Here is a 68,453-nt window from a genome sequence, read left to right on the forward strand (position 1 = left end):
CTACTTGATACACACCTATGTTTATTGCAGCGCTATTTACAATAGCCAAATTTGGAAGCAGCCCAAGTGTCCATTAGTAGATGAATGGATAAAACGGCTATGGTACATTTACAGAACGGAATACTACTCAGCCATAAAAAAGATTTTACCCTTTGTGACAGCATGGATGGACCTGGAGAACATTATGCTAAGTGAAATTAGCCAGTCAGAGAAAGACAAGTACCATACAATTTCACTCATATGTGAAACTGAATGAACAAACTGAATTCACAAGCAAAATAGAGACCGTCTTAGAGATAGGGAGCAGGTGGACATCTCTGGGTAGGAGGTTCAAACCAAAAAGAAAAAGAACTCATGGGCATGGACAACAGTGTGGTGATTGCCAAGGGGATGAGGGTGGATGGAGGTAGAAGAGGGTATAAGGGGCATAAGTGGTAATGGTAAAAGTACAATAAAAAATAAACTATTTAAAAAGCTGCTTGAATTAATAACATAGAAAAATAGTTTTAAATATAGTAATGGGTTAAGGTGGAAAGATAAATGTCTAGAAGGCGAAAACTAAGATATAAACCCAGGACTTAAAGCTACATCTACGCTGAGGACTTACTAAACGTGAAGAAATCAGTATAAAATGCAGCAAAAATTTGGTAATTTCTGGGTGTGAGGAGACAAAAACAAAAGCCCAGAACCCACCAAAAATAGATTCTGCTAACCATCTTCTTACAAACACATTTTAAAGGGAAACCATGAGATACACAGTCAGGGTTTGGCTGAAATGAAGTTCATCAATTTTTTTGTTAACTGGGAACTGCTAACTGGATCACATCAACAATAACCGTCTTTGTAAATATGGTCAAACTTATAGGTACCTGGCGATTATCTTTTGGGGGGACATGTTTCTTTTTAGGGGGACACATTTTAACCCATAACATGTATATTTTTTATTCTTTATCAGAAGTTGTTAACTATAGTTGTTGACTGTAATATGTATCTCATTAGTTTGTTATGAGAATTAATAAAATATCAGTTAATGTTCTTCTATCATCTCCCTCTATATTTGCAGTGCTGAGGATAGTTTCAGTTCTTACCCACAGGTCTATCCACAGAAACTTTTCCTGAGGAATTCTCATTACTAAATTTCCCCCCTTTCTTTTCCCAGAGTTTCTTTTTCTTTATATAGATCCCCCCCCAAGAGCCTTTGATATCTTTTTCCCACACTCTAGTCACAATGCTAAATTAAGCTTGTTGTGATATACTCTCTTGAGAAATAGACCACAGAGATTCAGGGTACAGGTGCCTGACAAGGGAACACATCCTTGAGCAATGGGGAGGGAAAGCCCATAGCACAGCCAGGGCCCATAAAATCAGCTTTCAGAGTCCTTGGAGGGACCAGTCTAGGTGCTTTTTCCAACAGCCAGAAACAGCAGTGGTACAGCCTTCTGAAGTGGTGAGTCTCAAGCAGGGTCCAGGGAAATTATGAGGAAGAAGACAATGCTAACAGGAGGGACATTTGGGAGCCTAGTATGTACAGGAAATGGAACTCTTTCAATAGGGCATAGATGCCAAAGCTGCCAAGATACTGAGATCCTGGTATAAGGGTGAATGGCACAGACTGACCTAAAGCTGCTATTTGATTCAGAGTTGAGGTTAAGTTGAACTGTGGACATACAACTTCTGTAGGATCAGAGACTCCCACCCATGCCATAGCTAGGAGGTCAAGACTCTGTGCCTGGTTGTGCCAGAATCTTCCTTTCTGCACTAGTCAAATTCTTCTATGAGCCAAAGTGACCATTCCTTTTCTAGGTAATCGTAGTTGAGCTTGGAACTTCTGCTGTTATTTGGTTAATTCAGTACTTGTCTGGCTTTCCCAGATTGTCAACATTTTATAACCAGAGACTATGTTTTGTTCATTGCTCTTAGAACGAGGAACCACTAAAAATTCTTTGTGAATATCAGTCCATGAATACAAACTAATAGCACTAGGGTATTGTGGCTGGAAATACTGCCCAGATAGCCAATAAATCCTCATTTCTCAAATCAGGAGGCCTCAGTTTTACCAAGGAGAATACAGACAGAGAGGAAAAATGGTCCCAGCTATTTAAAACTTTAAAAGGAACTGTAAAACAGAGTTGAAAGTATATCACCACCTGAGATAATATATCTGTGCTACAGGAGGTCTGAAAGGGACATTTCTTCTCTGTATCTATAAAATATCCTTTTTTAAAAACGATATTTTAAACATCCTCAGTGACAATCTTGACTCCAGTCTCTCTCTGTCCCCTCAACCTTTCTTACACTAAATTCTATATTCCCCCCACCCTTCAAATACAGCCTTTTTTCTCCATGTGCATGGCCTTTATTCAGCTCCTGATCACTTCTTCTTTGAACCATTCAGGACTTTCCAGAAAGAAAGTCCTTACCCTCTGTGTTATTCCTCTTTGTTCCATCTATATCACATCAATCCCCTGTTTCTTTTTTTTAAAATATTTTTAAATGTATTTTATTGATTATATTGTTACAATAGTTCCAATTTTCTCACCTTTACTCCCCTCCACCCAGCATCTCCCTCCCCCAGCAATCCCCCCCCAAGTCCATACCCATGGTTCGTAAAAAATAACTATCCCTCCCTCTCAGATATTAAGACCCTTTGTAATCTTGTAAAGAACAATGGGCGAAGGTCTCAAGCTCCTCTAGCTGCTTCAAGCTGGACATGGTCATCGTCCTACCTACCCTTGGGTCCTGAAAACCCTAATAATAGTGGGGGTGTGGGGGAAGGGAGGGGCAGGGTGCAGGGAAGCAAGAGGGGGAAAAAAGTGAGACAACTGTAATGGAAAAACAAACAAAAAATTTTTTTTAGTGGGGGAAAAATGAAAATATGAAGAATGGAAATGCCAGTTCAGTGAATATTAGGACAAAGATTTTCCTTCACGTTGTATATTTTTCTCCCTATTTGATCCCTCCAGAGTTTGGCATTCTAAACAAGTAAGTAATGACATAAGTTTCTTTGCATAGAACAAATCCCCTGTTTCAAATCATCTGGGTTCCATACAGTGTACAAAACAGGCCTGCTACCAGGTGGACCTCACATAGCTGCTGATGCCACTGCATATCTTTGATCATTGTCTTCTAACACTCTGCCTTCCTACCTCTTTCCCCCAAAGAAGTCAGATCTATGAGCCCCTACACCTCATCACTAATAATTACTGAGCATGCACCTAGGCAGGCTGTTCTTTTCCTACCATTATCTATAAGGATGTATCCCTTCTCCCATAGGTGAACGTTGCCTCTTTTTATATTCTTGTCTGATGCCCTCAGCTTGTTGTATCTCTGGGCCTAATGGGACCTCAGGAAATGATAGACACTCTCCCTCCACACAATAACACCTTAAACTTAAATATCATTTATCTATTTCATACATGATAAAACTTGATATCAAGATCATGAATAAGTATAAGAGCCAGACTTAAAATTTCTGTTTGAGATCAACTATTTAACCACAGCACATTACTTTATTCATCTGTATTCCTGTCTTTTTCCCACTATTTGTAAGATCATCTTTATTAGAGCCACAACTATACTGCATTATAAGTGCTTTTTTCCCAGTTTTTTTCTATTTAGTTCTCAGAATCTTTTCCTTAAATTTATGCTGCATATTAGCATGCTTAACATTAAGACCAGTACAAGAAAGGCACTGACTATTTTCTCACTTGTTCAAATAGATCAAGTCACCCTGAAGATCAAGAACTTTAGACTATTGAAAAGGAAGTACATTTTCAGAAAAGCAGGTATATTTTCTATCCTTATTTCTCTGATTGACAGAGAGGGTCACTTTTATAATCACATAGAAACTATAGGACAGAACTGATACATTATTGTCCCTACCCCTGTTTTAACCTCAGAATCCTTGGTTTCTTAAAGCCTTACAATGGGTAAAAAGTTGTGTGTGTCTGTGTATTTGTATTATATCTGGAAAGTATGATATATTCAAAATAAAAGTCCTTGGATCTTACCTTCTCGGAAATCAGTCTGATACTGTCTCACACACTCTCTATCCTCCTGGAAGAGACTATCAGGTGGAATGGTTGAGCAGGATTGGTAATAACAACTGTACTGATTATACAGCTCCTGGGCTCCCTCTCTCCTCCTGCCATCAATCCTTGGCTTTCTTCTGATTTTTTGATGTGACAGCCATAACAGTGATGCTTCTTAGTATCTGGCAACTCTACTTCATTTAACAGTAAGGGAGATAAGACAGTACCCAACTAAAGAAATACCTAGAATCAAAGCACATGAGTTTGCGGAACATAGATTCCATATGCTGGAAAATGTGGATCCTGGCCCCAAGGAATTATAGGCAGTTTTGCTTACCAGATAATTGTATTCTTATGGGTTTATATGCCTACATCTACACACTAGCTAGCTTCCATTCTGCCTTTGGTGAATCCCCTGCTGTATCTCTCTCAGTACTGACTGTCTCTCTCACCCAGAGAAGGAAAACTCTGACTCCAAAAAACCTCCGCTGCCTTGCGGCATACCTCTTCAGGGGAAAGGCTAAGGGAGTAAACCCCGACAGAAAATCCGGAGCCGGAGTCCCTAAGGCGGTTTAACGTTGTAGTCAACACCGGCAACTCCTGCGGCGCACCTGAACCCAAGCTGTATCGACTCCGTCTTTCCCTTGGACCCTTCAGCTGCGAAGAGAGGGGGGGTCTGCTGCATGGGCAACAGCAGACCCTCCATATCACCCTGCCCAGGCTCTGTAGCTTCAGCGTCATCGCAAGATGTCGATTCAACACGGGAGGAGACAGATACCATGTCACTCCCGAGTCGGACTGCACAGCCATTCTTGGCGGTGCAGATAGACTCTGAAGAAGCTACACCATCGTCTCTCGAGACGGACGGCTGCCGACGACTGACTGTCTCTCTCACCACAATAGGAAATTCAGAGGCCCTTCTAAAGGATCCAAATAAGAGAAGAACCTTCACAATGATAACAGCAAATAATCCAGTAAGAGAATGATAAACATTATATCTTTAAACTGGAATCCTCTTTGGGGCTGAAAGAAATCACTGCCTTGGGTAAGGCCAAGGGCTGCTCTACTTCTAAACCAATATTTTCTGATGAGTGAAAATATGGAATCTTGATGTCAGTCTTTGCCCAATTGAATGGAGTAAGGTAACAGAGCTCTCCATATAGCTACCCCTTTTACATTGAAGGAAGGAAGGGATTAGTTAAGAACCTGTTCTGGTTGAGTCTAAATCTTGTGTGGTGGCTGGAAGCATGGACACTGAGTCAGATTCCATGGTCCTTCACCACTTACTGATTCACTGATTCTATTCGAACTCCTCTGCTCCCTGTTACCTGTACCCTTTCATTATAACAGTATTAGCTACTCTTACGTTTTTTTTAAGTATATTTTATTGATTATGTTGTTACAGTAGTTCCATTTATTTCCCTTTGATCCCCTCTGCCCAGTACCCCCCTTTCATCCAGCAATCCCACCCCCTTTAGTTCATGTCCATGGGTCGTGCATATAAGTTCTTTGGCTTCACCTTTTCCAATATTATTCTTAACTCCCCCCTGTCTATTTTGTACCAATTGATTGTGCTTCTTAATCCCTGCACAATTTCCTCATTCTCCCCCTCCCCCCTCCCAGCTGATAACTCTTCAAATGATTCTCATACCTATGATTCTGTTTCTATTCTGGTTTGCTTAGTTGGATTTTGTTTTTATTTTTTAGATTCAGTTGTTGATAGCTGTGAGTTTGTTGTCATTTTAGTGTTCATCGTTTTGATCTTGTTTTTCTTAAGTAAGTCCCTTTGACATTTCATATAATAATGGCTTGGCGGTATGAACTCCTTTAGCTTTACCTTGTCTGGGAAGCACTTTATCTGCTCTTCCATTCCAAATTATAGCCTTGTTGGATAGAGTAATCCTGGTTGCAGGTTGCCTTTCATCACATTGAATACTGCTTGCCAGTCCCTTCCTGCCTGCAAAGTGTCCTCTGAGAAATCACCTGATAATCCTATAGGCACCCCCCTGTAGGCAACTCTCCGCCTCTCTCTTGCTGCCCCCAGGACTCCGTCTTTATCTTTCACCTTTGGCATCTCAATCATGATGCATCCTGGTGTGGTCCCCTCTGGGTCCAGCTTACCTGGGACCCTCCGTGCTTCCCAGACTTGTATGTCCAACTCCTTCACAAAATTTGGGAAGTAATCCTCATTTTTTTCAATTCTTGCTTCTTCATTCTGCACTGGTTGACTGTTGTTTTCTTCCTTATGTTCCGAGTCATTGATTTGAATCCCGGTTTCCTTCCCTTCATCATTGGTTTTGTGTGGATTTTTCTTCGTTTCACTTAGCATAGCCTTCACTTCTTCCCTTATGCATTTGCCATATTCAAGAATATCTGTCAAGCCTGTGAGCATTTTTATCACCGGAGTTTTGAATTCTGCATCTGTTAGGTTGGCTATCTCCTCATTGCTTAGTTCTCTGACTGGAACCTTGATCTGTTACCCCTTTTGGGCCATACTTCTCTGTCTCCTCATTCTGACAGGCTCCTGTGTTTGTTTGCCTCCACGTCCCAGGTAGAGCTGTCACTCCTGTTTGTTGTAAGAGGCGGAGTCTTAGGGATTCGTCAGTACAGGGCGACCTGTTTCACCACGTTGTGGAGCTGTATGTGGGGGAGGGGTCCGAGAAGGAACAATGACACCTGCCTAGCACTCACTCCTTTTCCAGGCACCTCTTCCACTTTTGCACTGGACTGGCACCCCACTAGCTGCTTCCCTGGCTGTCGTTCCCTGAGTGGGTGGGTCAGCGGACGTTATAGGATCATGGGGGCCCTTTAAACAGTCAGACTCTGCTGAGAGACCGGTAGTTTCTTCCTCCATCCCAACCCCCACTGATCTGCACAGTCAGAAGCAATGAGGCTTGACTTTTCCTGGTGCTGGGACCGTGAGCTGCTAGGTCTAGTGAGGAGCTGGGAATGCTCCCCAGGTGTTCCTCCTGACTTTAAAATGTGTGACTGCACACTCTGCTGGCTTGCTGCTGCCGCTGCCACCACACTGTGTCCTCTCCAACCCAGCACCGCCCCTCCTACCTGTCTGGATGAGCATTTCTTCTTTATATCTTTGTTTGCTGGACTTCCATGCAGTTTGATTTTCTGGAACTTCTGGTTGTTTCTGGTTTTGAGGTAGTTGTATTCCTTCTTAGTTGTGGAGGGAGATGCAGTGTATCTGTCTATGCCTCCCTCTTGGCCTAAAGTCTCTTATGTGTTTTTTAAGAGATAAAGTAAGATTGTGAGTATAAACATTCTACATAATGCCTAGCACGTGACAAGTGTTCAATTAAATGTCAGTGATGATTAATGATGATGATAATTTGAAAACTCCATTGAAGCAGGGATAATCTGAAAACAAACTAAATGTATAACAAGGGGATTGGTTAAATACATGTTGGCTTATTTGTCAGAAAAAAATAAATAAAAAAATAACTAAAAACTTCATTGGGACAGGTTAAAAACCCCAATGGAAATTGAATTCCACTGCACCCAGATCATATACTTTCAATGGTAACATATTCTGTTCTACATTTTAAGGGACTCTGAATCCCTAGTTTGTACAGGATTCTTTACATGACCTCACTCAGCAACTGCTCCACTGCTCCAGTCTCCGAATTCTTCCTTATCTGCTTCCCTAACTACCAGAGTTGGCAGCACTGGCTGTCCCTGCCCCTCGGCCTCCTCTTCCTCCTGGCCATGGGGGCCAATGCCACCCTACTGATCACCATCTGGCTGGAGGCCTCTCTGCACGAGCCCTTGTACTACCTGCTCAGCCTCCTCTCTCTGCTGGACATTGTGCTCTGCCTCACCGTCATCCCCAAGGTCCTGGCCATCTTCTGGTTTGACCTCAGGTCCATCAGTTTCTCTGCTTGCTTCCTCCAGATGTTCATCATGAACAGTTTTTTAACCATGGAGTCCTGCACATTCATGGTCATGGCCTATGACCGCTATGTGGCCATCTGCCACCCACTACGATACCCGTCCATCATAACTGACCAATTTGTGGCTAGAGCTACTATGTTTGTTGTAGCCCGGAATGCTCTATTTTCCCTTCCTGTTCCAATCCTTTCTTCCCGACTCAGATATTGTGCAGAGAACATTATCAAGAACTGCATCTGCACGAACCTTTCGGTGTCCAAACTCTCCTGTGATGACATCACCTTCAACCGGCTCTACCAGTTTGTGACAGGCTGGACCCTACTGGGCTCCGACCTCATCCTTATTGTTCTCTCCTACTCCTTCATCCTGAAAGCTGTGTTAGGGATCAAGGCTGAGGGTGCTGCAGTCAAGGCCCTGAGCACATGTGGTTCCCACTTCATCCTCATCCTCTTCTTCAGCACAGTCCTGCTGGTTCTGGTCATCACTAACCTGGCCAGGAAGAGAATTCCCCCAGATGTCCCTATCCTACTCAATATCTTGCACCACCTGATCCCCCCAGCTTTGAACCCCATTGTTTATGGTGTGAGAACTAAGGAGATCAAACAGGGAATCCTGAAGCTGCTGAAGAGGTTGTAATAGGCAAAAACGGATCAGGTCTATCTTTGGAATTGTTAATAAAATCAGGAATTATTTTCATGTTGGAACAAAAATTTCACTTTTAATTGTGGAATAAGTTTTGATTCTCCTTTTTTGTAATATTTCAGACAACAATGTAAACATTCCTCTGTGAATCTTTGTTTCTTATTGCTTCAAAGGAAACCTTAGTTTCCTGGATTTTCTGATTACTTAGGAAATATCCTAGATCAAATTCTTAACCAAGGTCTTGCCAAGCTTTAGCAAAATGCAGTGGGAATGGGAGTGTTTGGCCACTAAGGAAACAAACTTTATACAATCAATTTAAAAAGATCTGACTGTCTCCTGAATTACAAAGGCCATAGATGCCTCGCCTGTCTCCTGATTCAGTCATGGCTTTTGTGTTGTGAATTGTTTTTTGAGTTGAAGTAAAAGTTAGGCTCTTGGGGTTGTTTTATCCTGAATATCTCTGATTTTTCTCTGGCACCTATGGAAGCCATGCCCTCTTCCAACTCCTCAGAGACTCCTCAATCTTGCTAAGATTTTCTGTCTGTACAAACTCTTTAAGTATAGCATTTAAAATTTTTTCTTTCTTTCTACGAGGATGTTCTTTCTTCAGTTTTTTTTTTTGTTTTTTTTTTTGACAACTTTTTAGTTTTTCTGTGGATGGGATGAGACTGGTGAAGGGGTTGTATTGTTTGACATGTTATATGTTCTTTTATTCATTATCTTAATTTTTATGACTTTAAAGTTTTACTTTTTTCCATCTCATTGGCCTATAAGGACCTTAGAACTTTTGATCAAATTTCAGATAACATCCCTATTCCACTCTGACCTGTTTTATAGATACAAATCAACTGTTCTATTCTTTCCCTTTATTGTCCTGTTTGCTTCAGCCTCCAACCCAAGCTATGGCTGGTATTTCTGTCAACAGTGTTTCAGACATGGAAGCTCTGGGATTGAATTTTCACATATAAGTGTGTTTCACTATTTTTTAATCCCTTCTTAATGATGCCACACATTAATCCAATATTTCCAAGAAATATTTTGCAGTAGCAACCTATCTCCTTTGAGGAAGACAGTTTCAAGTTCAGCATTTTTCAAATAACATTTGAATAATTTCTCAATTGGACTATCCTACCTTTTTTGTATTGAAGCTTATTTTTGCTGAATGAATTTAATTAAAATTTAATATTTCTACAGTGTTTTTCCTTTTGTGTATCATTTTACTTTTTCTAGTTTTATTGAATATAATCACATATACCATTGTATTAGTTTAATATTTGAATTAGTAGACTGAGTAAAGTAGATTGTTCTCCGCAGTGTGGGTAGGCATAATAATCCATTGAGGACTCCAAAAGAGCAAAAAGGTAAAAGAAAGGAGAATTTTCTCTCTCTCTCTCTCTGTCTCAGTTGGAACTTCTTTCTTTGAAGAGCTGGGAAATTTGTCTTTACCTACCCTAAGACTAGGACTTACACCACCAGAGCTCTGGTTCTCAAGCCTCCAAACTTTGACTGGGAATATTACCACTGCCTCTCTGAATACCATTGAGAGTAGCATTAGGCTAGGACTTACAAAGGCATTTAAGCAATGAAATTGTAGGAAACTGCCTAACTAGCAGCCTCTGCCTCATTGTTATTATCATGGTTTGTAGCACAAATGTTGAGGTTAAATCTGTATGAATAACCCATGAACAAAGAAGGATATTAGAAACACTCATTAGAAAGTGTACTGGGTTAAGAATTCAATAGACTTGCATTTCAATTTCTTCTCTTGCACTGATTTGTTATGACTTAATCATGTCTCTTAATCTTTCTGAGTCCTATTTCCTATTACATAAAATATAATAGTAAGTAGTTTCTATTCTTGATATGCCAGAATTCCTTGTTGGAACTTGTAAAAATTATGGAATGATTTCAAAAAGTGAGAACTTATTTCTCCTTATTCCATTCTGACCACTATTGGTTGTTGTTCACAGAAAGTGATCCCCTCTAATGTAATATCATCTCGGGTAGGAGAAAGTCCACATGCAATGCAAAAGTATGCTCGGACTACTGACCCGAACTAACATGGAGGAAAGAATCAGCTTTAGTTTGACAACTCATTTTTTTTCCCATCCTTCAGGCCCTTAGGAATCCCAAGGGACAAATGCATCTGGGAAGTATGAACTATCACTATAAATTCTTAATGACTATAAATTATCACTTCACAAAGTCTAGATACTGTAACATCCAAACAGATGATCCTTCTAGAATATAGAGGAGCTGCTAAAAGATTTGGTAAGTTGACTCCCCATTAAATAATGGAATCCAGGTAGAAACTAAAGGCAAAGAAATCAGGGCAGAGGAAGAGATAATGAAAAGAGTAAGATGGCTCAGAGGTATTAGCTATAAAGTCCTTGAACAAAAGAAATGGAATAAAGGAAATGATTATTAATTAATATTGATTATAGAGGGAGAGAGAGTGGCATGGAGCATTCCTAATTTTTATGAAGATAGTCTGTGACTTTGTTATACCCTATATTCAGTGACCAGTGGTCTGTCTCTCTCTGCCTCTTTCTCTCTCATACACACAGAGACACATATACAAACAACTTAAATAGAATTGAATTACCAACCATATTCCTATATGTTTTTTATTATCAGCTGTGGACCATAATATATTGATCAAAAGAATAATAAATAAGAATATTTATTGCTAATTTTTGTTTTATAGTTTTCCTTTTAATTCTTCCTTACAATGATGATGATATGTATCAAACATATGATACACTGATGACTCCCAAATATTTATAAACAGCCATGACTTTCCCTGAGTTTTAGGCATATATACTTAATTGTCTGTTTCACATGTCCACTGGATATTACTTTCCTTTGATAAGTATTTCAAAGTAGAGTTGTTGAATAATAGTGAAGATGTATTTTTCACTTCCTAAAAAATATGCCAAAGAGTTTTTCAAAGTAGTTACACATTTCACATACTAATTACCAATGTATGAGATTTTCAGCTATTCTGTATACATCTTCTTTAATATATTATAATGTCATTCATATTCCCTTTAGCTGTTTAAGGAGAATAAAATGGAATCATTTTGGGGTATTAATTCTCATTTCCCTGCTCATTTGCTATTGACCACTTGCATACCTTCTATAAAAGTGTCTGTTTATCTTTATTTCTTTTTTAAATTTTCATTTGTATTCTTATTGCACATTTTAAATTCTATTTAACTTTATTTTCATAATACATTACCTGGATTAATTTAATTATTTTTGTAAGCTTATTGTCTTTTTTGCTACTTAGAATGAAGACTGTTTCTTTATCATCACCATGTATCTTAGGCATTCCCACGTCTAATATGAGCTATAAAGTAAATAATACATATTAAATAAATAAACACTTGAAACATTTATGTCTTAGAAAGACTTAGAGAACCCAGAACACCAAGACTTTCCATCAGAATAACATTATGTTCTCCTAAAAACTAAACTTTAACTGTTTAATTAAATGAGTTTCTTGCTGTCATAAGTTAAGAATATGCTGCAAGCTTATTTTAATATTTAACTATAATTTATTATTTAATACTTTAATTACAAAAATCTTATATCTTAGAGTCTGAATACTTGCATTTGTATATTTAAAGGCTATAATAAAACCTATAGAAACACATCTTTTCAATTTTGTTCACTCTATTCTTTCCAAATGTGTTTAACTTCCAGAACCCTCACTTTTAGTATCATTCTTTATTATCTTCTACCATTTGAGAGCTTTTCTTTTTATTTTTTTTATTTTTATTTATTTATTTATTTATTTATATTTTGGTTTTTCAATTACAGTTGTCCCCTTTTCCCCTAATTTCTCTCCCCCACCCATCCCACCCCCTCTCCCGCAATCATATCCCTCCCCGTTGTCCATGTCCATGAGTCTTTTATGCAGGTTCTTTGACTAAACCCTTCCCTTACTTATCTGAGGCTTTGCTCAATATCATTTAGCCTAGAAACTGAGTAATCTAAATGGAAATGAATGACAGAGTGAGGTCATTAAGACTGTAATTTCTAAGTAGCAGAGAAGAAAATACATAAGAGAAAAACCCCATTAGTCACCGAGTGCATTTTGCAGGTGCTGTAACCTGTGGCACATGGTTGGAAACAGCAGAATGTGCTGACAGATGTCCCAAGAAGGCAAACTTACTTAGAGATGTCATCAATCTCTAGAGGTTTTTACACAATTGATTTGTACAAGGTTACCAACACTGCAAGGTTCAGAACAAGTAGCTCTGCTGTTCTGTGCCAAATATCATGTCAAGTGTTGGATATTTGTCATCTTGTTTGAGTTCCATGTCTGTGAAGCATTAGCATGCTTCAAGCCAATCTAGAAGGATTCAACTTGGCTATCATCCCAAAATTCTGGGCAACTGAAAGCTGTGTCTCTGCACATAATCATCAATTTTGTTAGCTGAATATTTTCATCAGGGGCAACTCTGACACTCACTGAGTAGTGTTTCTTTGTATAAGAATAAGAATCTCAACAATTTCATGTTAGAAATAGCTAAACAAGCAGAATCCACATCAGCACAGCTGCATGAAACGGAGTGCCTCTTTAGCAGAATTTATCATACTCTCAATACCCAGGTATGGGCTAATATATAACCTGTTGTTCTCATTCCTGTGTTTATATGACTAAACAATCTCTTCCCTGTTTGTGTGGCTTTCTTTTGTTATTTTTGTAGCTAGGAATATGTAAGTAACACTCATGTCCTGCTTTCCTGAGGGTTGTTATACCCCTTTTAGGTGTCTTTAGATACTTCGATTCTAATCATGGCATTCATCGAAGGTTTGTTATTCAGATGGCAACATCATTCCCCTTTTCAGATGTTGTACTTGGATAAAAGTAGCAACTATAAAAGAGATTTCTTAAAGTTAATTATGGGCATCTTTCATACCAAAAGCGAGAAAGTAAGAGCAACTATCACTATTTTTAGGTAGCAAATAAACTGAAAAAAAGCAAGTGAAATGAACAGACTTACCTTGGACAATCATTGAAAATAATCTAAATGTTTTAAGTCTCAGTGTGACTAAATTTTACTTTAACATACAAAACAAAACATTTAAACTCATAAGAATTAGATCCTCTTTGAAGCCAGTTGCTTTTAAGAGCATGTAATGTATGTCAATGAGAAGTAAATTTCTGCTTCTGATACAGAATTCTTGGGAGAGATAAACTAGTAAGAAACGAATTTCCATCTATGGTGGCAGGAGAGAGGAAAAAAAAAAAAACCACTCTAAGAAGTTTGACACTGTATCTTGTGTCATGTCACCTTGGGACTGAGTTTGACTTCTTAGATTTTATATTGTACAAGCAGATGAACTGCTGAAGCACTGTCTAAGAAGAAACACAACCATAATTTCCACGTAGTGACATCAATCCCAAGGAAAAACATCAAGATGTTGAGATCAAAGTGGGGGGGGGGTTTGGAGGACGTCAGTGATATGTGTAGTGACATCACCACACTTTTCTTAGTACGATGTAGGACCAATAAAATGAAGCTCTTTTAAAAGCCCATTGTTGGGTGCTCATTTAGATCTCAGCCTGTTAGGGTAACTTATAGAAGAAAGAAATAAAACAGATTTGTTAGACAGAAAAATGCCCATCCTAAAGTATGTTCATGCCCTACTCCAAATGGTAGCATCCAAAATGCTTAATTATTTTATAATAAATTTTAATGCAGTTGGACATAAATATAAAGCATATAGGAACATAAATATGTAGAGAATCTATGACTCCCTGTATTACACATTTATGAGATTTTTTTTTTCTCTAAACGCATTTGATTTGTTATCTCTGTGACAGGCTCTTTTCTCTACCTCTTGCTTCTTTATTTAGCTGAGAAAGCTTTGAGAACACAAAGGGATTCATACACTGTTGTGGTATTTATGTAAATGTAGCTTTCCAGATATTGTAAATAGTTTTAACATGGAAAAAAACAAAAATATTATGTCTTAATTACAGTAAGGGTACTGTTATTTCTAGAGACATGCACATGGAATTTTTAGTGTTTCATAAACTTAATGATGTCTGAAAATTGGGCTTCTGTGAAGATGAAAGCTTAACTCATGTTCTGCCTGCTGAAAATTTGTGCTTGATTCAATATGAACTTCATATCTACTCATTATAGAACTGACGTCAACAACTTCACTGGTCAATTAAAATAAACAAATAAAAATGTCTCCTATTATGTTCCATATCTCAGTCGGTCGGTCGGCAGCCGTCCGTCTCGAGAGACGATGGTGTAGCTTCTTAAGAGTCCATCTGCACCGCCGAGAATGGCTGTGCAGTCCAACTCAGGAGTAACATGGTATCTGTCTCCTCCCGTGTTGAATCGACATCTTGCGATGACGCTGAAGCTACAGAGCCTGGGCAGGGTAATATGGAGGGTCTGCTGTGAATAACACCAATATTCAGTCATGTGCCAAAGATGGAATTCTGGAAATTAAACATGACTTAATAGTTCCTTTTACCCCCCAAATCACATCAAACCGTGTTTCCTGCCAACTTATTTTATATAGCATTGCCTTGCCATCTCCATTATGATTTATTTAGATCAGGTCAGCAATATTTCTCTCAGCTTACTTCAAACTCTAACCTGTCCCTTCAATTCATTCTCCATTGTAACATTACAGAAGTCCCACTAAAATGGAACTAAAATTCCATCACTGCTGGGTCTGTAGTAAAGCGTCAAGTTTTGGGATGTATCTCGGACAGAAAGACAAAATGTCAAGAATCTGATAAGTTCTGTATTTGGGAGCTTTTTACATTTTTAAAATCATTTTTAACTCCAGGGTCTTCTGCTGAATATTAAATCAGAGAATTGATGCCATGTATCTCTGTGACCTGAAAAAAATGACACGAACGGGGTGGGAGTCATGAACTGAATGAAGAACATTGGCCAGCAACCATGAAGATAGCTCATCACAACACCACCCAGCTCCATCCTTCTTCCTTAGTTCCTTTGGGGATTCCAGGCCTGGAAAATTTTCATATTTGGATTGATTTTCCCTTCTGTGCTCTATATCTGATTGCCCTCCTGGGGAACCATTATAATCCTGTTTATAGTTCAGGCTGAGCCTAGTCTCCATCAGCCCATGTTTTACTTCTTGGCCACACTGGCCTGCACTGACTTAAGCCTGTCCACTGCCACTATCCTCAAGATGCTAGGCACCTTTTGGTTCAATTTAAGGGAAATTATTTTTGGTGCCTGTCTTGCACAGATGTTTATGATTCACCCTTGCACCGGCCTAGAGTCCGGGGTACTGACAGTAATGACCATAGATCGCTACATGGCTATATGCAGTCCCCTGAGATATTCCACGATTCTCACCAACAAAGTGGTAGCCATTCTAGGTATTGTCATTATAGCGAGATCTTTAATCTTCATGGTCCCTTTTGTGTTTCTCATCTTGCTGTTGTCATTTTGTGGTGCCTGAATCATTTCCCACACTTATTGTAAACACATGGGCATTGCCCATCTTTCCTGTGCCAGTATAAGGTTCAACAACTTGTTGGGGATGGTTGCCTTTTCTGTGGGATTCATTGATATTATTGTAATTAGTTTCCCCTATATGAAGATATTCTACACAGTGTTCTATTTACCATCATGGGATGCCCGATTCAAGGCTCTCAACACCTGTGGCTCCCATGTCTGTGTCATGCTCATCTTCTACATCCCAGCATTTTTTTCATTTCTGACCCACAGCTTTGGTCATAGCATCCCTGGCTATATTCATATATTTCTGGCCAATTTGTATATGGTTGTTCCACCTGCACTCAATCCTGTTTCTATGGGGTCAGGACAAAGCAGATCAGGGAGCAAATCCTAAGAATTCTGAACCTTAAATGTATTTGATACTCAGCTGCCCCAGTCATGATGATATGTATGGTAATATGATATATATATATATATATATATTATATATGTATGTATTTGTATTTGTATTCAGGTAGAAAGAGAAACCAAGGCCCAATACAATGCTTGTATTATAAACACTCAAACACTATTGCATTAAACCTGTGCATTAGGCCTACTGACTTTCTGAACCAACTTGAAAAAGGCTTACGAGACACATAAATTATTATCTTCCTGCCCTCATCACATATCCATGCTCACTGTCTCACTACACAGCAGTGTTGTGTTTGTGTGAGTCAACTTTGGTTTTCACAATTGGCTAAACTTGCCAAAGGTTGCCACAGGTTGGCTTGCTTTAACAGGATTAGCTAGATTTGTAAATTTCTATAAGGCCATTTGACACTTGAAATCTATGAGAATTAATGAGTTCACCAATGAAGCTAAAAAGTTTAATAGAAACTAGTGCCAGAAGACTTGTCATGTATAAGTGATGTTATGTGTTATTTATGTGCAAAAATTTTTCCATTGAGAGGACTTATGGGTTTCTGTGCAACTTTCAAAAAGAAGTTAACTAGAAAAGTAACCTCATTACCTTAGCAAGTATGTCTTACCTTAATATTATTCTCTTAAGTATGGCCTCTAGTGCTCCTGGAGTACTCCCTAGTGATCCACATACCTCACTAGCCGTACAGGTAAATTCTGAATCAGAAGAGACCTCAATAATATCTCAGATATCTCTAGTATATATGGCAGGGATTTTATGTAATGTAACCTGCTTCTGTCCCCATTATTAAAACGATGGCCACTGAATCAAATCAGGAGAGAATTGTAGTAATAGACATATCCAAGTAATAATCAAAATGATTAGAAGGGTATTGCCATAACTTCTGTCCATCATTGTTTGAAAACTTTCTCAAACCTTTCATCCCCTGCCACTTCAGGCCTGCCACAACCACAAGTCTAGCATGCTTCCACCGCCAGAGGGCGCTCCAAGGCACACTACGAGGTGTTGGCAGACGAAATATGTTGGTGAGTAATTTAAGTGCAGAAGTGAGGACAAGGAACTGACTGCATCTGCTACAGCCTATCCCCAACTGGTCAGATCTTCTTAATCTCTATGTTTGTTAGTTCTGTCCTGTAACTAGTTCTTCAAGATGTGGCCCGTCATAGTTTCTAAGGAAAGATTTAAAATAGGAAGGTGCTTCCTGCCACTGCAGTTTGTCCAGAGATTACAATAATGTTCTTTCCTTCCCTCTTTTATTGCCCATTCTAGATTGTGCTCACAGACAACCAGTGCTTGTAGAAATCACTACTTCTAGTTGCCTCCACTTCCCTGAACTATTAAGGTCTGCATGTGCCAAATGCCAGGGGGAAATTCATGTGCTTTCTCCCCAGACTTCTTTGGCTGCGATGTTCAAGTCTTGCTAATTCTCTTTATACCAAGCTAATGACCTGATAGACTGCTCAGAGTTCTTTTATATATATATATATATATATATATATATATATATATATATATATGAACCCATTTTTATTTTTTATTTTATTTTTGTTTTTCAATTACAGTTGTCCCATTTTTCCCCAATTGCTCCCCCCTCCTTCTCCATTTTTGTGGTTTGCCCTTGATTAAGGCTATAAGATGGAAATTGCATTTTTTAGCTTGCACATAGTGAGCTGATTCATTCATTCCTAGGACTGAGCTTTTTTCTTCCCTTTTATTTGGTCACAGGGAGCCTCCCTGAGGCTATAGATGTGAGGAGAAGAAAAGGCTTTCATTCAAATGAAGCAGACAGAATGAGGACTGGGAAAACCCATTACATAACTCTAGGCAACAGCCCAAATCCTATTCTTTTGATAGAATGGGTTGCTGCTATGTCTGTACAACCTTTTTGCTTCTTGCTTCAGACAACTGGAGCTGTGTTTTGAATGGTGGATAGTTCTCTGCTGCATTTTTTAAAAAGTATATTTTATTGATTATATTGTTACAATAGTTCTAATTTTTTCCCCTTTGCTCCCCTCCACCCAGCACCCCCCGTCCCCCAGCAATCCTCCACCCTAAGTCCATGCCCATGGCTCATATATACAAGCTCTCCCACTTCACCCTTTCATATATTCTTCTTCTTTTTTTCTTAAATAAATAAATGATTAATTAATTATTTTAACAATAAAAAATAACAATCCCTCCCTCTCAGACTTAAGACCCTTTATAATCTTATAAAGGACAATGGGCGAAGGTCTCGAGCTCTTCTAGCTGCTTCAAGGTGGACATGGTTGTCGTCCTACCTATCCTTGGGTCCAGAAATCCCTAATAAGAGTGGGGGTGTGGAGGGCAGGGTGGCCTTCCCACATGGGGAAGGATCGTGCAGACTCCAGGTCAGTTGGCTGTCCCCAGACAATGGCGTGCTTGGTTTAACAGGCAGGCATCCTTGTTGTATTCTGGGGGCATCGGATTTGGCAACAGGGTTAAAAGACATTATTCAATCCATAACCACTAGATAACAGAAGGCAGGGATTAATTTTTCAATGTCCCACATTAGGGAAAAAAAGGACTTCTTTGGATGAAGGTGTGCCAGGCACATCTTACCTGTCCAAAACCCTTTTGCCCATTATACTTAGTTTGGGCTGAGGGAAATGTTTTAGGTTTCCCTCCTCTCAGACCTCTGGGCCCTTACTCTCCAAGCCATTAGGATAGAAAAGAGAAACCAGTTTAAAAGTGAAGCCCATAGACCACCCCATACTTCACCAACCCAGCCACTTAGTTCAGCCAAACCATTGAGTCTCAGGAGGCAGCAATGCAGACAGGATTAAGTGAGGCCTATACATACAGACAATCACTGAGGTAATGAGGTCATAGGCTTATTCCCTTTGAAAACAGAAAACACATGTTAATTTCTGTAACAACCCACAAACAAGTCTCTAAATCTGTAAGACTGTCTTATCAGAAAGATATCCAGTTGCAAGGCATTTGACATTTTTCTTGCCTGTAAATTAAACATCTTTGATAATACCACAGACATTGTTTAACTTTCAAATGAAAACATATTTTAAATGAAAAGAAACTTTAAAAATGGTTAGCTGCACTACTTTATAGTCTGCCACTGATCATTGTGATTTTCCTTGAATAACAATTTTTCTCCCTAAGATTACCCTCCTTGTCATTAAAGGGACTGCATTAAGTCCATTTTTAATTTATCCTGTTCATTTGCATAAACACAACAAGAGCAGCAAATGATCACTTATGATCTTTAGTTCTGCTTTGTTGGAACTTACGCAAGGAACATTTAGGGTGACCTTCATTCTGCCCTTCAGGGCACAGAAGCTGAGCCACATACCTGGCATTCAGCCTTGACTGTACGCACCTGTCTTTTCCAAGTCCTTCTGGTTTTCCATTGTGCCTTAAGCTCCCTTCTAGCCATCTTTCAGGATAACAACCTTCATTCCTTCCCTGGAAAGATTGCTGTGGACCTCACAACCAACCACGGTACCAGGCCTTTTATCTTGTGGGCTTTTATTACCTTCGAAAGTCATTCCCAGTTCCTCAGGGCTTTTTGGCAACAACCAGAGCCCAAGCATGTCTCTCTGCTGCATTTTTTGATGTAAACACTCTATGGGTTTATTCTGGGACTCATATTATGACTTGTCAGAGACTATCCCCAGCCTCCTTATCTACCACTAACACTGGGAGCACCACTGTACCTCCCACATCCTACAGTTCTAGAAGCAGGTTGCTTGAACCTCAGCCTGAACCTGCTACAGAATTCTCCCTTACTCTTGGTCCCATTCAAAACTGTCAGCCTTCATTGTCACCAGGTAAACAAATCATGCATTAGACCAGAATTCTCAGGGGTGTTATGTGTTATTTCTAAAATCCAAAGTGGTTTCTTTCTTAGTGGTAGAAGGTGCAAGTTACAATAATTTGTCCCTTAACATGGGGATGATGTCTGAGCATGCTCCCCACCACTGGAAATGTAAAAACATCCTTAATGGGGCAAACTCCTGAATCTTTGTGGTATTTATCTTCCACCCTGTCATGTGCATGTGTCTTATCAGAGAATCCTGGGTACATGACATTTTCTGCTTAATCACCTGATTCATATGATGGCATCCATGTACTGGATCAGTGTGACTGGAAGTGTAAAAATGATTCAGGTTGTTTTGGTGTGCAGTGTGACAAAGAGCAAAAAGGTAAATGTAGCCAATGAAAAGTTCTTGTATGTGCACTGCTGCTTACCCCAAGTGAATGAAAAGTTTTCTTTTATTTTAAGTATATTTTACTGATTATGCTATTACAATTGTCCCAATTTCCCCCCTTTTCCCACTTTGCCTGGTACCTCCCTTCCTTTCAGCAATTCCTCCCCCCACTTAGTTCATGTCCATCAGTCCTGCATGTAAGTTCTTTGGCTTCACCCTTTCCTATATTATTCTTTTTAAAAAAATGTTTTATTGATTATGCTGTTACAGTTGTCCCAATTTCTTTTCCCTCTGCTCCCCTTCACCTGGTGGCAGCCCTCCCTCCAGTTGTCTCCCCCTTTTAGTCCATGTTCATTGGTTGTGCATATAGTTCTTCTCAACCTCTTCCTGTCTACTCCATTCTCTCCTATGCTTAATTCCTGTACCATCTCCCTCCCTTTCCTCCCTTCCTCCTCCCCACTGACCTCCCCCCAATATGTTTCCCATACCTATAGTTCTTTTTCCACTCTCGTTGCCTACTTAGTTTGCCTTTGTTTCAATTCCCTAGCTTCTGTTGTTGGTTGTTGTGATGCAGTTTTCATTTTAGATTTCATTGTCTTGATCCTCCTTCCTCTAAACAAGTCCCTTTAACATTTCATATAACAGTGGTTTGGATCTAATGAACTCCTTCAGTTTTACTTTGTCCTGGAAGCACTTTCTCTGCCCTTCTATTCTGAATGACAGTTTTGCTGGATAGAGTATTCGTGGTTGTAGGTTTTGGATTTTCATTACTTTGAATATTTCTTGCCAGTCCCTTCTTGCCTGCAGGGTCTCCTTTGAGAAGTCAGCTGATAGTCTAATTGGGACCTCTTTGTACATGATTCTTTTCTTCTCTCTTGCTGCTTTTAAGATTCTCTCTTTATCCTTATTTTTTGACATTTTGATTATAGTGTGTCTTGGTGTGGTCCTCCCTGGGTCCAGCATATCTGGAACTCTCTGTGCTTCCTGGACCTGTAAGTTCACTTCCTTCCCCAAGTCAGGGAAGTTCTGCTTCATTATTTTTTCACATAGTTTTTCAATTTCTAGTTCTTCACGCTCTGGCAATCCAATAATTTGAATGTTCAATCACTTATAGCTGTCCCAGAGGTTTCTGAGCCTCTCCTCACTTTCCTTAATTTTTGTTTCCTTTTTCTGCATTGGTTGACTGTTTGTTCCCTCCCTATGTTCCGATTTGTTGATTTGATCCATGGCGTTCCCTTCCTCACCACTTGTATTGTATGTATTTTTGTTAATTTCAGCAGGACTAGCCTTCATTTCTTCCCTCTCTTGATTCTGCCCCGTTGTTAGGTCTGTAAGCTGCCTTATGACTGTAGCTCTGAACTGAGCCTCAGAAAAATGCACTATTTGTTTATTGGTCAAGGCTTTTATTTGTTTTTTCGTTAGCTGTGTGATTGGTATTTCAGTCATTAATTCTGCCATTCTGACCGTTTTGTTTATCTTTCCTTATTGGGCGGGGCGCTGTCACACCTCCTATGCTATATTTGGCAGAGCCCCGTGTGCTCGTCACAACCTGGAGACGTTTCTCACCACACTGTGGCACTTTGCGTGGGGGCGGGGTCCAAGATGGATTCCTACTGTTACTCTCCGCTGAGGAACAGGGCCGCCTCTCAATGGGGTCTGCCTTCCCAAGCGTTGGAATCATGAGCCGACGGATCTGGTTTGCAGCCGGGGCCAGTTCCCAGGTGCTTCTCTCCTCCCCTCAAATACAGGTATCTGCTTACCGGGTCCCACTGTTCACTGCTGCGGCTGCCACCTCCAGCACAGTTCGATTTTTCTCAGCTGTGGATTTGCACTTTCTACCCGTCTGGAGGAGCACCACTTGTTTATGACTTCATACGTTGGACTTCCATGTAGCTTTATTTTCAGGAACTTCTTATTATTTTTGGTTTTGCAGTAGTTGTAATCCTTCTCAGTTGTAGAGGGAGACAGAGCGTGTCAGTCTATGCCTCCATCTTGGCCGGAAGTTTTGAAAAATATTAATTCTTTTTTTTTTTTAAAGGTTTCTATAAGATTTATTTTATTTTATTTTTTTGGTTTTTCAATTACAGTTGTCCCATTTTTCCCCCATTGCTCCCCCCACCCAGCCCATCCCTTCTCCCACAATCATATCCCTCCCCATTGTCCATGTGCATGAGTCATTCATACATGTTCCTTGACTAGACCCTTCCCTTACTTATCCCCCTTCTCTCCCTCCCCTCTCCCCACTACTGACTACTATTCTAGTCTTTGCGTATTTAGTTCCTTTGTTTGTGTTGCTCTTTAGTTTCCTGTATTAGGTGATATCATATGGTATTTTGCTTTCTTTGCCTGGCTTATTTCACTAAGCATAATTCTGTCTAGTTCCATCGATGTTGTCACAAATGGCAGGAGTTCCTTCTTTCTTTCTGCTACATAGTATTTCATCAGAATCTGTGGTAGAATTAACTCCTTTCTTCTTCAGCTACTCAGAGACATCTACCTCAATAAAGTCACTGCCAATGCTGCTTGATGGCAATAACTCCTTCTCTGTTGAAATCTCTGTGTTCCTTCTGGATTGTTTTGTCAGGTCACCCATCTGGCAGCTCTGGCTGTCTCTGCCCCTCACCCTCCTCTTCCTCCTGGCCATGTGGGTCAATGGTATTCTCCTGATCACCGTCTGGTAGGAGGCCTCCCTGCATGAGCCCCTGTACTACCTGCTCAGCCTCCTATCTCTGCTGGACATCATGCTCTGCCTCACCGTCATCCCCAAGGTCTGGTTATCTTCTGGTTTGATCTCAGGCCCATCAGCTTCTATGCCTGCTTTCTTTAGATATTCATCATGAATTCCTTTTTCTCCATGGAGTCTTGTACATTCATGGCCATGGCTTATGACTGCTATTTAGCCATCTGCCACCCACTGAGGTACCCATCCATTATTACTGATCAATTTGTAGCTAAGGTTGCCATTTTTATTTTGGCCAGGAATGTCCTCTTTTCATTGCCCATTCCCATTCTCTCAGCACGACTCTATTATTGTGGGAGAACTGTCATCAAGAACTGTATCTGTGCCAATATGTTAGTCTACGGGCTCTCCTGTGATGATATCACCATCAATCGTCTCTACCAATTTGCTGTAGGTTGGACTCTGCTAGGATCTGACCTTATCCTCATCTTCCTTTCCTACATCTTTATACTATGAGCAGTGCTGAGACTCAAGGCAGAGGGTGCTGTGGCCAAGGCCCTAAGTACATGTGGCTCCCACTTTATCCTTATCGTCTTCTTCAGTACCATCCTTCTGGTCTTTGTCCTCACTCATGTGTCTAAAAGGAAGGTCTTTCCTGATGTGCCAGTCTTGCTCAATGTCCTTCACCATGTCATCCCTGCAGTCCTCAACCCCATTGTTTATGGAGTGCGAACTCAAGAGATCAAGCAAGGAATCCAGAGATTACTAAAGAAAGGATGGTAATAAGGACATCTGGATCTCTGTATTATTAAAAGAGAATGACTTAAAATCAGGTAATGGAGAATTGGGTTGAAACTCATAGCTCAGAGATGTAAGTTCATGGAAAATATAATTTTAATTCTTTAACAATTTCTTTTTCTTAAATGTGAAATTTCTTTAAAAATTTTTAAAAAATTACAGTTGTCCCACTTTTCCCCCTTTGCTCTCCCCTGATCCAACCACCTCCCCACTCTCCCACAGTTAATCCCCATTTAGTTGTCCATGTCCATGGGCCATTCATACTAGTTCTTTGACTAGATCTTTCCCCTTCTTTTCCTCCTTTTCCCTCTCCCCTCTCCCCTCTAATCACTGTCAGTCTGTTCCTTGTTTACATGCCTCTGGCTCTATTTTTCTCATTTGTTTGTTTTGTTCATTAGTTTCCTGTATTAGGTGAGATCATATGATACTTGTCTTTTGCTGCCTGGCTTGTTTCACTTAGCATAATTCTCTCCATCCAGTTCCATCCATGCTGTAGCAAAAGGTAGGAGTTCTTTCTTTCTTTCTGCTGCATTGTGTAAATGTACCACAGTTTTTTGATCCACTCATCTACTCATGGGAGCTTAGTCTGTTTCCAGAAAATGGCTATTGTAAATGGTGCTGCTATGAACATAGGGATGCATAGGTTTTTTGAATTGGTGTTTCAGTATTCTTTGGGTATAATCCTAGCAAAGGAATTGCTGGGTCAAAAGGCATTTCCATTTTTAGTTTTATTTTAGGAAATTCCAAACTGTTTTCCATAGTGGCTGCACCAGTTTGCATTCCCACCAACAGTTCACTAGGATTCTCTTTTCTCCACATCCTCGCCAGCACTTGTTTTCTGTTGAATTTTTGATGATGGCTATTCTGACTGGTGTGAGGTGGTATCTCATTGTGGCTTTAATTTGCGTCTCTCTGATAGCTAGTGATGTTGAGCATTCTTTCATGTGCCTATGGGCCCTCTGTATATCCTCCTTCGAGAAATGTTGTTCAGGTCCTTTGCCTATTTTTTAATTGGATTATTTGTCTGCTTGGTGTTGAATCATATAAGTTCTTTATATATTTTGGAGATCAAACCTGTGTCTAAAGTATCATTGGAAAATATGTTCTCCCATGCAGTTGGTTCCCTTTTTATCTTGCTGCCATTTTCTTTCAATGAGCAGAAACTCTTTAGTTTGATGTAGTTCCATTCTCTTTTCCTTTCCTTTATTTCCCTTGCCCTAGGACATATATTGGCAAAAATATTGCTACATGGGATATCTAAAATTTTCCTGCCTATGTTTTCCTCTAGGACTTCTATGGTGTCATGGCTTCATTTAAGTCTTTTATCCATCTTGAGTTTATTCTGGTGTATAATTCTTTAACAATTTCTTGACTCTGTCCTTCTCCTTTAAACTCCATGCTTCCCCCCAAAAGTGTGTTGTTTCTGTAACTTAAAATTTTTTCCAGTTTTACAAATCTAAAATATGAGAACTCAGGAGGATGAATTTTACAGTACAGAAGTAAATCCCAGTTATAATAGTCTTTACTATTTTTGTACAGGTAATAAAAAACTGTAGATATGAATGTCCATACCTGAAACTTATTATTGTTGTTAGTAACCTAGTTTCAAAATGCTGTTGTGAAAACACCATGATATTTTAAAAGTCATTCCTGAATAATGAAAAGTTTCTAAAGTCCATAAGCAAATCTCATTCACTTTTCACAAACCAGGCCAATAACTTTTTTCTCCTATTCTTGATCAAGCAAAGCCTGTATCTTGTCAGGTGCAACACTGAAAAGGGTAGAGCTTTTGCAAGAATTGCTCACATGTGGAGAAATGAGATTTACTGGTTTAGGAGAAGGAATTATTACATAAAGTCTGTTCCTCAATGTCTTCACAACATTGTCTGTGTTTGAATCCTCACCTTCAGGATTTATGATGATTCATATTGTGATGTGTACGTAGGGCTCTGCTTTGTTGTGTTAACATGTCACAGTATCAGAGGTGTTCCAGCAATAACACTGAAATACATTGGTAATGAAAAGAAATCAGTTTTAAACTTCTTCTGATGGTCTTTATAACCATTGGAAAAACAGATAAAAGTATACTTAAATGAACCAGTGATTTATCTAATATTTTATCTCAAACTAAATGACCAAGACTTTAGGAACTGTACTGATAAGTTTCTTTGATAAATTTCCTTTTGGGGTCAAAAGCAGGAACCCATACTTTGGGTTTAGTAAGACTTTCCCTGAATGGAATTCATATTTTACAGATTAGTAATTTTTGGGAATGTGTCAATCCTAAAGATAAGATGAAGACTCAAATAGTATAACTTAAGTTTTTCTGAGGTCAATGTTTTGTCTATCAGGGCCTACTGGCTATTAGACCAAGAAGTAAACAAACATGGAGCTGTCCCATTAGGAAAAACCATAACTTATTCTGGGAATGCGAATTCAGGCTTGAACCTGTACATGATAAGAATGTGTAAATGATCTTTCAGGTGTGCTTGCATCTTGTCCTGTGAACAAAATAATAAATTGTAGTAATAGGAAGTTAACTTTGATAAAATATTCAAATTTCCCATTTAGTTTCACCTGCCATGAGAGACTATGGGAAGTGTCTATGACTGTGCTTAAAACAAAAATGTATGATTCAGATCAAACAGATTGAAAGTAAAAGGATAGAAAAAGGTATTTCATGAAAATGGAAATTTAAAAAAATCTGCGATAGCAGTACCTATATCAGACAAAGTAGACTTTAAAACAAAGACTACAATGAGACAAAGAAGGGCCCAGCCAGCAATTGCACTTCTGGATATTTATCCAAAGAATCCCCAAACACTAATTTGAAAATACATCCATATGTTAATTGAAGCATTATTTGCAATAACCAAGATATGGAAGCAACACAGGTGTTCATCAATAGAGGAATGGATAAAGAAGAAATGGTATATGTATACAAGGAATATAACTCAGCCAGAGAAAGTAATGAAATCTTTCTCTCTGCAACAATGTGGGTGGACTTAGAAGGTATTATGCTAAGTTAAATAAGTCAGACACAGAAAGGCATATACCATAGAATTTCACTTTTATGTGGAACTTAAAAAAACTAAATAAATGAACAAGCAGAACAAGCAGAAACCAGCTTATAGATATAGAGAACTTTTTGACAGTTGACAGATGAAAGGGGGATTGAAGGATGGGTGAAAAGGGGGAAGGGATTAACAAGTACAAATTGGTAGTTACAGAATAGTCATGGTGATGTAAAGTACAGTGTAGGGAATATAGTCAATAATATTGTAATAATGATGTGTGGTGCCAGATGGGTAATAGATTATTGGGGTGATCATGTTGTAAATTATATAAATGTCTAATCACTGTGTTGTACACATGAAGCTCATACAGTATTGTATATGAACTGTCACTGAAAAATAAAAAATTATTTTTGAAAAAGAAAAGAAGCATGAAAAAGAGACTCAATGTGAGTGATGCTATCTTGAGTCAGGACAAGATTTTATAGAATTTAGAACTAAAAATATATTTTAAAATAATTTGTTCACTGTCTTCATGTAACAGACGAGGACTCTGAAACTCAGTGAGGCTGCTGCTTTGTTCCCTGTCACACATATTATCTATAGTTGTGCAAGGCCTAGACTGCAGAACTTCTAACTCACCATCTCAGACCTGCTCTTTTTCCCAAGTAATTCCCTGTATTTATTTGAACCTCATTTCTTAATACTTTCTTCTATTTAGAAGAAAACACTCCTTAAAAATTAAAGGTTCTAGATTGCTTTATATTCTGTCTAAACAGCATATGAGTTTCTCAATGACTGAAAATTTGTTCTCTGTATCTTCATACTCTTGGGCTCTAACAAAGTTCCTGTTTGCATTAAAATAATGAAAAAGCAGAATATAAAATATTAGAAAACAGAGTGAAAAGATTAAAATGGCAAAAGTCTTATTGGTTAGCTTTATGCTTAAAAAGACCCAAAGTTCTGCAGTGACAGTACTGAAGCTGATGATGAGCCATATATCCAGGAAAATGTTATTTTAATTAGCTTTTATTAGTGCCTAATAAATAATGGTAACATTACAGTGAGCAATGGTTGTTCATGTTAAAAGATTAGCTATAAATCTTACTTTAAATTGATTTTACAATTTTATACATCAGTATTTAAAATTGCTGATTTTATTTTTTAAAACAATTTAGAGAATACACAGGATAGAAAGAATGCTTTATAATCTAACATTCAAAGAGAAACACAGGAAATCTGGTCCTTTGAACTATGGATCAACTATCCAGAGTGTTTAAAATGAAGGGTTTGTTGGTAATTTTAACATTACTTGGAATTAGGGTCTCATCTCCTGTGACTGTTAGTGCATCAGACAGATAGCTATCTTAGAGGACATTCCAACTGACACTGGAGACTGCCCTAAGAAGATATTTTAGTATTTCTACAGGGCATGGTAGTGATCCTGCACACTAAATTTTGGGACCATTTTTTCCATTTTCAGGTGTATTCAACTCCTGATATGTGCTAGAAATATCAGGGCCTAGGAATTGAGGATAGGGTTATAAGCAAAACAGAGAAGATGCTTGCTACCTTTTAAAGGCAATTCAATTTAAGAGAAGTGCAATTATTAAATAGGAAAATAAGTAAGAAAGAAAAACAGATGACATAATGTGTTTGAGTGATCTGAAACAGGAGAAAAAGGCCATTTTGGATGTAATTATTAGGGAGGTACTCTTTATAGAGGTAGTTTGTGAACTGAGGTTATGAATGCTGAGAAGTTAATCATTTGAACATATGGGGTAAGACTTTTCGATCAGATGGAGCAATAGGGACAGAGACCTAAGATGAGAACAAACAGCAAGTCCAAGAAGCAGTGGACATTCCTGTGGTGGGTGGGGGACAGCCTTGGGGAGACTAAGGCAAAGTCCAGGGCAGTGGCCCCTGGGGGAGATCTCATTTCAGGTAGCAGAACCTCAGGTTCCAAACAGGCAAAAGAACTGGCTATCATCCTAGAATGGACAGAGGACTGGAGGTTAATGTAGAATAATAGAAAGGGAACTTGGGTCAAAACCAAAGCAGGGACACAATCCTACAAACTAGAGACATACAAAAGAAAATGCTGGAATTTAAAGCCCAGACCCTATCATCATAACGTTACTAGAGAAGAAATGAGACAACACAGAGATGTTATATCTTTAGTAAGTTTAATTGGAATGACGTTGAACACTAAAGCATTCTCTTCAAATAATGAATGATTGCATAACTGCATCTGCATTACTCCCAGGCTGGATGTCACTTCAGACAGATCTGAGTCAAATGATAGAAGATCATTGTGTTGGCGTATCAGTAAATAAAGGAGAGCTAAAACAATGACCTTCTCAAGATACTTCACCAGGGAGTCAAAGATCTTGGATAAAGCAAGAGTGGGGTGGGGCAAATTCAGTCTTTTCAATGAAAGGTTTCAAGTTTTCTGTCTATTGACTAAATATTTAATAATATTTTGATGTACTCATTTTAAAATTTTTATTGAGGTATAATATATAAAATTATATTAATTTTAGTTATAGCAACATAATGATTAGATAATTGTATATATTGTGAAATAATCTCCACAATAAGACTAAATAACATCCATCATCATACATGGTTATAATTGCTTTTCTTATGATGAGAACTTTTAAGATCTACTCTCTTAACGATGATCAAATATGCAATAAAATATTATTAACTATAGTCACCATACTGTACACTATATCCCCATGTCTTATTTTTTTAATAATTGAAAATTTGTACCTTTTGACTACTTTTACCCACTTTGCCCACCTCCCACCCCTGCCTCTGGCAACCATCAATCTAATCTATTCTCTGTATCTATGGACTCAGTTTTTGTTTCCTTTTGCTTTTTAGATTCCACGTGTAAGTGAAGTTATGTAGTATTTTTGTTTCTTGGACTTATTTTACTTGTTTTTAATTGAATTTATTGGGGTGAGATTGGTTAACAAAACCATACATGTTTGAAGTGTACAACTCAATAAAACATCTATACACTGCATCATGTGCCCATCGCCCCAAGCAGTCTCTGTCCTTCCACATTTCCCACCACCCTTTGCCTACCTCTACCTAGCCAAAAAAACTATATATATACCACACATTGACTTATTTTACTTAAACTGCTTTCAAGGTCCTTCAGTGTTGTTGCAAATGGCAAGATTTCCTTTTTTATATGGCTGCAGAATATTGCATTGGGAAGTGAGAGTAAATATTGTGATAGTGATTGAGAAAGGTTTAAGGTCAAGATGAGGGTAACAGCATGGATGTTGCATTGTATTTCTTGTGGCATTAAGATAAAACAATCACTATTACATGCCCAGACTTCTGTCATCCCTGATCTTTGACTCACTCCTCTCAATAGTGGTACTTGAGTAGCTTGATAATTCCTTGCTTGATTTCCTGGGTTCGTACTCCATAAACAATGGGGTTCAGAGCTGGTGGGATAAGGTGATGCAAGACATTGAGAAGAATGGGTACCTCTGAGGGCACCTTCTTTCTTGCCTTGTTTGTGAAGATGAAGACTAACAGCAATGTGTAGAAGAATAGTATAAGAATGAGATGGGAGCCACAAGTACTCAAGGCCTTGGTGGCAGCACCTCCTGAACGCAGACGTATAACAGCCCTCAGGATGAAGCAGTAGGATAGCAAGATGAGCACCAGATCAGAACCCAGTAGGCACCAAACACTCACAAACTGGTAGAGCTTATTTAGGTAAATATCCCCACAGGAGAGCTTTGACACAGAAATGTTGGCACAGATACAGTTCTCTACCACATTGCTGGCACAGTAGTTGAGCCTGGAAGCCAGAACTGGTGTGGGAAGTGTGGCCAGAAAATTTCGCAGAACAATGAAAATGGCTGCATTAATGACAACTTGTTCAGTGATGATAGATGGGTAGTGCAGCGGGTGGCAGATGGCCACATAGCGGTCATAGGCCATGACCAGAAAGGTGGAGGACTCCATAGGAAGGAAGGTATTCATGATGAACATCTGCAGGAAGCAGCCAGCAAAGCTGATCGCCTTCATGTTGAACCAGAAGATGAGCAGGACCTGCTAGAATCATTGTTCTCAAAAACTGTCCATTGATTTCCACACTAGTTAACTAACTAACCCTGGGAAATCCTCATAGGGCTTCACCCATCCATATCCTCAATCCACAGCCCTATAAGCCCAGCTGACACAGTATCCTCTTTTCAAGTACCTTATTCAAAGCCTAATTATACCCTTTTCTTTCCATCTATTGAGCATATTTTTTGTTTAATAATGTTTTTGTGTAGCCTGTCTTTTCTTGATCTCCAGAGTTTTTACCCATACTCCAGCTGACACACCTGTCTGGGGGAGAGAAGTATAAGGGGACTAAATGGTAATAAAAAAAATAAAAGTAAAGCATAAATGTACTATACGACATTAAGCCTAGAAATCTAATATTTATATTTAAACACCCGAACCTCTTTATACTCATAAGAAACATTTTTTTGATTATGTTTCCTATCTCACTATAAGACGTAAGCATACATCCTGTTACATCATAGAAAGTAAATTCTAGAGGCCTTGTATGTAAGGGTGGGGTCATTCATAGTCAAGGAGAAACACCCTAGAAGTAAAAAGAAGGGCGAATGTTGGAATACCACCGATTCAGACATTGAGAGAGGGCCTGGCATTTAGGAAAGAATAATAACATTAAAAAAAACATGGATAGTGAGAATGAGAGGGGGCATGTCTTAGCTTGGACCTAATGTGATGGTGCAGGCTACTTGCTGAGGATTTTTCTTCAGGGGTAGGAGAATTTACAGCAGAAAAAAAAAAGTAGTGGGTAGAGAAAGGTGATTGACTTCCTGAGAGTGAATTCAGAAGTCAGGGAGGCACTGACCTTGGGGATGACTGTGAGGCAGAGGATGACATCCAGTAAGGAGAGGATGGCAAGCAGGTAGTACATGGGCTTATGTAGAGATGCCTCCTGCCAGATGGCAAGCAATAGCACAAAGTTGGCCCCAAGGGCCAAAACCAGGAGGGGAGCCAAGACTACAGAGAGCCAGTGCTGTGTGTCCTGCATGCCTGGAAAGCAGATTATCAGGAATTCAGTCACCTGTGTCCCTGTGCTGTTGAGAGAGAATACCATGACTGGCAGGTGGGACTGGAACTGGCTGAAAGAAAAGAGACATAAATTTAAGGATTGACTATTTCATTAAAAACCTCTTAACTAATCCCTCTGCCTCCATTCTGGATTGTGGTTTCGCCACAATTCTGTTGGCATAAAATCTGTCTAAAATGTAAATTGGACCAATCCACTCCTGGTTAAAACAATTTCCTTAGCATCCAGAACTTAATGAATAAAGAATAAGTCCCTTCATGTGAGTATGTTCCAACTGCACACACACAGACCCAGCCATCTATTGAACATGCTTTGGTTGGTCTCACCTCTTTGTTTCTTGCATGTGTCATAACCTTCTTTTGCCCTCAAATAACTAACTTCTGCATGTCTCAATCTATCTGTACCAAGTCACACCTATTGCAAATATTTGTTTCTTATTACTCTTTTTACATACCTAGTTAGATGCCTCTTCTTTCCATGGTTTCTCTATGATCTTTAAATATTCTGATCATGCTGTTATCAAAGCATTAATACAATTTTTCCTATACTCTTTGATGTTTCCTAATTGTTTTCCAAAAAGTCTGTGCTCCTTCTGCCAGCAATGGAGGAAAACACAGTGCACTTGGTAACAAAATAGATGCTCAATAAGTATAGTTCAGATACATGGACTTATAGATTGTTGAAAGTATCATGATGTCCTTGCCTAATTTAATTTAGCATCTTCATATCTTTTTCTACTATACATCTTCAGCATTCTTGCTTAATATTTAGTAAAGAGCTGAACAAAGCAGAATTGGATAAAAGCTAATCTAGTGATGAGGGAAAAAAAAGTAATCTTGTGATAGAACAATAAATTCAAAAAATACCTGTGTAGTATCTTATTTGCATTTGTATGTGTATTTGGTAAGTAACTGCTTAAAAAAAATCCAGTCTGCATGTCTGTGGAAAAGGAGGACAAACAAGGAAGCAAGGGTTCTAGGACAAGGGAAGAACTGAAGAAATACTTAAACATGCCCCAGGATATAATGCTACACAGACAAGAGCTTCAGTTCTCTTTGAATACCCTCTTAACCACCCAAGATCCTGTTAGTGAAGAAGTTGTCAGGTTCTTCTGTGCTGTTCTCTGAAGCAGAGGAAAAATCCTCTCTTAGAGATGGATGTTTTGGACACATAATTGAGGCACCCCTGGACACAGAAATATGTACCAATCAAGGTTTAGAGTTGTTTTGCTTTTTTCTCAAATATACAATATGGTCTTCTTATCAGTCTTTTCTTTCATCTAGACCAGTCATTCTCCAATGTGCTATACATCAAATCACCTAGAATTCTTGGTGAAACACAGATTTCTGAACACAACCATCAGTTGCCAGTTTTATACATCTCAGGGGGAAGCCCAAGAATTTGTGTTTCTAAAAAATTGCTAGTAATGCTGATGTTGTTTTTCTAGGATCAAGACTGCTGCCACATTGAAGCCAGATGTAGCCACAGTTCTCTTCAGCTTTAGACATCAAATCGGTTGCTTCTCCCATGATCTGTAGTTATTTAAGCATATTATGGCCAACCTCTGACGTCCCAATTTGAAAGTTATCTTCTTCATGTGGACTCTGGGAATTATGTTGGTTACTTTTTTATGGTTTTTAGCTCTCTGTCTGAATCCATTTCTTAGCCACCTCTCCTAGAAGGACCAAACCTCAGTAAGGTCAAGGACAAGGTTTAATTCATATTTTTGGAAACAGTTGGCACAAATCCAGGCACAATAAGCTTTTATTGATCAAAATAGAAATACTTTCTGGTTAAGCTTCCTGCCAGAGACAAACCTGAGCTGACCTACCATGAGCTCACCTGACCCACACACTAATGGGCTTATGCTCTTTTGACATCATTGATCTTCAGGGTCTTCACAAATTCACATCTGAGGGCACAGCAACATTCTAAAATAAACAAAGAATGAAGTTGAGGACCAAACTTAAAGTGTCACTTATGCTTTGCTTTCCACTGTACTATTCCCAAAAATACTTACCGAGAATGTCTGCTCCAAACAACAGTTGGATTATTCAACTGCTTTCAGGCAATGTATGACTCCTTAATTTCTCACTCGCATTCTCTTGTATTTGTGGCTTTAGCCCCTGGACAACTTTATGAAGATGCTGTGTCTATAAAAGCCACTCTCTTGTGGCTGAAAACATGAAGAATTGGTTTGGGAATCCTGCTCCCATGAGCTCTGGCCTCCCTGTTGGTACATACACATTTCCATTGTAAAAAAAAAAAAGAGAGATTTCTGCATCTAAACTGAGGTGAAGTGAAAGGGAATTGTTTCTCTTCAGATGTCTGAGAATTATGCAAACAGATGTATTTGTAATAAAAATGAATATCACCCAGGGACTTGGGAAGATGTATTTAAGGGATCCTTTAAGAAGACAAATATCATTAGATTTATGGCATGGCTTCAACTTACATATTAGCTGCAATCTAGAAAAACTGTTTTTAAAATCAGTACTTTATAATGATTTATTATTAATTTTTAAGTTTTATAAATATATTCACACAGGGAAAATATGTCACTTAAGGAAAGCAATTATATGGAATCCTGAAAAGTAATTTAAAGTGCATACATTTAAAGGGGGATCAATAGAAGGTGACAGGAGATGGGACTTTGGGTGGTGAGCACACAACTGAGTATACAGATGTCATATTATAAAGCTGTACACCTGAATTTATATAATGTTATTAACCAATGTTACCCCAATATAATTTTTAGCAAAGGAAGAAATAATATATTTCATAGATACAAAATTTCTTGAAAAATAAATTATTTTGAATAAACCACTTATTAAAAATAAATCTATTTTACATTTTAATATTTTGTTATTAGTAATCTTATTCAGAATAATTTCCTTTGATGCAGAATTATTTATTAAACTGATTTGTGCAAATGGTGAAGGTTTATCAAATAATTTATTATACTAAGACAAACTTTATTGGATCTATAGTAAAATAATTATAAAAATTCTAAAAAGTACAAGCATTAGACTACAGTAAGTCAAGATTACAAGTTTTTATTCTATGGTTATCACGAAAATAATAGTAAAAAAGTTTGCATAAAAATTAGATTAATTAAAAATAAGAGAAGAAACTAGGAAGAGGAAATGTAAAACAGGTGAGTTAAAAATACAAATAATAAGATGGTAGCTATAAAGCAATCAATAGTTTCATTATGTAAATAGGCCAAGTGTTCCAGGTAAGAGACAAAGACTACCAGATTGAATATATCCATATTGCTTACAAATGATACACTTTAAATATAAGCACTAAGAATGGCTTAAAATAAAAGAATAGGAAAAAAAAATATGCTGGAAAGACTAACCAGGGAAATATCAGGTAGCTACACTAATCTGAGAATGACACACAGGGCAAGGCATCTCTGAAGTGCATGATGTATAAAATAATGAAGAGCATCCTCTGAAGACATTAGAGAATGCAGTGTGCATAGGAAAATAAAATTAATTTCCATGTACAAGTTATTTGCATGCTTTAGGCTCTGTTTGAAAAACTTTTCATAAATCAGGTCATCCACCACTCTGATAAGTCACATAATAAGAGAGCAATTATCACTCTTCTTTAGTGAGGAAACTAGAACTCAGACTGGTGAGTCTAAAGTTACACATCTAACCAGTGGCCAAATGGGTGTACTGGGGATTTCAATAAAAGTCATTGTTATCTCATTCCAAGATAAGCAGTCTTATGTTCTATGGCATACAAAATGACACTGAACTGTGACTTATACAGGACGTTTTGTAAGGTGATTTGAAGAATACATTATATTAACAATTTAATCCTTTCCCTAAGAAGTTTTCAGGAGACATAAGAAACAAGTTGTGCATGTATGAATTATTCACACTTTTTAAACAAAAAAGCTATAATCTATAAAGATTTTTATTTGCACCTCTAATGTATGTAAAATTAAGAAGACAAATGAAAATCCTCAGGAGACTCTGAGGAATTTATAATTCTAGTATCAGAAAAAGACATACAGTAGCTCAAAATAGATTGATTCCAACGTGGTGAATAAAGGAAGGGATTTTGGAGCAGGGAGAGTTTAAATTAAGGTTTGTAGAATGAACAAAATTTTCCAGGTAAACTTTATGGTGTTGGTTTTTTATGTGGGAGAAGATACTTGAGCATAAACTGTAAGAAAAAATACTGGAGGACATAATCTAAAAGTAATGAGCCAGGAGCAACTGGAATAATAGGTGAATAGAAGAGTGTTTGAGAAGCTGCGTACTTTGGTTAGGATCAGTCTTTAGAGTTGTAAAACAGAGAAAAGAGAGCAGAGCAAAGCTATTACTTTGAGGAAAGAAAATGTCATAAAATTGATGTTATTTTATAAGTCCTCCAAGAAAGATTAGCTTCATCATAGATCAGCTATATTAGAGAACATTCTGAAATGACTCTTATATATGAAGATCTCAGTATCCAAAAATGGGTCTAGTTACCAATGAAAATCAATCTCAGGAAAAATTGGTCAGTATATGAGTCTCCTCCATTTTCAGAAAACGATCAGGAAGTGAACTGCAAACAGAACAGACTTACCCTTGTTCAGATAACTCACTAATCCAAAGGCCTGGATGGCATAGAAAACTATGTTGACACCAGCACAGGATATAAGGATTGATGCAATAGGAATGAAAATAGACTAAGAAAGTAAATTTAAGTATATATAAGACAAGCAGGAGAGAATGGGGATGCAGATCATGTCTGAAATCTGATGGAAATTTCAGGTAGGATCATATGAAATCAGAAGTTGGTAAAGAACATCTGAAAAAGCAAGAAAACTTCTCATAAAGCGCATCCAGCAATCCTAATTCTGGGAATATATACTAAGAATCCCAAAACACCAATTCAAAAGAATATATGTACCCCTACATTCATAACAGCATTATAATAGCCAAGATCTAGAAACAGCCCAAGTGCCTACCCATCAGTAGATGAGTGGATAAAAATAACTGTGGTACATTTACACAATGAAATATTACATGGCTGTAAAAAATAAGGAAATCTTACCTTTTGCAACAACATACATGGACCTGGATATTACTATGTGAAGTGAAATAAGCTAGTTAGAAAAGACAAATATCATATGGTCTCACTTTTATGTGTAATCTAATGAACAAAATAAACTGACAAACAAAATAGAAACAGAGGCATGGATACATGGAACAGACTGACAGCTGTCAGAGGGGAGTTGGGAGGGGAGGGCTGGATAAAAGAAGCTGAAGGGATTAGCCAAAAAACAGATATGCATAACCCATAGACTGAGACAACAGTGTGGTGATGGCCAGAGGGAAGGGATGGGGCTGGGTGGAGGTGGGCAAAGTGTGAGGGGAATGGGGACATCTGTAATAAAGTCAATAATAAAAAAGCACACACAATTGAGTCATCTTAAACTTTACTTAAAATTATTTTCAGAAAAGAAAAGAGCTACAGAAAATTTATACTACAGAGGAGTATCATGAGATAAATGTATTAACAGGATCTGGCAGAGCTAGAGGATGCAATGGATGACATATGCCATTCACTCAACTATAAGGATGCAAGTTCTGGAGCCAATTATATATGTCCATAAGAGACCTATTCATGGCACAAAACCAATTTGATCTGTAGATCATATCTCAAGTAGAACCAAGAGATCTAATACATATCTTAATAATAATCGAGGAAATTAAGAGGTATTAAAAGTGATTAGACTACTATTTATTCCTTATTTTAAAAACAATAGCACTCTAATTAAGCTCCTGTGATTATGGCTTGACAAGTTCCTTTCACAGAGATGAGGCCAGGAGAACCAGGTAACTCCAGAATGCAAAAATGTCAGTGCAATAGAAAACAGGAGCCAAAATATGGACATCCACATAATCAACTGAGGCACTGGAGAAGGAAAAATCCATACTTATTCCTGCAATAGTTATTTACATTTTCAATGCATCATGAAAATTAGTCTCCATTATCAGTTTCTATTCCCAAGGTCAAATCTCAATTATTTTAGTTCTTACAGCCTCCTCAGTAATTTCTGAATTCCCTGCTTGATCTCCTTGGTTCTCACACCATAAACAATGGGGTTCAAAGCTGGGGGGATCAGGTGGTGCAAGATATTGAGTAGGATAGGGACATCTGGGGGAATTCTCTTCCTGGCCAGGTTAGTGATGACCAGAACCAGCAGGACTGTGCTGAAGAAGAGGATGAGGATGAAGTGGGAACCACATGTGCTCAGGGCCTTGACTGCAGCACCCTCAGCCTTGATCCTTAGCACAGCTTTCAGGATGAAGGAGTAGGAGAGAATAATAAGGATGAGGTCAGAGCCCAGTAGGGTCCAGCCTGTCACAAACTGGTAGAGCCGGTTGAAGGTGATGTCACCACAGGAAAGTTTGGACACTGAGAGGTTCGTGCAGATGCAGTTCTTGATGATGTTCTCTGCACAATATCTGAGTCGGGAAGAAAGGATTGGAACAGGAAGAAAAAACAGGGCATTCCGGGCTATAACAAACATAGTAGCTCTAGCCACAAATTGGTCAGTTATGATGGACGGGTATCGTAGTGGGTGGCAGATGGCCACATAGCGGTCATAGGCCATGACCATGAATGTGCAGGACTCCATAGCAAGGAAGCAATTCATGATGAACATCTGGAGGAAGCAAGCAGAGAAACTGATGGACCTGAGGTCAAACCAGAAGATGGCCAGGACCTTGGGGATGACGGTGAGGCAGAGCACGATGTCCAGCAGAGAGAGGAGGCTGAGCAGGTAGTACAGGGGCTCGTGCAGAGACACCTCGAGCCAGATGGTGATCAGTAGGGTGGCATTGGCCCCCATGGCCAGGAGGAAGAGGAGGCCGAGGGGCAGGGACAGCCAGTGCTGCCAACTCTGGTAGTTAGGGAAGCAGATAAGGAAGAATTCAGAGACTGAAGCAGTGGAGCAGTTGCTGAGAGAGGTCATGTATAGAATCCTGTACAAACTAGGAATTCAGAGTCCCTTAAAATGCAGAACAGAATATGTTATCATTGAAAGTATATGTTCTAGTTACAGTGGAACTCAGTTTCCATTGAGGATCTTGTCTCAATGAAGTTTTAGTTATTTTTTTATTTAACTTTTTCTGACAAATGTGCCAACATTTATTTAACCATCTCTTTGTTATATATTTAGTTCATTTTCAGATTATCCTTGCTTCAATGGAGTTTTCAAATTATCGCCATCATCAATCATCACTAACATTTATTTATTTATTTATTTTCTTTTATTTTTTTGTTTTTCAATTACAGTTGTCCCATTTTTCCCCCGTTGCTCCCCCCCACCCAGCCCATCCCTTCTCTCACAATCATATCCCTCCCCGTTGTCCATTAACATTTAACTGAACACATGTCATGTGTTATGCAGAATGTTTATATTCACGATCTTACTTTATCTCTTAAAAAACATGTAAGAGTAGTTAATACTGTTATACTAATTTCACAGATAATGAAAGGGTATAGATAAAAGGGAGCAGAGGAGTTTGAATAGAATCAGTGAATCAGTAAGCAATGAAGGACCAGGGAATCTGACTCAGTGTCCATGCTTACAGCCACCACACAGAATTTAGACTCAACCAGAACAGGTCCTTAACTAATCCCTTCCTTCCTTCAGTGTAGAAGGGGTAGCCATATGGAGAGCTCTGTTACCTTACTCTAATAAATTGGGCAAAGACTGACATTGAGATTCTATATTTTCACTCATCAGAAAATATTGGGTTAGAGGTAGAGGAGCCCTTGACCCTACCCAAGGCAGTGATTTCTTTCAGCCCCAAAGAGGATTCCAGTTTAAAGGCATAGTGTTTATTATCCTCTTACTGGATTATCTGCTGTTGTCTGTCTTTGTGAAGTTTCAACATGTCTTCTTTTGTCTGGATCCTTTAGAAGGGCCTCTGAATTTCCCAATATGGTGAGAGAGACAGTCAGTACTGAGAGATACAGCAGGGAATTCACCAAAGGCAGAATGGAAGCTAGCTAGTGTGTGAGTGTAGGCATATAAACCTACATAAGAATCCAAGTACCTGGTAAGCAAAATTGCCTATAATTCCTTGGGGCCAGGATCCAATTTTTTCAGTATATGGAATCTATGTTCTGTAAACTCATCTGCTTTGATTTCAGTTGTTTCTCTAGTTGGTACTGTCTTATTTTTATTATGGCTAATCAAAGAGCAGGGTGTCCAAATTTAGGTTGGTTAACAGTTATGGCTGTCACAGAAAAGAAATCTGAAAAAAGCAGGGAGTCATGACAGAAGGAGAGAGGGAGCCCAGTACCCATATAACCAGTATAGTTGGGATTACTGATGCTGCTCAACCATCCCATCTAATTGTCTCCTCTATGTGGGTGAAGTGTGAATGAGAAGACATCAGACTCTAGTTGCCAGAAAACATAAGATCCAAGGGCTATCATTTTGAATATTCCAGACTTTTCAAATACAGTACAAACACACACACACACATGCACACATGTGCACACCCACTTATAGAGCTTCAAAAAACAAAAGACTCGGGAGTTAAAACTTGGATGGGGACAATTATGTATCAACTATGTCTTGTAGTTTCATGAGTAATTAGGTAAATGGCCCTTAGTATGAATCAGAGAGATAAGAGAAATAGGCAACATACCCACGTTTCCTTAAAAGGCTTCTCCTTTCTAATAACCTCACTCCTGAATCTTCAGAGTCACTCCACCTATTTGAATAAGCCAGAAAATAAGTGAGTGCCTTCTCTATACCTGATCTTAATGTTAGGTATATTAATATGCAGCATGGATTTAGAAAAACTTTTCTGAGAACTTAACAAATAGGAGAAAATTGAGAGAAAGCACTGTAATGCAGTATAGTTGTGGCTTTAATAAAGATAATCTTAGAAACAGTAGGAGAGAGTCAGAAGTACAGACAAATAATGCAGTGTGCTATGATTAAATAGTTGGCTTCAGATAAATTCCAAATCTTTCTCTTAAACTCATTCTATGCCCTTGATATCTATTCAAACTCTGTGGTATCTAGTTTGCTCATTGATGAAATAAATACTTGATATTTAAATTTAAGCCATTGTCATGGGGAGATAAAATGGCTATCATTTCCTGAAGTTCCATTAGGCTCAGAGCTACAAAAAGATGAGAGCATCAGATAAGGATATAAAAAGAGACAACATTCACCTGGTGAATATCCTTGTAGAATGGTAAGAGAAGAAAGGTCTGTCTAGGTGGATGCTCAGTAATGATTAGTGATGAGTGTAGGGGCTTGCAGATCTGACTTCTTTGGGGGAAAGAGATAGGAGAGCAGAGATTCAGAAGACAACGATCAAAGGTATGCAGTGGCATCTGCAGCTATGTGAGGTCCAGCTGGTAGGCTTGTTTTGAATACTGTTAGAAACCACAGAAGATTTAAAACAGAGGAGTAATGTGCTATAGATGGGACAAAGGATAACACAGAAGGTAGTGAGTCCTGAATGGTCCAAAGAAGAAGTGATTAAGAGCTGAAAGAAGGTCATGCACATGGAGAAGAAAGGATGCATTTGAAGGGTGGGAGGGCTACAGAATTTGGTGCAAGAAAGGTTGAGGGGGCAGAGAGAGGCTGAAGTCAAGAATGTCATGGAGGATCTTTAAAACATGTTTAAAATACCTTTAAAAGAGGATCTTTTAATTGATACAGAGAAGAAATATCTTTTTCAAACCTTCTGTAGCACAGGTATATTCTCTCAGGCAGTAATATACTTTCAACTCTGTTTAATAGTTCTTTTAAAACTTCTTAATAGCTGGGACCATTTTTCCTCTCTGTCTGTATTCTCCTCTGTAAAACTGAGTCCTCCTGATTTGAGAAATGAGGATTTATTGGCTATCTGGGCAGTATTTCCAGCTACAATATTCTAGTGCTATTAGTTTGCATTCATGGACTGATATTCACAAATAAGTTGTAGTGGTTTCTTGTTTTAAGCACGAATGAACAAAACATATTCTTTGATTATAAAATATTGATAGTCTCAGAAGGTCAGACAAGTACTGAATTAACTAAATAACAGTAAAAGATCTAATCCCAGCTATGATTGCCTAGAAAAGGAGTGATCACCTTGGCTCATAGAAGAATTTGACTAGTGTAAAAAAGGAAGATTCTGACCCAACCAGGCACACAATCTTGAACTCCTAGTCATGACATGGGTGGGAGTCTATAAGCCTATAGAAGTTTTGGACCCACGGCACTTGTATGCCCACAGTTTGACTTAAACTCAACTCTGAATAAAATAGCAGCTTTGGGTCAGTCTGTGCCATTCACCTTTATACCAAGATCTCAGTATCTTGGCAGCTTTGGCATCTATGCCCTATTGAAAAAGTTCAATTTCCTGTACATACTAGGCTCCCAAATGTCCCTCCTGTTAGCATTGTCTTCCTTCTTATAATTTCCCTGGACCCAGCTTGAGACTCACCGTCTTAAGAAGGTTGCACCACTGTTGTTTTTGGCTGTTGGAAAAAGCACCTAAACTGGTCCCTCCAAGGGCTCTAAAGATTGATTTTATGGGCCCTGGCTCCACTATGGGCTTTCCCTCCCCATTGTTCAAAGGACATGTTCCCTTGTGAGGTACCTGTACCCTGAATCTCTGTGGTCTATTTCTCAAGAGTATATTATAAAAAACTTAATTTAGCATTGTCAATAGAGTGTAGGTAGGAGACATCAAAGGCTCTTGGGGATCTGAATAAAGAAAAAGAAACTGAGAAAAGAAAGGGGGAAAATTGAGTAATGAGAATTCCTCAGGAAAAGTTTCTGTCAATAGACCTGGGGGTAAGAACTGGATAAACCACTCTCAGCACTGTAATTGTAGAGGGAGATGATAGAAGAGCAACCCTAACAATCAAAGGAGCATACATCTCAGATAAGCATGGACCATGGACAACTAACTGAAAAGGACAGGGAGCACTTTTCCTCTGAGCCCTTCTCTTGCAACGGGAGCATTAGAGTTCTGGTCCCAAGCAAATCCCTGACAGTGACTTTGTAATACCTGTAGTCTCATGTCTAAGTTGTACTTCCATGTACAACTGTATTTTGTCTAAACTGTTTCCTAAATACAGTTATAGAAACTGCAAATGTTAACAGTACTCATCTTCCATAGAACCACACTTGGCTTTGATTTTTCTTTTTTGGAAAACGACGTGATTGTCACCAGTGCAACCTCCACTGCTCTGAATAATGCACAGAGGACCTGGAAAAGAGCTCCTTTTGTGAAGAAGGTCTCTAGATGATAGTTAGAAAACAGAAATTGTAGCTAAAGTTAGTATTTTTTGGCTTTGGGCACAGAAATCCTAGAAAGAGAAGAGAAAGTGGAGTCTGGTTCTAGGTCTTACACTTTTCTACCGATAACTGCCAGGCAGGGATGTAGATGGAATGTAATTTCCTTCCTTTTATGCACTAAATCCTCTCCTTACCTCTAATTTGTTACCAAGAGATCCTGGGTGAAGCCTCAAAAACTTTGGCAACATCAAATACATTTTATTAATATGCTCAGTGAAGAAAACTATTACATGAGCAAGTCATTATTCAGTAAAAGTATATTGCTACAGCATGCAGCTTACACTGGGCAAAATACACTGGTCCTCAGGGTTTCTTATAATAAATAATCCTTCTCCACTCTCAAATCATGGAGATGTGGCAAAGAGACAACTAGAGGCTTAAGTTTGAAGCCTGGTCCTACCATTTCTGGATTACTTCTCCTTGGATAAGTTCATAATCTCTCGGAAGCACATTTTTTATTCATCTTAAATATGGGGATATTGAACCTTCTGACAGAGCATTGTTTATATAATAAAATTGTTTTATTATTTCATTGAACAAACATTATGACCTTATTTTTACAAAGTGCTATACTACAGGTTAGACATGTGGTACATCAAAGAATAGTTTCTGCAAAACTTAAATCATACTAAGAATTACATTAGTAATAATAATAGTGATAACAATATATCTTTTTTGGGTTCTTTTTTTCTTTTAGTATTTTTTATTGGTTATGTTGTTACAGTTGTCCCAATTTCTTTTACATTTGCTCCCCTCCACCCAGTACACTCTTTCCCTCCAGCAATCCCACCTCCCTTAGTTTATGTCCATGGGTCGTGCAGATAAATTCTTTGGCTTCACCCTTTCCTATATTATTCTTAACACCCCCCTGTCTATTTTGTACCAACCAATTATGCTTCTTAATCCCTGCACCATTTCCCCATTTCTCCCCCTTCCTCCTCCCAGCTGATAACCCTCCAAATGATCCCCATACCTATGGTTCTATTCCTAGTCTGGTTTGCTTAGTTTGTTTGTTTTTTAAATTTTGTAGATTCTGTCATTGACAGTTCTGAGTTTGTTGTCATTTTAATGTTCATGGTTTTGATCTTCTTTTTCTCAAATAAGTCCCTTAAAATTTTATATAATAATGGCTTGGTGATGATAAACTCCTTTAGTTTACATTGTCTGGGAAGTACTTGATCTGCCCTTCCATTCTAAATAATAACTTTGCTGGGTAGAGTAATCTCGGTTGTGGGTCCTTGCTTTTCATCACTTTGAATACTTCTTGCCAGTTTCTTCTTGTCTTCAAAGTTTCTTTTGAGAAATTAGTTGATAACCTTATAGGAACTCCTTTGTAAGTAACTCTTCTTTTCTCTTACTGCTTTCAAGATTCTCTCTTGCTCTTTGACCTTTGGCACTTTAATTATGATGTGTCTTGTTGTGATCCTCTTTGGGTATAGCTTTTTGGGACTCTCTGTACTTCCTGGACTTGTATGTCTATTTCCTTCACCAAATTTGGGAAGTTTTCCTTCATTATTTTTTTACATGAGCTTTCAAATTTTTGCTCTTCTTCTTCTCCTTCTGGCACCCCTATAATTCAAATGTTGACATGTTTAAAGTTGTTCCAGGGGTTTCTAAGCCCCTCCTCATTTTTTCAATTTTTGTTTCCTAATTCTGTATTGGTTGACTGTTTATTTCTTCCTTATGGTCCAAATCATTGATTTGAACCCTGATTACCTTCCCTTCACCATTAACTTTGTGTGGATTTTTCTTTGTTTCACTTAGTACAACCTTCACTTCTTCCCTTATGCATTTGCCATACTCAAGCATATCTATCAAGTCTGTGAACATCTTTATCATCAGTGTTTTGAACTCTGCATCTGCTAGGTTGGCTATCTCTTCCTCTTTTAGATTGGCTATCTCTTCCTCGCTTATTTCTATCACTGGTACCTTGGTCTGTTCCCTCTTTTGGGCCATATTCTCTGTCTCCTCATTTTGACAGGCTCTTGTGTTTGTTTACTTCTGTGTCTTAGGTAGAGCTGTCACATCTGTTACATTGTAAGGGGTGGAGTCTTAGGTATTCATTAGTACAGGGTGATCTATTCACAACGTTGTGGTGCTGTATGTGGGGGAGGGATCTGAGAGGGAACAATGCTGCTTGTTCAGAACCTGCTCCTTTTTCAGGCACTTCTCCCACTTCCCATATGGGACTGGCAACTCTCTAGCTGTTATTCTGGCCATGGTTCCCAGAGTGGATGGGTCTGAAGATGTTCTAGGACTTTGGGGCCCCTCTAAACAAGTGGACTCTGCTGAGAGACTGGTGGTTTCTTCCTCCACCCCAAACCCCACTGGTTCTCACAGTCAGAAGCAATGAGGCTTTATTTTCCCTGGCACTGGAACCATGAGCTGTGCAGTCTGGTCTGGTGCTGGGAGTGCTCCCAGGTTTCCCTTCCTACTTTAATGTGTTACTGCACTTTCTGATGGCCACCGCACTGCATCCTCTCCGCCCCTCCTACCTGTCTGGATGAATATTTCTTCTTTATATCTTTGTTTGTTGGACTTCCATGCAGCTCGATTTTCTGGAACTTCTGGTTGTCTCTAGTTTTGAGGTAGTTGCAGTCCTTCTTAGTTGGGGGAGGAGATGCAGCATGTCTGTCTAGGCCTCCGTCTTGGCTAGAAGTCTCTAATTTATTGTTTTTGATGCCGTTGGAAATAAAATTGTTTTCTCAATTTTCTTTTCCAATTAATTATAGCTGGTATATAGAAATACAATTAATTTTTATATGTTGATCTTGTATTGTGTAATTTTGTTGAATTTTTTATTAGCTCTAATAGATTTTTTGTGAATTTTAAATAATTTTTAAATAGATAAGATTGTGTCATTAATAAATAGAGATAGTTTACTTTTTTCCCCCTAATTTGAATGACTTTTTCTTGCCTAATTGTTCTGACTTGAACTCCTAGTACAATGTTAAATAGCAGAGGTGAAATCAGACATCCTTTTCCTGTCTGTGAACTTAGGGAGAGAGTTTTCAATCTCACCACTGAATATGACATGAGCTGTAGTTTTTATTCATAAATGCTCTTTACCATGTTAAATAAGTTTTCTTATACTTCCACTTTGTCAAATGTTTTCATCACAAAATGAAGCTAGGTTTTATCAATTTTTTGCATCAGTTGAGAGATTCATGTGTTTTTGCCTTCATTTTTTAAGTGTGGTATAATGCATCATTTGATTCTGCTATATTGAATAAACCTTCTGTTTCTGGAACAAATCACACTTGGTCATGGTATATTATCCTTTTTAATATGCTGTTGGATTTGATTTGCTAGTATTTTGTTGAGAATTTTCTATCTATATTCATAGAGATGTTTTTCTGAAGTTCTCTTATTAAAAATATGTATGGGGTGAAAAATGTGGGAAGGATTAGGCAAAAACAAAGACCCTCAAAGATACAGAAAACAGTATGATTACAAGATAGACAGTAGGGGAGATAGAAGAGGGTAAAGGGAGGGTAAATGGTATTGGAAGGAGTCTTTACTTGGGATGGTGAACATATAATATACAGGTGATGTATTATAAAATTGTACCTGAAACCTGTATAATTTTATTAACCAAAATCACCCAAAATTTTTCCATAAAAAAGTAAAACTATATACATTCTGTAACATAAACAACAAATCCCAGTCTGTGTGTGTGTGAAATTATTTTTTGAATTCACCATATATTTTCTAGTAGAATGAGCTACATTTGACATTTTAATATTATTACCTCAAAGTCAGTCAGAGATGACAGATTAGAGATTTATCAGGTCTTCACTGGGCCCATGCATAGTCATTTCCATGTGTGTAGCTTTCTAGTTTAAGAATACTTCAGAACTTTGAACGACTCTGTGTGGTCAATTTATTCCCCAAGTTTGCCTTTTAAGCTTTTTAAAATAAAGATTTTTATTTATTTGTTTTTAGAGAGAGAAAAACTGAGGGAGAAAGAGAGAGAGAGAAACATTAATGTGAGAGGAAAACATCAATCAGTTGCCTATTGTATGCAACCCAACTGGGGATAGAACCAGCAACCCAGGCATGTGCCCTGAGTGGCAAACGAACCTGTGATCTTTTGCTTTGGGGGACAACACCCAATTATCTGAAAGCCACACCAATAGTGCTTTTAAGTTTTTTGGTCAATGTCTTGTTAGCTCCAACTCTCATTCCTGCTTCAAGAAGTTGCAATGTTAAATAATTTTTATTGATTGTTTTGACTAATAGCCCAGGGAAAAGGCTGTTCACAGTGAGTGAGTTTTGAGTCAGTCCAAATAAAGATGCATCCTGTGAAAGGGAATTTCCTGAGAGCTTTCAGATAGGTTATATAAGTACAGTTCTCTGAGGCTGTATCTTTAAGGTACTGTTAGTTCCCATCCCAGGGGACATGGGGTTTTAAGAAAAACAAAGATACCTTCTACTCAGAATAATAAAGGGCCTGCCAAGAAAATGTTAAGAGAATTTTCTTAGAGATTTAGAGATTAAGGTAAGTCATATTATGGTTGGGTTATAAAAAATAGCATAATGGTGTAAGCTTACACCAAGATGGAGGAAAAGTGAAAATGAGGAAGATAAGATGAAGAGAGAATGCACACTCATAAGCTTCTGAAACTACACTTTTACCTACCTGTACTTATACCTATGACTGTGCATAATCTCACACACAAAATGAAAGGGTGAAAGCTGATATGAAAGGAGAGGCACCAATGTACCCTGTATCAGTACCTATTGTTTCTGACCCTGCATGCAGGTGCAGAGATGTTAATAAAAAGAGGGAGGACATGGACATGTTTCATCTATTTTCTAGAACTGTGTTAGGTATAGTAAAGGTGATCAATAAATGCTTTGAATGTTGAAGTCATGAATAAGTGAATCCTGAAGCAGGACCCTGAGGGATAGACTTGTAAAAATAAGACCCAGGGCTAGGATGTTGAAGCATCTGAATAAAGGATGGCAGGATGGCCATGAGACTGCAGATTAAAGAAGAATGAGAAATAAATGTACATTATGTCTTCCTTTTATGATCTTCATTTTCAGGAAATGGGAATGTGCATATTTAGCATATGGTAGAGGTTGGTGGAATAACATCAGGTAAGAAGATCCCACATTGAGGAAATGACTGTGGAGAGCTGGATATAGTCCCAGATAGCTCCTAAGAGTTAGGACATCAAATGAAGGGCAGGAAGCCAATATTATTTCTAAACCCAACAGAGATTGGAAGATATAGGAATATAAGTTGAAACAAAATAATAGGTCAGTATACAGTATAGAATGATTAGTGATTGGTTGCTTTATAAATGTTTACCAACTAAAAATGTTCTCTCAGAGAGGAGGGAAACACCAATTTTCAAACCCTCCTAGAAAATCCACAGAAATAAATGGAATAAGTTAATTTTTTTGAGATATAACCATATTTTATTTTAAAAGTTTCTGTTGTATGAAACATCAAGAGTGACCAAGACACCAAACAATTAGGAGGCTGGTCATCAATTTACTGAATTTCTGGATAAGGTCATTGAGAGGATGACAGGTTCCCTTTTTATGCCTTGACAGGTCACTATGCTTTTATTTTCATTTTTGTTTCTTACTCCTCACTCCACCTAGAATAAAATTTGTTTTCTTCTTTGTCATAGTATTAGCCTAACCTCTTCCCTGAAATTTTTCTTGACCCACTTCTTCACCTACAACATTTTGTGCATACTTCTGCATAGTACTTACAATACAATTTTCAAACTTCACCTTTAGAATTTTATGTTCCTTACTACTCAGTCATCTCCTTGAGATCATGTGACTAGTTTTATTCAAAAATGTATTCAAATTGTTAAATAACTGCTAATACATAGATGAATCACTTCTCTATTTAAGTTATATATTCTCCACTAATAAAATACAGGATACTATTTTTGATCATTTTCAAATTACAAAATTGAGACTTACAGTTCTCTCTTCTCCAACCCTAGCCATCCAACTCTACACACACACACACACACACATACACAATATATATTTTCTGAGAGAATTTTCCAAATTGTAAAATTATCTCTCAGTTTTGCTACTCTTCATAAGTTTCAAATGAGCACCGTTAGAATGGCATTTTCCTTGACATAAGTTTAAAGTAGGATGTACTATCTATGCATTTATCTCTGATGGAAGGCTGTCAACTCTGACTTTCCTCAACATCAAGTATTCCTAAATTTAAATCAAAGCTTTCTGTACAATTGTACACACCACATTCAATCACTGACACATCTTCTGTATGACTAGTTTTCCCAAATAAATTATACAGCAATAAGCATCTTCCTGTGTGCTTCAAAATTTTAATGTACTATAAATAAGTTCAGAATTTCCACATATTCTGGACGAGTGCTATAACATAAAGTTACTTGATAATTCCTCTTTTCATGTTTTCCTGAGGAAGACATCCATGAAGACATGAGAACTAAATAGAATCTTTGTGGAAAGTAAATTTTAGGATATACTAAATGCTTCTGCCCTCTCCCCATGAATATAAGGCATAAATATATTTAAGTTTCCTAGCCCAGAATATGTAGTCTCCCCCTCCCATCTGATTTATATCTGGACAGTTTCTTTAGTGGATGTGATTACTTATGCACTCTCTAAATGGTAAGCTTATATAGATTAAAATAATTTCTCACTTCATATTTCATCATAGCTTCAAAATATTCTGTCAATTATCTCTTATTATTATTATCCACTTTCTAAATCTGATGGTAACTTTTTTTTGAGAAACAAATTATGATCTGTTACTTATTTTATAAAATATGACATTGAAATTGCTTGCTGTCCTGTCTCTTATTAATCAAGTAATCTATTTATAAACTTTTAAAATTGAGAACTTCTATGTGGCAGAATTTTTTTCCAGGCATATGAATAAATTAAGATAAATTGTTAATTTTTATCTAAGAACCAGGCCATCTACTATTCACAGACACACATAAAAATAAATGAACATACACACACATGCACACATGCACACAGTAGTATGCACTCTACATTTTGAGGTTCCTAGATTTCCTAGTAGGAGATTAGCCCAGATTATTAATACCAATGAAATCTTAATGCACATAAGCAAAACTATGTGGAATACTCTAGAATTTATTCTTTCCATTTATTTCTGCTTATACCCCGGAGTTTGAATTTTCATTATGCAGAGGAAGTTATTTCTGCCTGCTCTCCCTTATATTAGATTTTTATTTTATTTAAGAGAGTGGTATCAGGGTAGCATGACTAGTCCTGGTTCCATATGATGCTCAGGAGAGGCTAGCAGAACATGAGGAGTGCATTTAATCTTCTTTTCTTTTTTTAATGAATTGAGAAATAATTGACATCTAACATTATATAAGTTCAAGGGGTAGAAAATGTTGATTTAATACATTTCTACCTTATAATATGAATACCACCATGGTTTTAACTATCATTCCTATCACATCACATCCTGTTTTGACCAGAACATTAAGATTAGTCCCTCAAAAAATTTAAAGAATTTAACAGTGTTGAAGAAAATCATTATTTAACCTCCTTTCTAAATAGGAACAAAATGGGATTAAAATGTTCTTTTGTATTTTGTCAGGAATCTGGACAAATGGATAGCGGAACAGGAGTCACTAATGGGAAGTCAATAATTGTTTCTGATAGACACAACAACTAACTGTGGCATAAAGAATGTCTAACCTTAATAACACCTGGCTCTATCCTTCCTCATTCCTTTTGCTGGGCATCCCAGGGCTGGAAGATGTGCATGTCTGGATTGGTTTTCCCTTTTTCTTCATGTATCTCATTGCACTTCTTGGGAATGCTGCTGTGCTGTTTGTGATCCAGACTGAACAAAGTCTCCATGAGCCCATGTATTATTTCCTGGCCATGTTGGACTCCATTGACCTGGGCCTGTCCACAGCCACCATCCCCAAAATGCTAGGAATCTTCTGGTTCAACCTCAGGAATATATCTTTTGAAAGTTGTCTTTCTCAGATGTTCTTCATCCACTTCTTTACTGCTATGGAAAGCATTGTGTTGGTGGCCATGGCCTTTGACCGTTACATTGCCATTTGTAAACCCCTTCGGTATACCACGATCCTCACCAGCAAACTCATCAGCATTATTGCAGGCATTGCCATTCTGCGGAGCCTGTGCATGGTGGCCCCACTGGTGTATCTTCTCCTGAGGCTGCCCTTCTGTGGGCATCATACCATCCTTCATACCTACTGTGAGCACATGGACATTGCCCGCCTGGCCTGTGCCAGCATCAAAGTAAATATAATGTTTGGAGTTGGCAACATTTCTCTCTTATTATTGGATGTGCTTCTAATTATTCTCTCCTATACTAGGATCCTCTATGCAGTCTTTTGCCTACCTTCCTGGGAGGCTCGACTCAAAGCCCTCAACACATGTGGCTCTCACATTGATGTTATCTTAGCCTTCTTTATACCTGCCTTTTTCTCTTTCTTGACACACCGTTTTGGTCACAATATTCCACGATATGTCCACATTTTCTTGGCCAACCTATATGTGGTTGTTCCACCAGCCCTCAATCCTGTAATCTATGGGGTCAGAACCAAGCAGATTAGGGCACGAGTTATGAGGATTTTCCTAAAGACAGAGAGCTAACTGGTCATAGACCTGGGAATATTTAAATAGAACTCTTGTTTCCTGCACTGTAAAAAATAGATTCCTTATGTCTAACCAAGTAGAAAAGAGGAAGACAAAGAAGAGTATGGAGACCAATAACATTAATTATCTTTGAGTTGCAGCTTGTATTATTTCAAATTAATAATATGTACATTAATGATACTATTGGATTGGCACATTTTGTGTCTTCATCCTAAAAGATGGATTTAGATCCTTACTTTACACCATAGAGAAAATTAATCTACACTTGATCAGAGAACTAAATACAAGAGGCACAAATATGTTTAAAAAATTAATTGTAATATTAGTCACAAAATTTTATAGATAAGACTACAATAGCAAAACATTTTTAATGATTAATTGGAATTTATTAAAATTAAAAAATATTATCTTCCAAAGACTAATAATAAAATGGAAAAGTAAGCTATAGTCTGGGAGGAAATACACATCATGTGTATGTATGATAAAGGATCTACCTTAAAATATATTAAAAAACTCACAGTTTAATTATAAAATGAGTCAAATTACCCAATTAAAAATAGATACAATATTGTAAATACATTTAAAAAAATATATGAACTGTCAATAAGTACATAAATGTTTTTTATAATTCATCACTAAACATGTGCATATTAAAACATAATAGAAACAAAACAGAGTCATGGATATATGGAACAGACTGACAGCTGTCAGAGGGGAGAAGCTTGGAGGGCTAGATGAAAGAAGGGAAAAGGGTTAGGTAAACACACACACACTCATATATATATATATATAGACACAGAAAATAGTGTGGTGATAACCAGAGGGAAAAGGTGTGTGGGAGTAGGTGGAAGTGGGCAAAAGGGGAGGAAAATATGAAATGTGGACAGGAAGAGATTTTGCTTTGGGTGATCAGGGCACAATGCAGTGTGCAGATGATGTTTTGTTCAGCTTTTGACTTAAAACCTTTGTGATTTTGTGAACCAACTTTACCCCAATAAATTCAATAAAAAACCCCACAATGTGGAACAAATCAGCCCCTCTGTCTGTGCAATTAAACTTCCTTAAAGGTTTACATCTCCAGACTACTTCTTGATAAATCTATATGACCGCTTCATCTCAGAATCTATTTCTAGGAAAACAAGTTGAACATGGTATTTTTTGGTGTCATACTTTATGTATTTGTTATGAGATTTTCCCAAGCTAATGTGTCTTATTTATTTTTTATTTTTTATTTTTTAATTTTATTTTTTGGTTAGTTAGTTACAGTTGTCCCATTTTTCCCCCATTGCTCCCCCCTCCCAGCCCATCCCTTCTCCCACAATTATATCCCTCCCCATTGTCCATGTCCATGAGTCATTCATATACGTTCCTTGACTAGACCCTTCCCTTACTTATCCCCCTTCCCTCCCTCCCCCCTACCCCCTACTGACTACTATTCTAGTTTTTGCCTATCTAGTTCATTTGTTTGTGTTGCTCTTTAGTTTCCTGTATTGGGTGATATCATATGGTATTTTGCTTTCTTTGCCTGGCCTATTTCACTAAGCATAATGTGTCTTATTTAGCTTGAAGCCTTAAATATTTTTGTCTTTGATTTTCAACAAGTTTACTTCATGTGCTACTTATTTAAAAATATTATTATTGAAATTTGTAGCTCTTTTTGAATAAAATCATATGTCTCTCATTAATTTTGTAAACAATATAGCTGATATCTTTTAAATTTTGCTTCTATGTCATTTTCTCTTCCTTGCTCTCATGTGATTCCAATTAAACCTAAGTGGCTTGGTTATTTATAACTGTTCCTAAGTTCATAGTCATAAAAGGTAATAAGTTAATTTATCTCAAAATTTCATTGACTAGGAATTTAGTGAGGGTAAACAGGGACTGCTCTTCTCTGCTTCATAATGTTTAGAATCTCAGCTATAATCACTCAAATTGTTGAGAAAAACCCAAATGACTGGTGGCTGAAACTAGTGGATTGTGCCACTAATTTTTTTACTCTCATGTCTCACTTTTAGAGCAGGATAGTAGAAATACAGGCTCACCTATGATTCTTGTCTAGAGAATCTACATGTGACTTCTCTAGAATGGTGGTCTTAGAATGAGCCTCTTACAAAAGTCCCAAGAAGTAGCCTTTCCATCAGTACAAGGTTGAAGTTACAGGTTCTATTAAAATCAGTTCTGATTGCGGGAGAGGGGGTGGGTTGGGTGGGGGAGAGAAATTAGGGGAAAAGGGGACAACTGTAATTGAAAAACCAAAATTAAAAAAAAAAATCAGTTCTGAGAAGTTATCTTGCATTGCCTTCAACATACTCTATTGATTCAAACAGTCATATGCCTCTTCAAATTCAAAGAGAAAAAAATCAGATTCACATTTATTGATGAGTGGAGTGTCAATCTTTTTTTAAAGAACAAAAACCACTCTGTTTATAATAAGGCACTCTGAAAATTAGAAATTGAAAATAACATCTCAACAAAGGACATTTATGAAAAATTCATGAATATAATTATATTCAATAATAAAAGACTGATTGGTTTTTTCCTAAAGTTAGGAACAGGACAAGAATGCTTACTTTCATGCCTGCTATTCAATATAGTTCTGTATTACACCAAATGAAATTGAAGCAGTAACTAAAAATCTCACAACAAACAAAATCCCTGGACAAAATGGCTTCACAGGTGAATTTTAGCAAACATTCCAATAAGAACTAATACCTCTCCTTCTCAAACTATTTCATAAAATTCAAGAGGAGAGAAGGTTCCAGAACTCATTTTATGAGGTCAGCATTATCCTAATTCCAAAACCAGATAAAGACACTACAAAGAAAATTATAGGCCATATGATGAAAATAAATGCCAAAATCCTCAGCAAGCCCTGGCTGGAGTGGCTCAGTGGATTGAGTGCCAACCTGTGAACCAAAGGGTCATGGGTTAGATTCCCAGTCAGGGCACATGTCTGGATAAAAGACTTAAATGTAAGCTGTGGCACCATAAAAATCCTAGAAGAAAACATGGGCAGAAAAATTTCATATATCCCACATATCAATACTTTCACTGATATATCTTCAAAAGCAAGGGAAATAAAGAATAAAAAATGGGACTACATCAAACTAAAGAGTTTCTGCTCAGCAAAAGAAAACATCAGCAAGATGAAAAGAGAACCAACAGTATTGGAAAACATATTTGCCAGTGATACCTCAGGCAAGGGATTGATCTCCAAAATATATAAAGAACTTATATGATTCAACACCAAGAAGACAGAAAACCAAATGCCAGTTCAGTGAATATTAGGACAAAGATTTTCCTTCACGTTGTATATTTTTCTCCCTATTTGATCCCTCCAGAGTTTGGCATTCTAAACAAGTAAGTAATGACATAAGTTCCTTTGCATAGAACTAATAAGACCAGTTGTCAACAGAGGTTCTTTTTTTTTTTGACCTAGTCTTTGACTGAAATGTCAAGCCTAAAGGAAACATACTTGGGCTCAGATTGTTACCAGAAAGCCCTGAGGAACTGGGAATGACTTTCAAAGGTAATAAAAGCCCGTGAGATAAAAGGCCTGGTACCATGGTTGGTTGGGCGGTCCACAGCAATCTTTCCAGGGAAGGAACGAAGGTTGTTTTCCTGAAAGATGGCTAGAAGGGACCTTAAGGCACAAGGAAATACCAGAAAGACTTGGAAAAAACAGGTGTGTACAGGCAAGGATGAATGCCAGATATGTGGCACAGCTTCTGTGCCCTGAAGAACAGACTGAAGGTCACCCCAAATATTCCTTGGGTAAGTTCCAGCAAAGCAGAACTAAAGATTATAAGTGATCATTTGCTGCTCTTGTTATGTTTATGCAAATGAACAGGATAAATTAAAAATGGACTTAATGTAGTCCCTTTAAAGACAAGGAGGGTAACCTTAGGGAGAAAAATTATTATTCAAGGAAAATCACAATGATCAGTAGTAGAGTATAAAACAGGGCAACTAACCGTCTTAAAAGTTTCTTCTCCAGATTTAGAGACTTGTTTGAGGGTTATGTTACATAAATTAACACGTGTTTTTTGTTTTCAAAGGACATAAGCCAATGATCGCATTACCTGAGTGATTATCTGTACGCATAAGCCTCACTTAATCCTCTCTGCAGCGCTGCCTCCTGAGACTCAATGGTTTGGCTGAACTAAATGGCTGGGTTGGGGAAGAATGGGGTGGTCTGTGGGCTTCACTTTAAAACGGGTTTCTCTTTTCTATCCTAATGGCTTGGACAGAAAAGGCCCAGAGGTCTGAGAGGGGGAAAAACCTAAACTATTTACCTCAGCCCAAACTAAGTATAATGGGCAAAAGGGTTTTGGACAGGCGAGATGTGCCTAGCACACCTTCTTACAAAGAAGCTTTTTTTTTTTTTTTTTTTTTTTCCCCTAATATGGAACATTGAAAAATTAATCCCTGCCTTTTGTCATCTAGTAGTTATGGATTGAATGATGTCTTTTAACCCTTTTCGCCAAATCTGTTGTCCCCAGAACACAACAAGGACACCAGCCTGTTAAACCAAGCACGCCGTTGACCGGAGACAGCCAACTGACCTGGAGTCTGCACGATCCTTCCCCATGTGGGAAGGCCACCCTCTCCTCCACACCCCCACTCTTATTAGGGTTTTCTGGACCCAAGGGTAGGTAGGACGACGACCATGTCCAGCTTGAAGCAGCCAGAGGAGCTTGAGACCTTCGCCCATTGTCCTTTACAAGATTACAAAGGGTCCTAATATTTGAGGGGGGGGGATAGTTAATTTTTACGAACCAGGGGTATGGACTTGGGGGGGATTGCTGGGGGAGGGGGGTGCTGGGTGGAGGGGAACAAGGGGGAGAAAATTGGAACTGTTGTAACAATATAATCAATAAAAAACATTAAAAAAAAATAAAATAAAAGCTAGGTAAAAGACCTGAACAAACACTTCTCCAAGGAGGACATACAGAGGGTCCATAGGCATATGAAAGAATACTCAACATCACTAGCCATCAGAGAGATGCAAATAAAAACCACACTGAGATACCATTTTACACCAGTAAGAATGGTCATCATCAACAAATCAACAAACAAGTGCTGGCGAGGATGTGGAGAAAAGGGAACCCTCCTGCACTGTTGGTGGGAATGCAGATTGGTGCAGCCACTATGGAAAACAATATGGAATTTTCTCAAAAAACTAAAAATGGAACTGCCTTTTGATCCAGTGATTCCACTGCTAGGATTATAGCCATAGAATCCTGAAACCCCAATTCAAAAGAACTTATGCACCCCTTTGTTCATTGCAGTGCTATTACAATAGCCAAGTGCTGGAAACAGCCTAAGTGCCCATCTGTAGATGAGTGGATCAAAAACTGTGATACATTTACAGAATGGAATACTATGCAAAAGAAAGAAAGGAACTCCTACCATTTGTGACAACATGGATGGAACTAGAGAGAATTATGCTTGTGAAATAAGCCAGGCAATGAAAGACAAATACCATATGATATCACCTGACACAGGAAACTAATAAACGACACAAAAAATTAGCAAAATTGAACCAGAGGTGTATAAAAAAGGAACAGACTAACTGAGCAGGGGGTGGGGAGGGCAAAGGGGGGGTAAGAATGGGAAGGGTCTAGTTAAGGAACTAATATAAATGATCCATTGACATGAACTATGGGGTGAGGATTGACTGTGGGAGAAGGGTTGGATGGGGTGGGGGGGGAGCAATGGGGGAAAAATGGGGCAACTATAATAGAAAAACAATAAATAAATAAAAATAATAAAGTATTTGTTTGGCACAGTTAAGTTAGACATTACTTGTGCTTATTGACATGTCCAGTTTTCTCTTTCTTCCAGGAACATGGGAGTATTATGTGTCCAGTCTTTTGCAATTAGACTTGGCCATGGGACTTGCTATGGAAATAAAATATTTGTAGAAGTAATCTGACCAATGTCAATTCTGAAAGAAAACATTTAAAAGTGATTATGTGCTTTTCCTTTTCTTTCCTCCTGTTCTTGTGTACCCTGAGGCTCTTTAAAAATCCTCACACACATTGATTTTAGAGAGGGAGGAAGGAGTAGTGGGTTTCTTCCCTTATTGCCAACTGCCGGGGGGTTGAACCCTCAACCTAGTTATGTGCCCTGATCAGGAATTGAACTCTCAACATTTTGATGCACAGGAAGATGCTCCATCTAACTGAGTTACCCAGCCGAGGCTATCCTGAGGCTTTTATTAAGATGCCATATCACATTCTGGTGCCTTCATTAGAATAGATCCCCGACTGACTACAATAGAATTCTTCCTCACCACCAAAACCTGTATTAGTTATGTAGTATAAAAAAGAATTAAACCTTTGATTTTTTTAATACACTAAAATCTGGAATGGAGGTGGGTATTACTTCAGCATAATCTAGACTATCTTGAATGATATCTTGAATGGTATTATAATCATGATATATCCAAGAATAGTCAAGTTTTTCCTGAAGAACAAAGTTTGAATAGTTACACTGCCAAAGAACTAGACCTATTCTAAAGCTATTTGAAAGACCTAATTAAGTTATAGTAATTGGGACAGTGTAGTTTTGGTTCAGATAGAGAAAAAAAATCAGTCCAGTGAAACTGAATAGAGAGCCCAGAAACAGAGCCACAGGTGTATGTTTACCTGAATTATGGCAGAGATAACATTGCAGCACAGTGACAAAAGATATTTCAATAAAAAGTGCTTGATCAATTGGAAAGCTATATGAAAAAGTAATAAATATTTATGTTTATCTCACATCATACAGAAAATTCTTCCCAAATAAATTGTAAATGTAAAATGAAATAACTTAGTGATAAAGACAAGTACCATATAATTTCACTTATATGTGGAATCTAATGAGCAAAATGAACTAACAGACAAAATAGAAACAGACTCATGGACACAGAGAACAGACAGCCATCAGAGGGGAGAGAAGTTGGAAGGCTGGGTGAAAAAAGTGAAGAGATTAAGCAAAAAAAAAAGAACAAAATTCACAGACACCTATAGCATTATGGTGATTACCAGAGGGAAATGGGAGGGAAAGAGGGTAAAGGGGGAATAAATAGTAATGCAAGAAGACTTGACTTGGCGTAGTGAACACACAAACAATATCCAGTTGATGTATTACAGAATTGTACACCTGAAGCCTATAGAATTTGATTGAATACTGTCACCCCAATAAATTCAATTAAAATAAAAAATATTTTAAAAAATAAAAGAAAGAAAAAACTGAAAGTGAAATAATAAATTTCTGGTAAAAGAGAAAATATTTTTATAACCTTTTAGTAAAAAGAAGGTTCTAAAATAAGACACAAGAAAATATACATGCTAATACTATTGGAAACATATTGATTGGTAACTGCATATTAAAATTAAGAACATTTTTTATTTTTATTGAATTTATTGGGGTGAAATTTTTTAATAAAATTTTATAGGTTTCAAGTGTACAATTCTATAATATATCACCTGTATATATTGTATTGTGTATTCAACATATTTAATCAAATATACCATTAACAGAGCAAATAGGCAAGACGGACGACTCATATTACAGAATATTTAGAAAAAGGAACACCACCACATAGGAAAATTAGCAGGATATTCAAATTTCTAATGACCATGAAGAGATGCTCTACTTTCTTAGTCATAAGGGAAATAGATTTAAAATCACTAAGCAGTTTTATTATATACTTACCAGAATGAACAAAATGAAAAATGTTAAGTAGTAGCAAATATGTTGGAGCGACCAGAATCTTCACACATTTCTGGTGAAAAGGTAAATTGATAAAATCATTTTAGAAGGCTGTATGACAATATCTCAGAAAACTAATCTTGTGCATATTCTATGATTCTAAATTCTGCTACTAGGAATATACTGGCAAAAACATTGCATAAAGCCGTCTGAAGCTACATCAATGATTACAGAAGCACTATGTGCAATAATCAACAATTGATACCACTCAAATGTACATTAATAGTAGAATTCATAAAGAAAGTATGGTATATTTAAATAGTAAAATACTGTGCAGCAAGAGAAAGAAAAAACTACAAGTATAAACACAGGAACCAGGTAGAAAAATATTACATATATATCCCTATCTATTTAAAGGCCAAAAAAGGAGTGAAAACGCAAGAGCTTAATTGTCAAAGCAGAGTCACATAAACAAATACCAGTGATTTATCTTTACCAGCATATGTAGTTATTAGTATATTTACAAAGGGAATTAACTAGAGTCATTAGTTTTCATGGGCCACCTAGGATGGAAAGAAAAAATTGGTTTCAGGTGTGCTGCTAATTCTTTGCTTCTTTGTAGGCAACCATCATCCATGGTGTTAAAAGTCAGGACTGTGGTTGTTTTTTGCAGGTAGTAGTACTGGGGGCTGATATGAGGTGGCTTCTGAATTACTAACAAAATCCTGTTTTTTTAATCTGTTTAATGTAGGCACTTAGTGAAAAGTTGTTAATCTAAACTCAGTGTTTTATGCATTTTTCTAGAAGTTTGTTACACTTTAATACAAAGTATACTAAAGACTATCTCAAGAAATAATTAACATAAATTTTATTTTATTATTTTTTTATTTTTTTTTATTTTTATTTTTAAGTATATTTTATTGATTATATTGTTACAATAGTTCCAATTTTTTCCCCTTTGCTCCCCTCTGCCCAGCACCCCCCTTCCCCGACAATCCCCTCCCCAAGTCCATGCCCATGGCTCACCCTTTCATATATTCTTCTTCTTTTTTTAAAAAATAATTAATTAATTAGTTAAATATTTTAACAATGAAAAATAACAATCCCTCCCTCTCAGACTTAAGACCCTCTACAATCTTATAAAGGACAATGGACGAAGGTCTTGAGCTCCTCTAGTTGCTTCAAGCTGGACATGGTCGTCGTCCTACCTACCCTTGGGTCAAGAAATCCCTAATAAGAGTGGGGGTTTGGAGGGGAGGGTGGCCTTCCCACAAGGGGAAGGATCGTGCAGACTCCAGGTTGGTTGGCTGTCTCTGGACAACGGCATGCTTGGTTTAACAGGCTGGCATCCTTGTTGTATTCTGGGGGCAACAGGGTTAAAGGACATCATTCAATCCGTAACCACTAGATGACAAAAGACAGGTATTAATTTTTCAATGTCCCACATTAGGGAAAAGAAGGGCTTCTTTAGAGGAAGGTATGCCAGGTACATCTCACCTGTCCAAAACCCTTTTGTCCATTATACTTAGTTTGGACTGAGGGAAATAGTTTAGATTTCCACCCCTCTCAGACCTCTGGGCCCTTTCGGTCCAAGCCATTGGAATAGAAAAGAGAAACCCGTTTTAAAGTGAAGCCCACAGACCACCCCATTCTTCACCAACCCAGCCACTTAGTTCAGCCAAACCATTGAGTCTCAGGAGGCAGCAATGCAGACAGGATTAAGTGAGGCCTATACATACAGACAATCACTCAGGTAATGAGATCGTAGGCTTATGCCCTTTGAAGACAGAAAACACTTGTTAATTTATGTAACATAACCCACACACAAGTTTATAGATCTGTAGGACTGTCTTATCGGAAAGACATCCAGTTGCAAGGCATTTGACATTCTTCTTGCCTGTAAATTAAACATCTTTGATAATGCCACAGACATAGTTTAACTTTCAAATGAAAACAAATTTTAAATGAAAAGAAACTTTAAAGACAGTTAGCTGCACTACTTTATAGTCTACCACTGGGCATTGTGATCTTCCTTGAATCTTGATTTTTCTCCCTAAGATTACCCTCCTTGTCATTAAAGGGACTGTATTAAGTCCATTTTTAATTTATCCTGTTCATTTGCATAAACACAACAAGAGCAGCAAATGATCACTTATAATCTTTAGTTCTGCTTTGCTGGAACTTATGCAAGGAACATTTAGGGTGACCTTCAGCCTGCCCTTCAGGGCACAGTAGCTGAGCCACATACCTGGCATTCAGCCTTGCCTGTAAACACCTGTCTTTTCCAGGTCCTCCTGGTTTTCCATTGTGCCTTAAGGTTTCCTTCTAGCCATCTTTCAGGAAAACAACCTTCATTCCTTCCCTGGAAAGATTGCTATGGACCGCTCATCCATCCAAGGTACCAGGCCTTTTATCTCGTGGACTTTTATTACCTTTGAAAGTCAGTCCCAGTTGCTCAGGGCTTTTTGGTAACAACCAAAGCCCAAGTATGTCTCCTTTAGGCATGACATTCCAGTCAAAGTCTTAGTCAAAAAATCGTTATTAACAACTGGTCTTATTAGTTTTATGCAAAGAAACTTAGGTCATTACTTACTTCTTTAGAATGCCAAATTCTGGAGGGATCAGATAGGGAGAAAATATATACAGTGTGAAGGAAAATCCTTGTCCTTCTAATATTCACTGAACTTGCATTTCTATTCTTCATATTTTTATTTTTTCCCCCCACTAAAAATTTTTCTGTTTGTTTTTCCATTACAGTTGTCTCACTTTTTTCCCCCTCTTGCTTCTCTGCACCCTGTCCCTCCCTTCTCCCACATTCAGTCCCCACCCAGCTGTCCATGTCCATGGATCATTTATACATGTTCTTTGACTAGACCCTTCCCCTTCTTACCACTTCTCTCCCTCTCATCTCCCCCTTTGTTACTGTTAGTTTATTTCTCGTTTACATACCTCTGGTTCAATTTTGCTCATTTGTTTGTGTTGTTCATTAGTTTCCTTTAACAGGTGATAGCATAAGGTAATTTTCTTTTGTTGCCTGGCTTATTTTGCTAAGCATAATTCTCTCTAGTTCCAATCATGTTGTTGCAAATGGTAGAAGTTCCTTCTTTCTTTAAGTTCTTATTCATTGTCATTTTCCCCCTTTGTACTCGTGTTCCTCTCTGTCTCTCTCTGTTTCTTCATCTTCTTAAAGCAGACCCTTTAGCTTCTCTTGCAATACTGGTTTGGTGGAGATGTATTCTTTTAACCTTCTTTTGTCTTGGAAACTCCTTATTTCACCTTCCATTTTGAATGAGATCCTTGCTGGGTAGAGTATTCTTGGTTGTAGGCCTTTGTTTTTCATTACTTGGAATATATTTTGCCATTCCTTTCTGGCTTGTAGTGTTTCTGCTGAGAAATCTGATGATAGCCTTATTGGAGCTCCCTTGTGTGTTATTAGTTGTTTCTCTCTTGCTGCTTTTAGGATTCTCTCTTTGTCTTTGAATGTTGCCATTTTAATTATGATGTGTCTTGAAGTGGGCCTGTTGGGGTTCATCTTCATTGGGACCCTCTGTGCTTCCTGGACTTGCATGATTCTTTCTCTCTTCATGTTAGGGAAGTTTTCTGTCATTAGTTTTTCAAAGAGGTTTTCTATCCCTTGCTCTTCTTCTTCTCCTTCTGGAATTCCTATGATATGGATATTATTACATTTCATGTTGTCCTGCAGCTGTCTTAGAGCCTCTTCAGTCTTGTTCAGCCTTTTTTCATTTTGTTGCACTGTCTGTGAGTTTTTGTCTACATTGTCTTCCAGCTCGCTGATCTGATTTTCTGCTTCCTCTAGCCTGTTTTTAATTCCTTCTACTGTGTTCTTCAATTCAGAGATCGTATTCTTCATTTCCTCCTGGCTCTTATTGATAGCTTCCATGTCCTTTTTGATGCTGGTATAATTCTCAGTAAGTTCCTTATAGTTCTTCTGGAGTTCACTGTAGTTTTTCTGGAGTTCTTTGTAGTTTCCGCTGAGCTCATTGAGCTTCTCCATAATACATTCTTTCAATTCCATATCTGATAGTTGGCTCCCCTCTATTTCATTTAGCACTCTTTCTGGGGACTCTGCCTTTCCTTTCAATGGGGGGTTGTTTCTCTGTCTCCCCATTTTTGTGACTCCTATTGTTTGTTGGTGCTTCTTAGAATGATCTGTACTTCCTGGATCTGCCCCTGGTGGCGTCAGATCCTGTACCAGTCTAGGCTTAGGCAGCCTGCTGGAGACTTTCAGGGATCTACTGCCTTTGTCTGTCTCCTTTAGTTGATAATCTACTCAATCTGTGATTAGCCGTCAGGCTTAAGGACCGTGGGTGTGGCAGCTTAATTCCTGTAGGCAGGGCCTTTGCTTCCCCTCAGGCTGACGCCACTTGGCCGGGAATGGTCTGCCTGCAGTGTGGGGATGAGTCAGCACTGGGACCCGGCCGGCCGCTTCCCCAGCTCTCCCCTCAAAGCCACCACACCAAACTCTCCCCAAGCATCTCCAGTCCTCTCTGCCTTTCCTCCGCTTGAGCCCAGGGTAAGTGGGGGCCAAAATATTTTTGTATGTGATCCGCTTCAGAGCTCTTTTTCTCCAGCTGTTTCTCTCTGGCTAGCAAGAAACCCTGTGGCTTTTCGCTTTTCTCAGCTGGATACTATTTTACTTTCCACTCTGTTGCTGTAGGCTGGGAAGTTCAGCTGGGGGTTTAGACCCTGCCCTTCTCAGCGGGAATCCCCAGCTGCTGAGCTGTTTCTCAGTCCCTTCAGCTGCCACCCGTGTGAGCCCAGCCAGCCCTTCCACGTCTCTGCACTCCCTACCGGTCACGTTGTGATGTAGCGGTCTTTTCTGTCTCTCCGTGGTTATAAGACTTCTCTCCAGCTGGTGTTCGGTTGGTTATTCCAGATGATTTCTCCAAAATTGCGTTGTAAATCCAGACTAGTTCTGGGAGGAAGTTAGTGTAGCTTCCACTTACTCCTCCGCCATCTTGTTTCTCTCTCAATTAACATAAATTTTAAATGTGACACCTAAAAGTACAAAACTTTTAGAAGACCACATAAAAAGAAAATCTTTGTGACTTTGGCTAATGTTAAGTTTTGTTAGCTATAACACCAAAAGCCCTATCCATAAAAGAAAAAATAAAACAAATTGGACTTTCTTAAAAAACAAGAATTTCTGCTCTTTAAAAGACACTAGGAAAGAAAAAGACAAAGCAAAGACTGGAAGAAACATTTGCAAAATGCATACATATGTGATGAAAGACTTGTACCCAAAATATATAAAGAATTCTCAAACTTGAAAACAATCCAATTTTAAAAATGGGCAAATGATTTGAACAGACATTTCACTAAAGAAAATTATATGAAAAGTAAATAAATAAATAATTGCTCAACGTCATTTGACTTCACAGAAATGCAAACTAAATGGGTGTTGTACTTTATTAAATGCTTTTTCTGCATCTATAGATATGATCATGTGATTTTTGTCTTTCATTTTGTTTAGGTGATGTATTACATTTATTGATTTGTGATATTAAACCATCCTTGCATCCCTGGGATGAATCCCACTTGATCATGGTGTATGATCTTTTTGATGTATTGCTGGATCCTGTTTGCCAAAATTTTATTGAGGATTTTAGCATCTATGTTCATCAGTGATATTGGCCTGTAGTTTTCTTTCTTTGCTGTGTCTTGACCTGGTTTTGGGATTAGGGTAATACTGGCTTCATAGAAAGAGTTTGGGATTTTTCCCTCTTCTTGGATTTTTTGGAATAGTTTGAGGAGGGTAGGAGTTAGTTCTTCCCTAAATGTTTTGTAAAATTCACCTGTGAAGCCATCCGGTCCAGGGCTTTTGTGTGGAGGGAGATTTTTGATTACTGTTTCAATTTCCTTCTTTGTTATTGATCTGTTGAGACTTTCTACTTCTTCTTGATTCAGTTTTGGAAGGTTATATATTTCTAGAAATCTGTCCATTTCTACTAGGTTGTCAAATTACTTGCCATATAGTTGTTTGTAGTAATTTCTTATAATTGTTTGTATTTCTGAGGTATCAGTCGTGATTTCTCCTCTTTCATTTCTGATTTTGTTTATTTGGGTCTTCTCTCTTTTTTTCTTGATGACCCTGGCTAGAGGCTTGTCGATTTTGTTTATTTTTTCAAAGAACCAGCTCCTAGTTTTGTTGATTTTTTGGATTTTTCATTTAGTTTCTATGTCGTTTAATTCTGCTTTGATCTTGATGATTTCCTTTCTTCTTTTTGCCCTGGCTTTGTTTGTTGTTGTTGTTCTAGTTCTTGTAGCTTTATGGTTAGGTTTTTTATTTGAGATTCTTCTAGTCTTTTCAGATATGCCTGTATTGCTATGAAGTTCCCTCTTAGGACTGCTTTTGCTGTGTCCCATAGGTTTTGGGCTGTTGTGTGTTCATTGTCATTAGTTTCTAGAAATTTCTTGATTTCCTCTTTGATATCATTGTTAACCCATTCATTATTTAATAGCGTGTTATTCATTCTCCATGAGTTTGGGTGTCCCTGAGGTTGATTTTTAGTTTCAAGGCATTGTGCCCAGGCTCTGTAGCTTCAGCTTCACTGGAGAGGACACTCCAGCGTCATCACAAGATGTCGATTCAACACGGGAGGAGACAGATACCGTGTCACTCCCAAGTCAGACTGCACAACCATTCTCGGCGGTGCAGATAGACTCTTAAGAAGCTACACCATCGTCTCTCGAGACGGACGGCTGCCGACGGTCTGAAAAGATGCTTGATATGATTTCAATTTTCTTGAATTTGTTGAGGCTTGTTTTGTGTCCTATCATGTGGTCTATCTTTGAAAATGTCCCATGTGCCTTTGAAAAGAATGTATATTTTGCTTCTTTGGGGTGAAAAGTTCTATATATATCAGTTAAGTCCACTTGGTTTAGTGTGTTGTTCAATGCCTGTATATCTTTGGTGTTTCTTTGCTTAGATGATCTGTCTATTGTTGATAATGGAGTGTTGAAGTCCCCTACTATGAGTGTGTTGTTGTTAATATCCTTCTTGTGGTCTTCTAGTATTTGCTTTATGTATTTGGGTGCTCCTATGTTGGGTGCATATATGTTTATTAATGTTATATCTTCTTGATGGATTGTTCCCTTAAGTATTATGAAATGTCCTTCTTTGTCTCTTTTTATTGCCCTTGCTTTGAAATCCGTTTTGTCTGATATGAGGACTGCTACCCTGGCTTTTTTTTCAGGTCCATTTGCTTGGAATATTTTTTTATATCCCTTTACTTTCAGTCTATGTAAATCTTTTTTTTTGAGGTGTGTTTCTTGTAGACAGCAAATATGTGGGTTCTGTTTTCTTATCCATTCCGTTACCCTATGTCTTTTAATTGGAGCATTTAATCTATTTACATTTAAGGTTATTATTGACATGTATTTATTCATTTCCCTTTGTATCTCTGTTCCTCTACTCTTTTTTTGTTTTTTCTCTCCCTTTTTCTTAGAATATTCCCTTTAGCATCTCTTGCAGTGCTGGTTTGGTGGAGATATAGTCTTTTGGCTTTCTTTTGTCTTGGAAACTCCTTATTTCACCTTCCATCTTGAAGGAGAGCCTTGCTGGGTACAGTAGTCTTGGTGTAGGCCTTTGTTTTTTATTGCTTGGAATACTTTTTGCCATTTCCTGTAGTGTTTCTGTTAAGAAATCTGATGATAATCTTATCAGACCTCCCTTGTATGTTTGTAGCTGTTTCTCTCTTGCTACTTTTAGGATTCTTTCTTTGTCTTTGAGTTTTTCCATTTTAATTATGATGTGTCTTGGAGTAGACCTCTTTGAGTTAATCTTCATTGGGACCCTCTGTGCTTCCTGGACTTGCATGACCTTTTTCTCATCAAGTCAGGGAAGTTTTCTGTCCTTACTTTTTAAAACAGGTTTTCTATCTCTTGCTCTTCTTCTTATTCTTCTGGTATTTCTATGATACAGGTATTATTACATTTCATGTTGTCCTGCAGCTCTCTTAAAACCACTTCATTCTTTTTTAGTCTTTTTAAATTTTGTTGCACTTTCTTGGAATTTTTTCCTACATTGTCTTCCAGCTTATTGATCCAATTTTCTGCTTTTTCTGATTTCTTTTGGTTCTTTGTACTGTGTTCTTCAATTCAGAAATTGTATTCTTCATTTCCTCCTGGCTATTATTGGTAGCTTCTATGTCCTTCTTCATGCTGGTGTAATTCTCAGTGGTTTCTTGTAGTTTCCCTGGAGTTCTTTTTAGTTTTCTTTCAGCTCGCTGAGCTCATTGTGTTTCCTTATAACCCAAATTTTGAATTTCGTCTCTGATAGTTTGCTTTCCTCTATTTCTTTTAGGACTCTCTCTGGGGATTCCTCTTTTCCTTTCAATGGGAGGTTGTTTCTCTGTCTCCCTAATTTTGTGACTCTTCTTGTTTGTTTCTGCTTCTTAGATTCATCTGCAGTTCCTGGATCTGCCCCTGGTGGCATCTGATGTGTTCCGGTCTGGACCTAGGTCATGATA

General features: G+C 38.0%; 5 protein-coding genes and 1 pseudogene across 5 annotated transcripts; 4 read left to right on the forward strand and 2 right to left on the reverse strand.

Moving 5' to 3' along the window:
- The first annotated feature begins 7,628 nt into the window (after nt 1-7,628).
- On the forward strand, nt 7,629-8,570 carry LOC150018286 (olfactory receptor 56A4). Its single transcript, XM_090267696.1, has one exon. The coding sequence runs from the start codon at nt 7,629-7,631 to the stop codon at nt 8,568-8,570; it is 942 nt and encodes a 313-aa protein (XP_090123822.1).
- Nucleotides 8,571-15,520: 6,950 nt separating this feature from the next.
- On the forward strand, nt 15,521-16,468 carry LOC150018287 (olfactory receptor 52E5-like). The gene is given in 3 exon segments (XM_090267284.1): nt 15,521-15,658; nt 15,660-16,398; nt 16,401-16,468. Coding segments are annotated over 3 exon segments (945 nt in total).
- A 6,707-nt stretch (nt 16,469-23,175) lies between these two features.
- LOC150018288 (olfactory receptor 56A3-like) lies at nt 23,176-24,122 on the forward strand (annotated as a pseudogene).
- Nucleotides 24,123-30,538: 6,416 nt separating this feature from the next.
- LOC150018289 (olfactory receptor 56A4-like) lies at nt 30,539-32,303 on the reverse strand. The gene is made up of 2 exons (XM_090267285.1): nt 32,055-32,303; nt 30,539-31,234 (listed from the first exon to the last, which is right to left on the reverse strand). The coding sequence occupies exons 1-2, from the start codon at nt 32,301-32,303 to the stop codon at nt 30,539-30,541; spliced, it is 945 nt and encodes a 314-aa protein (XP_090123411.1).
- Nucleotides 32,304-38,322: 6,019 nt separating this feature from the next.
- Nucleotides 38,323-39,264, reverse strand: LOC150018290 (olfactory receptor 56A4-like). Its single transcript, XM_090267697.1, has one exon. The coding sequence runs from the start codon at nt 39,262-39,264 to the stop codon at nt 38,323-38,325; it is 942 nt and encodes a 313-aa protein (XP_090123823.1).
- Nucleotides 39,265-51,306: 12,042 nt separating this feature from the next.
- On the forward strand, nt 51,307-52,254 carry LOC150018291 (olfactory receptor 52E8). The gene has a single exon (XM_090267698.1). The coding sequence runs from the start codon at nt 51,313-51,315 to the stop codon at nt 52,252-52,254; it is 942 nt and encodes a 313-aa protein (XP_090123824.1). The 5' UTR covers nt 51,307-51,312.
- The last annotated feature ends 16,199 nt before the right edge of the window (nt 52,255-68,453 follow it).

This window comes from Furipterus horrens, unplaced genomic scaffold (genome assembly GCF_987537825.1).
Source record: "Furipterus horrens unplaced genomic scaffold, mFurHor1.1.pri manual_scaffold_2, whole genome shotgun sequence".
Lineage (NCBI taxonomy): Eukaryota > Metazoa > Chordata > Mammalia > Chiroptera > Furipteridae > Furipterus > Furipterus horrens.

Excerpts from the sequence above, each read along its gene's own strand:
- LOC150018286 (XM_090267696.1), top strand. The coding sequence starts at position 7,629 with ATGACCTCACTCAGCAACTGCTCCACTGCTCCAGTCTCCGAATTCTTC.
- LOC150018289 (XM_090267285.1), bottom strand. The coding sequence starts at position 32,303 with ATGGTATTCTCTCTCAACAGCACAGGGACACAGGTGACTGAATTCCTG. Across the intron at positions 31,235-32,054 it reads GCCTCACAGTCATCCCCAAG|GTCCTGCTCATCTTCTGGTT; the intron begins GTCAGTGCCTCC and ends TGATTCTAGCAG.
- LOC150018290 (XM_090267697.1), bottom strand. The coding sequence starts at position 39,264 with ATGACCTCTCTCAGCAACTGCTCCACTGCTTCAGTCTCTGAATTCTTC.
- LOC150018291 (XM_090267698.1), top strand. The coding sequence starts at position 51,313 with ATGTCTAACCTTAATAACACCTGGCTCTATCCTTCCTCATTCCTTTTG.